The sequence below is a fragment of the Girardinichthys multiradiatus genome, chromosome 20 (genome assembly GCF_021462225.1).
Source record: "Girardinichthys multiradiatus isolate DD_20200921_A chromosome 20, DD_fGirMul_XY1, whole genome shotgun sequence".
Classification (NCBI taxonomy): domain Eukaryota; kingdom Metazoa; phylum Chordata; class Actinopteri; order Cyprinodontiformes; family Goodeidae; genus Girardinichthys; species Girardinichthys multiradiatus.
This window is the reverse complement of record NC_061812.1, coordinates 33,529,617-33,601,250: the sequence shown is the minus strand read 5'-3', so window position 1 is coordinate 33,601,250 and position 71,634 is coordinate 33,529,617. Positions and strand designations below refer to the sequence as shown.

The 71,634-nt window shown below is 40.0% G+C and overlaps 2 protein-coding genes and 1 non-coding gene across 8 annotated transcripts in view; 2 read left to right on the top strand and 1 right to left on the bottom strand.

Annotated features, from left to right (window-relative positions):
* The window catches only part of eif4ba (eukaryotic translation initiation factor 4Ba), a 20,325-nt gene extending 4,587 nt beyond the window's left edge, over positions 1-15,738 (top strand). For 2 of the 4 annotated variants that reach the window (XM_047348346.1, XM_047348345.1), the window contains exons 5-15: positions 152-206; positions 1,136-1,282; positions 1,915-2,043; positions 2,155-2,343; positions 2,984-3,245; positions 4,452-4,540; positions 5,048-5,306; positions 5,421-5,458; positions 6,316-6,445; positions 6,914-6,980; positions 14,747-15,738. In XM_047348346.1, coding sequence (XP_047204302.1) covers positions 152-206; positions 1,136-1,282; positions 1,915-2,043; positions 2,155-2,343; positions 2,984-3,245; positions 4,452-4,540; positions 5,048-5,306; positions 5,421-5,458; positions 6,316-6,445; positions 6,914-6,980; positions 14,747-14,824 — 1,443 coding nt within the window. In that variant the 3' untranslated portion in view covers positions 14,825-15,738. The remainder of the gene's footprint in view (positions 1-151; positions 207-1,135; positions 1,283-1,914; positions 2,044-2,154; positions 2,344-2,983; positions 3,246-4,451; positions 4,541-5,047; positions 5,307-5,420; positions 5,459-6,315; positions 6,446-6,913; positions 6,981-14,746) is intronic. The other 2 variants (XM_047348348.1, XM_047348347.1) reach the window with 2 other exon arrangements.
* A 4,871-nt stretch (positions 15,739-20,609) lies between these two features.
* Positions 20,610-62,078, top strand: LOC124856083 (tensin-2-like). Of its 3 annotated transcripts, none has more exons than XM_047346276.1 (26): positions 20,610-20,957; positions 35,368-35,473; positions 35,630-35,667; positions 46,497-46,529; positions 46,609-46,658; positions 47,730-47,913; positions 48,000-48,050; positions 49,175-49,297; positions 49,393-49,457; positions 49,653-49,736; positions 49,824-49,936; positions 50,064-50,124; positions 50,334-50,409; positions 51,928-52,057; positions 52,610-52,675; positions 52,764-52,880; positions 52,971-54,383; positions 54,496-54,646; positions 54,758-55,611; positions 55,716-55,847; positions 56,767-56,859; positions 57,054-57,131; positions 57,249-57,326; positions 57,457-57,625; positions 58,711-58,779; positions 61,457-62,078. In XM_047346276.1, exons 1-26 carry the CDS (start codon positions 20,841-20,843, stop codon positions 61,599-61,601), a joined length of 4,596 nt encoding a protein of 1,531 aa, XP_047202232.1. In that variant the 5' UTR covers positions 20,610-20,840; the 3' UTR covers positions 61,602-62,078. The 3 variants fall into 3 exon arrangements, with proteins under 3 accessions (XP_047202232.1, XP_047202234.1, XP_047202235.1); XM_047346278.1 differs by lacking the exon at positions 61,457-62,078 and adding an exon at positions 59,086-59,134; XM_047346279.1 differs by lacking the exons at positions 20,610-20,957; positions 35,368-35,473; positions 35,630-35,667 and adding an exon at positions 39,031-39,090.
* Positions 62,079-62,906: 828 nt separating this feature from the next.
* trnaq-uug lies at positions 62,907-62,978 on the bottom strand. Its single transcript has one exon. It is a non-coding gene; the product is annotated as a tRNA-Gln (tRNA).
* Positions 62,979-71,634: the final 8,656 nt, after the last annotated feature.

Here is a 71,634-nt window from a genome sequence, read left to right as displayed (position 1 = left end):
GAAAGGGTTTATTGGTTTGGTTTTCCAAATTGTATTTGGAAAACCAAATACAATATTTTGTATTTGTGGCAAAAATACTTTGTTTTTGCGATGTGAGATTATAAAGTCACATAACAAAATTTTCTTCTTTGCTCACTGATCACGCCACCAGTACCTAGGGAACCGAAGGATTCGTGTCGATATTGCAGACCAGTCAAATGATAAAGGTGTGTTTTGTTTCCTTTTTTTTTAAGCTGGACTTTTTTTTCCTGTTTACCAACATGTGATTTTTCTTTTACAATTATCATTTATTAGCAATTTATTCTGAAATATTTACAGTCCTTTAATCCGTATGGTGAAAGTCTGGGATTTCAGTATTTTCCTGGTGTGGATAAGTATGGAAAAAGAAAAAAAGCATGGATGATAAATTGTATTTTAAGACTATTTCTTGTGTCCTTCTTCACCTTAACTTCTTAAAGTCACCTTTGTTTCTAGTGGATAAGTATGGAGAGCTGTTTCATTCAAAATTAAATAAATAAATACTGCTATTAATAAATTATTAATAAATATTCCATGAAATAAATAAATATCCCCATGAAATAATTGTTAAAATAAATTTTCATCTTATTTTATGTAATTCGTTTCAAGATGTATTTACTTAAAGATTTATTTAATTTACTGAAAGATTTATTTATTTCAAAATGTAGTTTTATTTCGACACTTTTATTTTGTAAAGCTACTTTACTACTTTTCCTTTTTAACCCCATTTTTCATTTAAAGCTCTTTTTATTCCATGTTCTTATATTCAAATGAGGGGGCGGGGTTTTATCTGTGGGGCGGTGCTGGGACAGCAGGGCCGAGCTCAATTCGTGGCTTATCAATAGCAGTATTTATTTATTTATTTAATTTTGAACGAAGCTGTTCTCCATAGATAAGCTCCATGTTTCCACTCCTAGGAAAATTAAGTGTGAGCCATGCAAATCCAATTTAAATGTAAATACCCACTGATCCTAGAGTGCCTGTTTTCTGTTGAGTTTTTAATCATGTCATAAACACTAATATAAGCTTTTTGTCAGCAGGTATATTATTGTAATGTCACACCGTTCAGACAGTAAATTTCAATCATCAGTTAAAATACTTTATCTTCACTTCACAGAAAGAGACGGTGGCTCCATGGGAGGCAGAGACAGGGGTGGACGAATGGCAGACATGGGTCCCGACAAGACGGACAGCGACTGGAGAGCTCGGCCAAGTGCAGACAATGATGATGGACCTCCAAGGAAGGATGATGCTTTTGGAGAAAGTAAATCAAAATTTCCAGTTTTTTTGTTGTTGTTTTGTTTTATTCCCTCGTTAGGATGTGTCCTTCAAAATATGAGAATATCTAATATTGATATAGTAGCATAATTACTTAAATCATAAATGTGATTAAATGTGGCGAATTATTAAATTGGTTCATTCATTTCAGCTACGCAGGAGCTTTTTTGTGGCAAATGATTGTTGGTTATTTTTATTCGGCGCACAAGCGATGTCACACCAGGTGTGTGAAGCCTGGTGCACACCGTGCCATTTCAAAATTCTTACAGGCTTTGAACATGTCACTCAACACCAATGGCTGTGGTGAAGGGCTGTAGTAAACTGTTGTTGTTTTTTTTTGGAGGTTTGTTTCACGGAGTCATCGTGTTGAAATAATCTCTAACATCTGAACACCTCAGTTATATCGACTTGAGTCTTTTTCTTTCAGTAGCAGCTCTTGGACTAAAGGGTGTTGTTACCAGCCTTTTAGTTAACTGGGTAAAACATCGATTTTTGTTTTTTTTTAACTTGCCCTCTAGTGTGGTGCTGGTCAAGTTGAAAATGATCAGTTTTCAGTCCTCATAGTTTTAGCAAAAGAAATCCAGATGAAACTCAGGTGTTTTTATTGTCCTGTCACAGGATCACGGGACCGGTACGAGTCAGACCGTTTCAGAGAGGGGTCACGGCGGGACGATCGTTATGATGGAGGAAGAGACCGCTACCGTGATCGCTATGACGACAGGGACCGCAGAGACTATGATAGAGGAGGTGAGTTGTGGTTTTTCACAAGGTTGTAATTGTTTTTTTGTTAGACTGCTTCTGACCTCCATTTGGCCTGCAGGTAACTTTAATGCCCCTGTTTTAATGTCATCATTTTAGGCTTTGACTCCCGTGGTGGTGGTGGTGGTGGTGGTGGTGGTGGAGGAGGAGGTCGTCGTGCCTTCGGAAGTAGCTTCCGTCGAGATTATGAAGATGGTCGAGGTAGCAATGATCGTTTCGGTGACAAGGATCGTTATGGCGAACGGGATGACCGGTACGATAGACGAGATGATAGGCGTGAGGAGAGAGGTGAGTTTATATAAATGCAATAATTATTTAGGGTTCCTATGCTCTCTGAACACGCATGGAGTTTTAATTTTGTATTTTGAGAAAAGAGTGTTTTAATATTGTTTTGATTTCTAGACTCTATTTCCTATCCCAGCACCAAATTGTCTGTCAGCAAATCCATCTGTCCATCTATTTGTTAGTCCTTTTAACCTGGAAATGCAATAGTTACCTCATTAGTCTGTCATTTTTCTGTTCATCTCTATGCACCCACAAGTATATCCCTCCAATAGTCACTCCATCCATGCACCGATCTGGTCCTCCATCCATCGCTGCATCTGTATGTCCATTTGTCCATCGATCTGGCTTTTTGTCTATTATTCTTCCATCCATGTCAGTCTGTTTATCACACGTCTCTCCGTTTGTCTGTCCTTCCAGTCTGTCTTTCTTTCAGTCTGAGGTTTCTGCTGGTCCCATTTTTAAAGCTTGATCACCTGCAGAAATACTTACCATTAATCGATAGTGAAATTATGTATTTACGCCATGACTCTGAAAAAGTATGTAGGGTTGACAGGAGCAATGTGTAGGAACTGTACTAATTTGATCATCTTCATTATTACCATCTGTTTGGAAGAGATTTACTAACCTATTTCTCCCCCCCCAGCTCCTCAACAAAGACCCAAATTAAACCTGAAGCCTCGCAGTGTACCGAAAGAGGAGGAGGGTACCAGCAGTGGGGGTACATCCCCGGCTATTCCTCCAAGCTCTGGAGGCAGGTCTTCATCCATATTCGGTGGGGCAAAACCAGTTGACACAGCAGCCAAGGAGAGAGAGGTGGAGGAGAGGCTGAAGAAAGAAGAAGAGAGGCTGCAAAGACAACTAGAGGTGGACAAAAGCCGGGGACCTGAAAGAAAGATGAGGGACAGGTAAGAGGGGAGCAAACTACATTTGTTGGTTTAAATGTAAGCAACAAATCAAAAAGAAATATTCAAATTCATGTTGAGGCACTTTACAAAACAGACAGATCCAATTTATACACAGAAATGTGTAAGAATTTCAGTCCAATCATTTAGACAGATTCAAAGTAATTTACATACATTCCAGTGTAGCGAGGTTAGGTTGGTATGCCAATTGGTACAAAGTTTTCTGTCTAAGGAAACCCAGCTAATTGCATCAAGTGACTGAATTTGCAGCGGTCTCTCCTCCTGAACGAGCATGGATTGACAGTGGACAGCCAATAGCATTGTGTTGTTAATGTCGCAGCTATTTCTCCTACTAGTCATACATTAGGCAAAAATGGAAAGGAACACACTCCAATAACAGGAGGAAACCTCCATCAGACTCCGTATGAGCAGCTGCCACGGCCGATTGGGCGTCTGGGAAGACAGAGCAGATAGGGAAAAAAAAAACGCCACAAAACCACTGATGCTGGAGCACTTTCTATATTAAAGAAAAAGTAAAGCGTTTTTAAAACTATGGGATAACTCTGAGTACAGTCAGTCGAGGGAGGGGCTCCTTCAATTGTTCTAAGACAGAGACAGGGTTTAACACAGAAAGATGGGGTCATGTATAGAAAGAGAACATGAAATTATTAGCAGCAGCATCTCACCTGATTGCTCCCTCTAGGAAGGTGTCACGGTTTACTTTTATGAAGATTTAAAAAAAACGGAACACGAAGTTAATATCAGCAATACCTGCGGGTATTGCACAATTAGAGAGTAGTAGGAGAAATGGTAGTCAGTATGTCCTCCACCATCTTAAGCCTTAAGCAGCGTAACACAGAGATGGCTCGGGATAAGCCACTAACAAGAAGCTTTATCAAAGAGAAACGTTTTAAGCCTGTTCCTATAAGTAGACTGGGTGACTGCCTCATGGACAAAAACTACGAGCTGGTTCCACAGGAGAGGAACCTGATGAACTAAAGATCTGCCTCCCATTGATAGAAACTTCACGATCCACCAATAAACCTGCAGTCTGAGAATGAAATGCTATTTTGGGAACATACAGAACAATTAGCTGAACATATTTCTTATTTCATGAGATGAAACCCCTTAGAGATTTCCCCCTAGAAAACACAAACATTTTGTCGTCAGTATTGGACACATCCAAAGCAATTGTTTTCTTGTTTTCAGGGACCCCAGCTGGCGTAATGAGGAAACTCATTCTGAGCGATCCCGCACAGAAAGTGAGTCTTCACTGCCTGGAAGCACCTCTGGGAGAGGTGAGATATTTCTGCTCTTCATCCTAACAGCAAAGCCTGTCTTTAAACATACAGATGGAGGGGTATATTGTCTTTGCTTGCCTACAGTGCCTTACAAAGTATTCAAAGCACCACAAATGTGTGTTTTACAGGGATTTAATGTGATCAATGCAGGTTACTGCATAAATGTGTAAAAATAATGACCATTGTCTTTTCTTTTTTTTTTATAATCAGGTTTTCATGTATTATTTCTCGTTCGTTTCACAATGTACTCTACTCTGTGTTGGGGTTTTAGATAACATCTTCAGTAAAATAATTTTGTGGTTTAGGTCAGGGGTAAAAATGTGGAAGAATGCATTTAGCAACATTCAGGGGGTGCGTGCTAGGTGCAAGGCACTTTTAAGTGTAATTTCCTGCTCATTTTTCAGTAAAGGAATCTTTACACACATCCGTTGTGGTATAAATTGATGTCCTTGTGCCATTTAGTGACATTTTCAGCATTCTTCTAAAAAGAATTTCACCTGGCAGGGTCAAGGTGTCTAGATGGTGAGCGCTCTGGGGACAATGAGGTTTTCTCAGGGAGAGAAGGGAATTCTTCCCCCGGTTCCTCGCCCCGGCCGACCTCCACCGGATCCTCAAAGGAGCCGCTGAAAGTGATGCCCGCCCCTCCTCCCAAGGAGAACGCTTGGGCCAAAAGAAGTGCCGTGAGCACAGGCTCTAGTGAAGGAGATGGTCGAACCCCGGTCTCTCCTGTCTCTCCAAGTGGTTCGGCTCCCCCCAAGTTCAGGTGAGGACTTTAAATGTTAATGTTGAGATGCCCGGCAAAGAAAAGCGGATTTTAAATAGATTGTCTAAAATCCATTTTTAAGGGTATCTCTAATTGCCCTTTGTTTCACTGTAGCTCCCCCAGTTATGGAGATGAAAGAGGGTCTGAAAAAGGTGAGGTTTGCCAGTGAGTGCTGAACACAAACTCAACATGCAGAATAAGAACATCAGTCGACAGGCTGCTGAAGTGACTTTGGAAACTCATTCACAGCAATAGTTATTCACATAGAAAATTAACTAGCTGTGCTATTTATTCCTAGAGCCACATTATTGCTCTAGTTACGGTTATTAGGTGGTTATTTTGAGGGCATTTTTAGGTTCTTATTGGGCTCTTAATCACTGCTTTCCTCTGCTTCGGGTTTTCTGGCAATCTTTGCATCCTAGTTTTGAGGAAATAATTAATCCCTGTTTGCTGAAAGTAAAAAAAAAAAATCACTGCTTCGCTAAAAAGTTTTGGGCTATTCATGCTGAGTTGAATAAATGTCAACTTACAATCGGTGAAATAATAAGAGCAGCCTTGCTTAAATCTTGACTTTGCTCTATAGACAAGTTCATTGATTCATAAGTCTTACACTTTCATTCGTAATACATTTTTCGCTTTGCTGTCTCTTTTTTTAAGGCATTTAAAAACCATTGTTTTGGTTTCTTAGCTATTACTTTAGAAGGAAGTTTGCTTTGGCTTCATAAAGGGCTGATAAACATGAAAGGTTTCTCACGTACCTTCTGCAGTGGAAACAACCAACATGAATTTGTTGTCTGGCTTTTTGGGGGGTTTTTTGAAGATTTTCTTCGAACATACAAACAGCCTTTATGGTGATTGTTATTACAGCTTTAAATCTACGTTTTGATGCTGGCGCGTAAAATTTCTAACAAAGCATCGGCTTTCTGATTCCGATCATTTTTTTGTTGTGTTGTGTACTGTACAAACACCACAATCAGGCCCTCACTCAATGTCTGTCATCTTTTTAAAGATGAGAACAAGGCTGATGATGTGCGTCGGGACCGAGGGGCCCCACGGACACGAGGGGGGCCTGCAGGGCCTGGAGCTGGGCTGGGCCGAGGAGAGGTGCCCAACAAAGACAGAAAAAAGGAGGCAGACAGGTCAGCAATAAAATCAGAACAAATAGTAGTCCACAGCTCCCAATGAGACGGGGAGAGCAGCTTCTGGGCATCTGTGAAGAGTGGCCTACTCTGTAACTGTTCCTTTAGTTTGTCTTCCCCTCATGTTGTACAACATGCAAACGCCAATATGTCCAGCTTCCACATAAAAATGACCATCCTTGTCGGCACCAAATCATATAGAAAAAAATTGGCATCTGAGCTAAAAACTGTAACCCAGGATTGTCTTTTTTTTCTTCCTTGTGACCTGTTTTACGTAGAGCTAAGCAGTTGAGCAACTTTAGTTTTAAATATGTTTCATAAATAAATATGATCTATGCATTCTAACATGGTGGACTAGGCACATTGCCAATCAATGTGTCGTGTATTTGAAGTGTGTATTTTCTGTCGATTAACACCTAGAGCTAACTTGTTAGTCTGTTTTAACCCCTTTGTTTATTCTAATTGTAGAAAGGACAACAAAAGAGACACCAGACCACCTCTAGAGCCAAAGAAATATGAGGAAACCCCAACCCCCGTAAGTTGTAATCTGTTTTAAGTTTTCACGTTGGGTTTTAACGACACATTTCACTGTTTGCTCAAAAACCTAAAATAAAAATACACTGCCCAAAAAATAAATAAATAAAGGAACACTTTTTAATCAGAGTATAATATCAAGTCAGTGAAACTTCTTGAATATTGATGTGTTCAGTAGTAGAGGGTTTTTAATCAGTGTCAGGTGTTTTGGTGTTAATAAAATTAATAATAGGTGAATTAAAGGGCAACCCCATAAAAGGTAAGGATTTTGCAGGTGAGGGCCGCATACATTTTTTCCATCCTCATTTTTTATTGACTGCTTTTGAGTAGTTTTGCATCTGACCAGGGTTAGTGTCACAATTGGCATGAGGTGATACCTGGACCCTACACAGGCAGTCCAGCGCCAACAGGATGGTACATCAATACGTGCTGGTGCCTGAAGGTTTGTCTCCCAGCACAGTCTCAAGACCATGGAGGAGATTCCAGGAGTCAGGCCGTCACTCTAGGAGAACTGGGCAGGGCCGTTGGTACTGGCACCCTCTGAGCTCATGTGACAGACGTGAAAGGGTCTGGAGAAGCTGTGGTGAACAATACGTTACATTACGCTTATCAATGAATCTGTTGAAACAAAAAATGATTTATTAACTTTTAAACAAGTAAAGGAGTGCTGCCATCTGCTGGAATGAAGGTGTATTGAAGTTTTCGGCACAACTTCCCCTGATGTCATTAGGCTGATTTTAAATAAATGGTCTTTCGCAATGGAAAAAGAACGTACGAGATTCCCTGGGACTCCTATTACCCAGGTAAAACAAATCTTGGGGCTTTCAGTGGAAAACTTTAGGTTAAGGATTTAACCCCGGTTCTCTGAAACATGAGTGAGGTATCTCACTACGGGACACGCCTCCAGCGCCTGTCCCCCAGAACCTCTTATTACATTACGCCAGTCTTGACTGGCAGGCGGAAGTGACATCCGCTCCCATGGGAGGGACTTCCTCCCAGTATAAAAGCCAACGTCACGTAGGTGATCTTCAGTTTAATAAGCACACCTCTTCCTCGTTCCCTGCAAGGAGGGTGATCTGGTGAGATACCTCACTCATGTTTCAGAGAACCGGGGTTAAATCCTTAACCTAAAGTTCTCTTTCAACATTCGTTTCGGTATCTCACTATGGGATATTTCTGCTCCCGTATTGCCAGATAAGCTCACTCAAAGACCAACAGACTGCATCTTGCATTCATGGCAATGTGTAACCCACACCCAGAACCGTGTGAGCCAGTGTGGGCCTGGTGACATCCAGTTTATAGAACCTAGTGAAGGTGTGAGGGGTCGCCCAGTTGGCAGCCTCACATATTTCCTCCACAGATATACCCTGGAACAATGCCCAGGATGAGGCCACACCACGAGTGGAATGAGCCCGCAGACCTGCAGGGGGTGCAAGGCCTCTGCTCTCATAAGCCATAATAATAGCCCCCACTACCCAATGCGAAAGATGTTGCTTTGTGAGAGGCTTTCCTTTATGTGATGAAGCCCACGACATAAACAGCTGCTCTGATTTATGAAAATCTGCTGTTTTTTTCACATATAACCGCAGAGCTCGTACTGGGCAGAGCGTATGCAGTTGTTCATGCTCCTGAGAGGAGAATGGTGGTGGGTAGAAAGCCATTAATTCAAGGGCACGGCATGGCAGAGCCGTAGCAACCTTAGGTATAAAGGCAGGATTAGGTTTCAGTAAAACCCTTGACTCACCCAGAAACTGCATGCAGGACGGGTTAACTGAGAGCGCTTGAATGTCACTCACACGCTTAGCAGAGACCACAGCAATCAAGGCCGTTTTAAAGGAAAGCACTTTGAGCTCAACCTGCTGCAATGGTTCGAACGGTGCACGTGACAACGCATCGAGTATCATAGGTAAATCCCATGAAGGAGTGAGGCTCCTCGACACTGGATCGAGCCGTCGTGCACCTTTCATGAATTGACACACCAGGGGCTTTGTCACCAAAGCCAACGTGACAGGCTGAAATAGCAGCCAGGTACATCTTCACAGTGGAAAAAGCCAAGCCTTTATCAAACAGTGCCTGCAGAAAAGTTAAAACGTCCGACACAGGGCTTTGCATTACGCTCACCATAGGTTTTGCGCACCAACCCACGAATGCCTGCCATTTACCCTCATACACGTTACGCGTGGAAACGGCCCTTGCATTTTGAATTGTTTCAATAACGTTCTGGGGAAGCCCACTGGCAGCCAGATTTAACCCCTCACAGGCCAGGCTCATAGGGCCGTGCGCTCTGGATGCGGATGAAATATTTCTCCGCGTGCCTGCGTCAGGAGATCTCTGCGGAGGGGAAGCCGCCATGGCTCGCCGTGTAGCATCTGAAAAATCTCCGCTAGCCAATGTTTCCCTGGCCAGCGGGGAGCTATCAGAATGAGTGAGTGTTTTCCCTCTCGCGCCCTGGCGAGAGTGGGAACGATCAGTTCCAGCGGGGGAAAGGCGTACAGTAGGGCCGGCGGCCATTTGTGCGCTAGAGCATCCAGCCCAAGCGGAGCTTGTTGCTCTGTCAGTGAGAAAAACATCGGACACTGAGCATTTTCCCCTGATGCGAAGAGGTCGACCTCCGCTCGGCCGTACCTCTTCCATATCTGGGACATCACCTCGCTGTGGAGTTTCCTCTCTTTGTAGCGGGGATTGCCCCTTGACAGCAGATCCGCACCTCTGTTCATTACCCCTGGCACGTGAGTCGCTCTTAGCGACAGCAAGTGTGAGCTGGTGCCAAAGCTGGCATATTTTTCGTGTTTTTTCATTGCGGCTGCGCCCTCGGCTCCAGGCTTGGATGCATGCCAGAAAACAACTTTATTGAACATGTTGTGAAGGGGGAAGGTCGTGTTTTTAGGCACTGGCATGTGTTTGTGCACTGGTGTGTGCTTTCTGGCCACAGCTGCGGCTCCACTGAGCTCTCGGTGGCTTTGATCCTCCTCCGCTTCGGTCGGCTGTGAACGATGTGCTCCAATGTGGGCTCTGCAGGCCATTTGAGTTGCCTTGAACGTGGCGTTCTGAACTCGAACTGGGACAGGATGTGTCCTGGTAGGGGGTTGCAGGTGTCTGGCAGATCCTGCTCTCCCACCCCGAAGACGGCTCCCTAGGTAGCGCGCCTCTTTTTCTTTGCGCTCACAGTAGCAGAAGGGGTCGCTTGGTTTCCCGGTGTCGTCAGGGTAGCGAATGGCTTCCTTCCCCAAGCACCTTTGATCTCGGTTTGTTTCCCACGGTCCGCTGACTGCGGCTGAGGCTGGCGTTTGGGGATGCGGTAGGCCGGTCGAGCCGCCGCTTGAGCGAACGGCACACTGGGTGCTGGAGGGGGGGAGGAGGCTGCGCTTTCCTGGGCAGACACAGCTTTAGCGCTTCACCTTCCCTCTTCTTTTCCTCACAGCATTTTTGCATGGCTGCCACGGTGGGGCCGAATAAGCTCTTCGGGTCCACGGGGGTGTCGAGGAGCTGGTTCTTCTCTCTTTGAGACAGGCTAGAGAGGTTCAGCCATCTATCTCTCTCCTGAGTGATCATCAGGGCCATGGCTGTCCCGGAGGCTTGGACAGCGCTTCTGTGGAGATGCAGGCATAGGTCTGTCACCACGCACAACTCGTCCCACAAATCGGTCATCGGTGTGCCAGTCATCTGCTCCTGTAATTCCGCTTGGTAAGCGAGGAGAAGAGATGAAGCGTTTAAGGCTTTAACAGATGCAGCCTCCGCCTTGTAGCTTTTCTCATTCAGAGCGGACTGAAAAGAATCTGCTTTGAAGGGAAGGGTGGGTCCTGCCGCTATCATGGCTGACTTCTGCAATGGGTGCAGGTGAGATGCCAGCAGAGGGCCTACGGGAGGCAGATGTGAAAAACCGCCGGCCTCTATGCCCGTCCAGTCCAGCGCCGACCCTCCCAGGGCGGGGTTCTTGGCGGTGAGAGGATTGCTCCAGGACCGGGTTGCTTCCTCGAGGCACTCGGGAAAGACCGGCAACAGCTGTCTGCTGGAAGATTTGGCTCTCGGAAGCCGCTTCCCCTCATATCGAGATGTGGTAGTTTCGGTGAGGGTTTCCGGCCACTCGATGCCCAGCTTCTTTGCTGCCCTTCTGCAGACATCATGCAGGTCCGTTGCAGTCGGGTTTGGGGAACCGCAGCGACTGGTGTCATCCGTCACCAAGTGCTTTGCAACCGACGGGATGGCATAAGGCCCGCAGTCCAGCTCGTCGTCGTCAGACCCGAGACTGATGGACTCCACTTGAGATTCGGATTCAGCGTTAGCAAGAGTGCTGAAAACTAGAAGTGCGTCCTCGTCTTCCTCTGGGTCAGTGGCGTGACAGCGTCGAGCTGATCACCCCAACTGGCTCCAGCCAAAGTGGGCTCTCATCAGTACCAGGAAGCTCCGGTGGCGGGGGATTGGCTACCCCCATCATAGGATCAACCTCCGACAGGCTAGCTTGGTGTGCTAGCCTGCGCCGACGAGACTTAAGGGAGAGCCGTGCACAGTGCTTGCAGCTCGCCGGTGACGCCAACGCGTCCTGGGCATGTTGCAGCCCCAGACACAAAGCGCAGTCAGAGTGGGTATCTGCCCCAGCTATGAGATTGCCACATGTGCAGGTTCTAGATGGTGGTTTGACTCTGTTCGTGGTGAGAACGAGTGCAAGTTACACAACTTCGTAAGCTCCGTTAAGGTTGCAGCTAGTTTGGTGACCAGTTGCAGCGCTGTGGTTTGGCGACAGACCAGCGTTGAAAAAGACTCAGAACAGTCGAGCACAGTTATTGAGAAGTGCTCAGCGACTGAGTTGTTAGCTCGCTCTGTGAACAGTTAAGCTAGCTCAAGTTACTGTAATGACCGTCTGAGAGGTGCTTCTGGGAGCGAGAAGAGGTGTTAGACTGAAGATCACCTACGTGACGTCAGCTTTTAAACTGGGAGGAAGTCCCTCCCATGGGAGCGGACGTCACTTCCGCCTGCCAGTCAAGACTGGCGTAATGTAATAGAACTTCTGGGGGACAGGCGCTGGAGGCGTGTCCCGTAGTGAGGTAACGAAACGAATGTTGAAAGAGAACAGGCTTTTATTAGACCCTTTACTGGTGCAGTGGGTTCCGAGTTCCTCCTGGTGCATGATAATGCCTTTGACTGGCCTCCAGGCTCCACTGACCTAAACCCAACAGAACTTCTCTGGGACATCATGCTTAGGTCCATCCATCACCACCAGGTTGCACCTCAGACAATCCAGGAGCTCAGTAATGCACTGATCAGGATCTGGGAGGAGATTCCCCAGGACACCATCCGGCATCTCATAAGGAGCCTAAGGAGCATGCCCCAACGTTGTCAGGCATGCATACAAGCACATGAAGGCAGTGTAAACTACTGAGTACCATTTTTAGTTGCTGCAGTGACATTTCAACTAATGGGGAGTAGCGTGCTGCATCAGTTTTTCATCTTAAATGACTATATGACGTCGGATTAAGCCCTCTGTAGGTTAATTTTCATGAAATGCTGTGGCATCCTTTTCCTCCTACATTATATATCAGGATTTATTTTTTTTTTTTCAATTAAGATCTGATGTGTTTTCAAAGTGTTCCATTAATGTTTTTGAACACCGTGTATAAAATAAACACTTTTATTTAAAATGGAAAAGCAACAATTATTCTAACTTCTGCTAAATTAGTTACAATGTTATCTTTAACAATGAATTTGTGTTCTTTTAAATACAGAAAACATTTATAATAAACACTTGATAAATTTATTTAGCAGATTTTTTTCATGTAAAGGTCCAGCTCACTTAGGGTGTATTTACACCAGGAAAGTCCTGTGGTCCGCTTGTGTGGTCCGGACCAAAAGCGAACCTTATTTTTTTTCATTTGGTGCGGTTTGTTTTCACATTGTACTTTTTGCAAGTGAACTATTACTTGTAAACAAATCTACGCGGGTCACGATCATTGTTCCCACTGGACAGAAATGACGGGGGCGGGACAGAGCACAGACCCAGAAATGTAGGAAAACATCTGTAGACGTGCTGCGTGCAGCACCTCTGTTCTGCATATTTGTGTCGTTATTAAAGCTGCAATATTATTGTGAGACTGAAGAGCAGCTCATTCAACACAGACTTTGAGACGTTCCATTTATAATATTGGAACCCCGTCGGAGAATGCGTGCTGAACGTCGACGTTCTCTACATACCTTGTCCCACAACAAGCCAGTAGTGTTGCTAAGCAACACACAGCTTATCAGGTATAATTACCTTACAACACATACCTTTGCTACCGGCTACGGTGGCTTTTTATGTCCAAAGAGACGTACGCTTTTTGTAGTTGGTTCGGATTTGGATCGGGGCCGGTATGTATTCAGACCATAAGCAAACCGCACCAGAGTTCGTTTGGAAGCGGTCTGAGACCACCTCAAAAAGTGGGTCTCGGTCCGGTTGTTTGGTCCAAGGGGGTAAACGAACTCTGGTCCGTTTACAGCGGACCAAAAGTGGCAAGTGTGAATACACCCTAAGTTACAGGGTAAACCACAAAAGGTCAGTGCTAAAGGAAGCTTGCTGTTCAGAGTGCTGAGTGGAAGACGAAGGTGCAGATAACAGCACCTTTTAGAGGATTGCGAGGCAAAGTCCATTCGAGAGTTTGAAGGAGATTAACAGGGTTTGGACTGAGGATGGAGTCGGTGTTTCAAGAGCATCCACACACAGACTCATCCAAAACATGGGCCACGACTTTATATTCCCTGTGTATAAAAAACTCCTGAACCAGAGTCCTACCGGGACTAAGGAGAAAAGCGACTGAATTGAGTAGTCCAGAGTTCTCCTTTTCTAATGGAGGTATGTTTTTCATTTCATTTGGACATTAGGGTCCCAGAGTCTGGAGAAACAGTGGAGAGCACATAAACCAAAATCCCTTTCAGATCATCCTTTTATTCCGTGATCTACACGTGTTTCTGGACGATCAGTTGAAACACCAGAAACAGAATGAGGGAGATGAAGTCGACACGCCATTAGTACACCTATCCCAGAAGATTGTTACAAACTTGTGACCACTAACGCTGTATTTTATTTAATTTGGGACTGGGAAGTCGGGATGACGTAATCTCCGATGTGATGATCTTCGAGTTTCCCGCTTGTCTGAAAGTGGGGAAAAAACATGGTCGCTCGTATTCTTCATTGCTTGTACAGGGGTTGGACAATGAAACTGAAACACCTGTCATTTTAGTGTGGGAGGTTTCATGACTACATTGGACCAGCCTGGTAGCCAGTCTTCATTGATTGCACATTGCACCAGTAAGAGCAGAGTGTGAAGGTTCAATTAGCAGGGTAAAAGCACAGTTTACAACAGTAACCACGACAATAACACTGTTCTACACTGTATTTCGTGCATTAAACAAAGTTGAAAGATTGGTAAGTCTGGGTTTCACCTTTTCAAATGTATTTAATTTACTGAGATGCAGCTGTACATTTGTACAACATTAAACTGAGGTGAACATAACGTTCACCGCAACTTCTCCAGTCCCTTTCACGTCTGTCACATGGGCTCGGAGTGAACCAGCTCTGATTTTTAAAAGAACGCGACATCATTTGTGTATCTGGTCGAAATCATTGTCATTATCCAGGGTAGCTTAAACAGAAAAATAACATTTAATAGGGAAAATAAAATCTTACATGTGAAATGGAAACAAAATAAGCACTGCCAAAAAACCGCCTAAAAAGAAGAAAACTAAACACTTTTCACAATTAACCAATATTTTCTTATTTTGTGTTTCTGTCTTCAGAAGTTCAGCTCAGCCAGCAAATACGCCGCTTTGCTAATGGACGGAGACCAAGGAGACGACACAGAGGACGTCGAGTAAACGACAAAACGAGGCCTGAAAGTTGATCAAGAGGAGAAAGTGAAAAACTCCAGAAAATAAGAAAAAAAAATGAATCTCACATAGTCTATGAAAACAAATCTTCTCAAATGGAAGTGGCTCTGGACGGAGGAGGCCACTCCCTCCCTGCCTCCCTTTCCTCCCTCTCCCTTGTTTTCCTGCTACAAACGTGTCCTTCACTTTGAATCCACCCATGCTCCCATCCCTCTTCCCCTGCCCCACCTTCAGGACTTTTCAGGTTCTAGAAGAAAACAGTCACATACTGGACTTGTTTTAAATGGAAAAGCTGACACATGGAAAAGTGATGGCAAACATTGAATTAATTGTAATAAATAAATGGAAAAAGTGAGGAAAAAAATGAATTTGTACATTTTTGGATTCCAGGTGTGCCAAAGTGGGATTTAATACAAGAGCTGTTGCTTGCTAAGTGAACTTTTTTTAATAGGAAGTTTTTGACTGGCATACTAAACAGATAAATGCAGTTTTTTTGCTCTTTGTATTTCCTGGTAAATGATTCGGTATTATAAAATCAATCTCAGAAAATTAATTGATGAACCCTGTCTTCCACTACTAACACTCAGTATTGATGAGACTTTGGCTACTAATTTAAACCCTGCCCCCGCCAATCATGTATTCACCATTCAGCGAATTAGTGATTTTTAAGTTGTTCTGAATTGAGCCGACTTGCAGTATTAGCAGAAAGGACTGACACTGGAGCGTTTGTACGTCAAGAGTGAAAGAGAAGCGGCCGCCCCACATTTCCCATGGAGAATCCATCAAAGTGCCATTACTGTTTTTCCCCATTGCTGTACAGATGTTCCTGTGTTTCTACGCTTTTTGATGAAGTAACCGCATCAAGTTAAATGCCCATAAAGGTGGTTTTCAGTCATGCAAAAGCTTCTCTCTAGCCGTCTGAATCATTGACTCTTCCTGCATATCTCCACACTGATACCATGGGGAAAGGCTTGGCTTTAACAAAGTAGCATTTGAGAATTTCCATGAAATGACAAAAGCTTGACTATCAGTTTGCTATAATTTATATACTTTCCAATAGTATGTGGTGTCTTATACAGCTGCTGAAGCAGATCGTGGACATTTACATGTAGGCCAATCAGTCCTGGAGCTCATCTTTAAACAGCAGCTTGTTGTGCACACCTTAAACCATGAAACTAGTGTTTTCAGTGACGAGTTGTCATGAGCCCCACTTATAGAACAACAAAGTATTTAGATGTTGTTCTAACTGTTCTTCAGGTGTGGTCTGTAGTGCAGTGTCTTGTTGCTTCAGGCTTGACACCCAGCTGAGAGTTTAACTTTTGGTGGCAGCTGCTGATTACTCGCTCTCTCACACACACACACACACACACAGGGTCTGCATTCAAGATAACCAGTAATTTTTAGTGCTTTATTTCAGTTATATAAGCCTTCTGGTAATGTTAGCAGAAAATAATGTTAGTGTTGAGGATGAAGATCTGATCCAAATGTTAGTATTTAATGAGCTGTACTGGAGATTGGGAGCAGATCTTTTGATGTTTAGAAAATGTATTCCAACAAGTTTTCAGGTTGGATTTTAAAATGCAGACTCCTAAAAGGTGAGAATCACCTTTAAAATGAGATGTTGACGACTGACAAATCTGAGCAGTGCCTCATAAAATTACAGAGGGGAGAACAAATATTTGATACACTGCTGACTTTGCAGGCTTTTCCACTTCCAAGCCATGTAGAAGTCTTTAATTTTTAATCATAGGTACTCGGAATCTATAACAAAAATCCAGAAAAAACCCCTGATTTGTAAGTATTTAATTTGGATTTTATTGCATGACATCAGAAAACAAAACTTAATATTTGGTACAGAAACTGTTGTTTGCAGTTACAGATAGACATTTCCTGTAGTTCTTGGCACGGTTTGCAGACACTGCAGCAGGGATTTTGGACCATTCCTCCATACAGATCTACTCCAGATCCTTCAGGTTTCAGGGCTGTCACTGGGCAATACGGACTTTCAGCTCCCTTAAAGATTTTCAACTGGATTCAGGTCTGGAGACTGGCTAGGCCACTCCAGGACCTTGAGATACTTCTTACTTAGTTGCCCTGGTTGTGTGCTTCAGGTTGTTTTCATGCTGGAAGACCCAGCCACAACCCATCTTCAATGCCCTTACTGAGGGAAGGAGGTTGTTGGCTAAGAGCTCCTGATACATGGTCCCATCCATCCTCCCCGCGATGCTGTGCAGGCGTCCTGTCCCCTTTGCAGAAAAGCATCCCCAAAGAATGATGTTTCCACGTCCATGCTTCACGGTAGGGATGGTGTCCTTGGCGTTGTACTCATCCTTCTTCCTCCAAACATGATGAGTGGAGTTTAGACTATAAAGCTCTATTTTTGTTTCATCAGACCACATGACCTTCTCCCATTCCTCTGGATAATCCAGATGGTCATTGGCAAACTTCCGACGGGCCTGGACATGTGCTGGCTTAAGCAGGGGGACCTTGCGTGCGCTGCAGGATTTTAATCCATGGCGACGTAGTGTGTTACTAATGGTCATCTTTGAGAATGTGGTCCCAGCTCTCTTCAGGTCATTGACTAGGTCCTGCTGTGTAGTTCTGGGCTGATCCCTCAGCTTCCCCATGATCATTGATGCCCCAAAATGTGGTTCTTCTAAGTGTTGACCCAGATGAGGTCAATACAAATGCACGCCACACAAGACATTTTTGGTTACCAACGGGATAACTATGCACTACTTTTTATCAAAGTATCACATAAAACCCTAATATAATACTTAGAAGTTTGCAACTGTAATGTAACAAAATGTGAAAGGATGAAGTTAAATCATTAACTACAGCAATGTACTTTATGTCCCCTCTGCAACTAGTTAATTTAACTTTTCATATAGTTAGGCATTAAACAATTACTAATAGTTAAAATTTATACATATTAAAAGTTTGAGTATCTTTAGGTGTCATTCATACCTCAACATCACTAATGTGTATTACAGTTCTACATCATTACATCACTTATTGTATTTTGATTTTTCTGAGAAATTGGGCATTCTAGTTACAGAATTTAAAATATCACCTAACCATTAATAAAACGTCATGTCTACCAGCTAAATTAAATGTACTTACTACATAATTTATATTAGAAATGTAAAGATTAATCATTTTCAATGCATGACTGTTTCGTTACCTTTATGTTTCTACTGCTGTCAGGTCTGTACTGTATGCTACAGTGTTTAAGAAAATAAAGCATCCAACCCTAAAGATTTAACTTCTCCACCAAGATCCACAACCCCCCTGTGCCTGTTGCAACATGTTTCAGCAGCTGATCCACTCATTTCACCACTTAAAGCCTCATAAGTGGTGCTTGTCACTGTAAACAAAAAAGTGCACTCCCCTTTAAATTCTCCTTGCTTTCATACTTTGATCTTTTTGAAGGATTTTTGGAAGATTTACTTCATCTTGTTTTCCACCAAACGTTTCTTTTTGGCTTCATCTTTGATGGCATGATGAAATCGGTGTGTGTTTATACAATTAAATAATTTTAAAACCTTGTAAAAAAACGGATTATATGTTAAACAGTATAAACAGTATATTTCTTTCTTTTTTTTTTTAATGACTGCAGGTTGATTTTTCTGATAAACTTTGCAGTTATGTATATTATAAATTGAGCTTTTTGCAGCAGCAGCAGAATCACATTGGAAAAATCTCTCCTTTAAATTGAGCATTTGTATTTAGTTACAGCTGAGAAATAATTGTTCTTAAAATCAACGGAGGCCCAATTGATGGCCCTGCTGTCAATACACAATCCTTGTTTTCCAATTGGATGGGGCATGGAGAAAGAGAGATATATTTGACCATTCTCCTTTGCACAATTTCTCTCTCTTCAGCTCACCCCCAGGATTTAGGAGTTGGGGCTGAACCATTTCTGCCTTAATTCTGCCATATTTATTTTGGATCATCATTCCAAAGAAAGAGCTACTCCAACCTATTTGGTTTATGGGTAAAGTCCACCATATTTATATTTGGTGGACTTAGAGTTTATGATGTCATGAATGCTACCAAATTTCCCTGAAGCTTTGGAAGAGAAACCCCCAGCACCACAGATCCACCACCATACTGAACAGTGGGGAGGAGCTGCTTCCACATATATTCCGTGTTTCAGCTCACACCCACATGGAAGGTTTGCTGCTCCAAAGCTCAATTATAGTCTAATCTGACCAAGGCATATGGTTCCAGTGTTGTTTAGCAAATTCTATGCATTTACTGTGCATTTGTGATGTGGTTTGTGTCTTTGCTGCAGTTCCCTGAAAGTGAGCTTACCATCCTGCACACTGGTGACAAGATAATTTCAGTTCTTCCTTCAACCTTGCTTGCTACAGTTCCAGTTGTTTTAACCTTTGAATTCTTTGATATCTAGATATTGTAGCCATTTTTTTTGGTACCCATTTTCTCACTAATGAAGACCGACATCTTAATGGCATGTTCTATTGCTTATCCCATTTTGAACAGTGTCATGCCAAGAATTACAGATCATAAATTCAGATAAACATAAAAAAAAATTGGTTTTAATATAAATTATTTTAAAGGGATATTTAGTGGTACTAATTGTGCTACAGGTAAATTAGTGCAAAAATGTTTTCCATTCAACGTCGAATAAAAATATTCAATGTGAGGTTCTGTTTCTGCAATAAAATATTTATTTATTTAAACTTTTTTTGCACATCTCTACAAGGGCTGCCAATAAAAGTGTGTTTTCTGAATCTGCTCACATTAGAACAGAAGCACAAGAAGCACTCCTCAGCTGAAAACCCTCACAAACTCATGTTGATGGTTTCCAGCCTAAAATAGCCCTGAAGCATTGGATCTGTCTCCGTTTTCAACCAAAGACTGCTTTGTATGTTCTGACTGGTGGCTATGAACATGGCTGTAGAAAGAGCTTATTGTTGGACGGGTTTCTTACCTCACAACCCTAAAACCTCTGGCTTAAAGCAGTATTTTTTCTGGGGAACCCACTCTGAGGAAATACGGTTCTGTGTGAGATCCGCAGAAGGAAAGCATTGCAGTCTGAAGGAATTTTCTGAACGAAGGGAGCACAGATCTTCAATTTAAGCACAGAGCCTATCATTGTTTTCATTTCACAGGAGAGAGAGAGCTGAACAGAAGGAATAAAATGCATGAGAGTTGATGTCATGTGCTCTATCAAGCAGAGGGATGAAGTTAATTACATTTGGAGTATTTGCAAACAACTGTTAAAATGGAAAGGTAGAAGGAAAAATAACCGTTGCCTCTGCAGTTTAATGGTTTTAAAGTGTCAACCTCTGAAGAAGCTAAGAGGTGCAGTCTATGAGATGAAGCTCCACAGCGAGGAGGTCTATCAGATCATTTCCCCATGAGGAAGAAGCGCATGAGAGGGCCTGATGTGAAGCCAGAAAAAAAGGGAAGGAATCTGACATCAACAAAACAAAACAGCTGCCCCTTCTCCCTTGTGGAGGGACAACAAGAGGAGCCTGATGGAGCAAGATCGGGGAGAACCAAAGGGTCCTTCAGTTTGAAGAGAGGGGGGGATTTTAGGGTTTGGAACAGCCAAGAAGGAGGTCCTGGTGAATGTAAGCAAAGAGAGGGAGAGAGATGGTAAGTGTGAGCTTTCAGGGTGAGGATAGCTGGAGAATGCAGGAGGAGGAAGTAGAGAGGAGGGTCAGTTCTCAGTGACACTTCTTTCAGGGGGAGAGGGTGGGTGGGAAAGAACGAAGGGTTGTAAGGGGAGAGTCTAGTGGAGCTGAAAGTCATCTGGGGTTGGTTTTAAGGCAGGACAGGGTGTCAGAGCACAGGGCTGAGGTGTGAAGAGGGGAAGAAGAAAAATGTGGGAAAGGAGGATAACAGAACAAAATATGAAGTGATGAGAGAGGGACAAAAATCCATCCAGAGCTGCCGGGAGTGTGGTGCTGGTGTGGAAAACGTGGATAAGGATTGAGGAAATTGAAGAGGGGAAGAGTTGAAAACTGGAAGTATGGGGTGTTTACACAGCAGCGGCAGGATAAAGGAGGAGGGCCCGGGTACAGATACAGAAGGAATCCCTGTGAAGCCATACCCTGATGTGCATCCTGAGATCATTCAGCTTGCTGAGGTACATGATTACCCATTTGTTTTACTGCAAACATAAGAAATGTTGCCTTTTTGTCATGCAGTTTACTGAGATTGTTAAACAAAATTTTGTTAAGTTTGATGTAAAATACTAGATCTGCATGTCTATCTCATCATGAAGAGCACGGCTGTTGCATGTGAATTACTTTGGCTCGCCTGGATTTCAGCTAAACTTTAATTGCTACATACCACTGATCAAACATCAGTCACAACCACAAAATGCAAACCATCATCACCATGTCTCAAAAATAGATTCAAAGCAGTTCTGCTACTTGTAGGAGACATTTCATAATCTTGCTTTGTGAAGCTTGCTCTCCATGAAGTACACTGAAACTATCCGCCTCTCCTCATAAAGGGATTAATAATCAATAATAATTATGTCATTAATTAAGCTGTTTTATAAGTTGTTTTATAAGTAAAATTTTAGAAGTGAGTTAAAAAGCAGCTGAAATAGACATTTCAGACACTGATGCTGAATAACATTTGGCAAGTAGCAGCTCATGTTTCCCATCTCTCCTGCCCTTTATTCAATGCACTATACCTTTCTAATAATGGTTTGTAAATAGTTTACAGCTTTATCAATAACTTGTGTATTAACAATTTATTAGTTACTATAAGAGCCTTGTTGTAAAGGGGTACAGTGGAGGGTATTACTTTTAAATAGTACAACCCTAGTTAAGGGCATATTAATTAATGGTTAGGAGCTTAATTAATACCAGAATTAATCATTATGGCATTAAGCTACTAAATCTTTATAAAGCATTAATAAGCACTTAAAAGGCAGCTATAAACGACTTCACATACATTGATGCAGAATCCCTATTTGATAAGGCACTGGGTAGCACCTCATCCTTAACTGTTTTAACAACCATTTATTGGCCGTTTATATTGGGAGCCTTGAGGTAAAGTGGTTCAATGGAGGGTACTGCTCAAAAATATAACTACCCCTATGAAGAGCTTATAAATAATAATTATTATGTTGTTAACTAAGCAGTTAATCCTGTATATACCATTAATACGTACTTATAAGTCAGATATAGGAGACTTTTCACACTGATGCAAAACAACTATTTGCTCACATTTTTCTGTTTTACCTGTAAAATAATGTGCTTTACTTAACTTTTAATGGTTTCTAAAGTGTTAACAGCTTAATTAATAACTGGTTTATTAACATTATCTGAATTGCCTACATGGGAAGTTTTATTGTGAAGTCATGCCATTATATCTAAAAAGCCAGGGGAAAGAATTCACAGACAACAGCTGATTCATTTGATTGATGGTTAATGATGTCTCTTGAGGCTCCTGGATCAAGAGGAAGTGGTATTAGTTACTGTCTGGGTTTGACCCACCACCTTCCTGCCTGCTGGTTCTATTTAAGAGCATCCATGGACTCAAGACCAAGGACTTTGAACCTTTATAGAATCGAGACTAAACGGTGCCTGGTGATGCAACACCGAGGCTACACACCAGGATTTGTTTGTTGCCCACATGTCCGAGTAAATCATACTATGGCACACTGGAGGTCAGCACAAGAGGAGTGTTCTTGCAGCTTTCCTCTTTGTTTTGAAAACAAAAACTTTAATTTGTTGAAAAGAATTATTTAATTGTCGGAGAAATTATGTGATGTGATGTATACGTGGGAAGTCCATATCCAAGATCCAGCAGCATGAAGAACATTTTGTTCTTACAAATTTAAGATATATTGGTACATACGTCACAACATATACATCTCAGACTGCAAAAAAAAAAAAAAAAAATTTATTACAGTCAAATCAAAAAATACTGTCAGAATTTCACCCAGTTCAGTACATTTAGATTTAATGTTTTGTTAAAGGAAGCCAAAGGATTGCATCAAATCGTGCTTCTATCCCCCCACGTGTGGTTTCAAGTCTCTCAGCTGCCCGGATCATTTGTGTGTATGCTTGTGTCTGACCATGCCAAATTATGAAAGCATATTCCCTGCTGAATGGGTGGACTTAAACGCAGTGGAGAGAAATGAAATATCTCATACTGGCTGAGGAGGTCTTTGTGATGTTCTTCTGTTTGCCTACTTTGCTCTCACGCACACACACTCTCATTCCTGCACCTATTTTCAGCTTTTTTGTGGCTGTTTAGAGGTGGTGGCCCCAACTCAAGCAGGTTATAAATACCAACCCAGAACTGGAGCGTACCCCCCTGCTTACCACCTGCTCCCGTCTCTTCCCAAGTGTATAGAGAGTGTCTTTGGTGTGTGTGTGTGTGTGTGTGTGTGTGTGTGTGCATGGGGTTGTGACTCCTGGTCTCCAGAATGTCATCACTTGTGAGGTGAGGTGCCACTGAAAAAAGCAATGAGGCATTTAGTGCCAAGGGGGGGTGTTACTGTACACAGCTCATTCGCTGTGTGTATGGTTCAGGACAGATTTTTAACTGCAGGTCAATTGCTTCATAACTTTATAAATCCAGTAGATGAATTAAAAGCAACTGCTGCTGTTTTCCTACAATAAAAAGAGTCAATGTAAAAGTCACAGTCATAAAGAAATCCATTATAGTGCTGCTTGTTGATGACCCTCTCTGGATCTACACGCTGGATATGGAAGCGCTACAGGCTCTTGTTAGTGGTCAGAGATAGTTGGTGAATGACATAAACTTTGGCTGCAAAAAATGCGTGGGGTGGGGTTATTTTATACTGCAATGCAACACTGGAACTCCACTGATTCTCATGAGAGCCTCCAGAGACTGAATGTCCACTCAGCCAAAGATCCTTCTTGCTGGTAGCAAAGAGGTTAAGGAACATTGTGAACATCTCTAATCCATTCTAGAACAGTTTTAAACACTTTTGTAGTTTTGGTGTGTTGTTAGTTTGCAGCCATTTGACTGATTGGGTGATATGCCACATACTTCTATTGTTTGTTTTAGTATTAATGAGCAGGAGTGCAAAGACAATGTAGGAAAATTATATAAAATGTCATCTGATTGGTTTACAGTATCTTGCAAAAGTATTCCAACCAATTTCCCTCCCTGTCACTGCTAAAGAAAAGCATCCCCAAAGCATGATGCTGCCCCCACCATGTGTCAGTATGACACAAAAAAGTGTTTAAAGTGATGAGCAGTGTTAGTTTTCCACCACACAGCGTTCTGCATGTGGACTGCAATTCCATTTAGGTGTTATCTGACTACAGCACCTTCTTCCATGTGTTTACTGTGTCCCATACATGGTTTGTTTAAACTGCAAACAGGACTTGTGGACTAGTGTCACCAGATTCTTCAACAAGAGTTGCTCACCCTGCATTTTCTCCAGAGCTACTATGGCATTTGTATCGTATCCTCTAATGAATCATCCCCTTTTCTGGGGGTAGAATAAGTTCACAAATTAGGTAACTTCTGAAGGCAGAGGTCCTGGTTGCACCGAAGGTTATTTTAAGGGGGTTGGATCAAAAAAGTCTCTGACGTTTTTGAGTGAAATGTGACAATGAGGTGAAGCTTTTTGCAAGGATTTTGTTATCATCCTTTTCTGTTGTTTTAAATTGGTTATGACTGCAAAGTTTCACCTGAAATGCAATCTTACCTTTAAGGACAAAGCATGACCTAATATAGCCTCTGTTGCTTTTCATTACTAAGTCCTTTTTTATTGTTAATGAGAAAACGTTTCTCTAAAACCAAAAAGACTTCCCTAAGCTAATTAAACCAATGTTTCAAAATAAACTTTGAATGAAAAATCCTAATCCAGTTAAATATAAATACTAAACGTCTTGAGTTGCATTAGCCTGGATTTCAACAACATAATTAAAGTCCCAGATACTCAGGCTGCCTCCAGCTTCCAATTTATTGACTGATGTGAGGATCTAAACATCTTTTATTTAGTCAGCTGCACTACAAGAATGTGTCCACCAGATGGCAATATCGACTCACCCCTAAACTGTGAATCAGCCTTTATTTGTGCCACCACAAAAGCTTTTTTAATGGCTTCCCCAAAATGAAGCTAAGCAATGACATTTTAATTGAAATATTTTATCTCAAGACATAATTTGCATCTAATCACAAGGTTTGTTGCCTCAAACAACTAATTGATGTAAGATGTAAGAATAGTGCCACAATGTTTGTGCTGATGTTCTGAACTGAACTAAACAAGCATCTTTTACCAGGCAGAGAAATAGAAAAACATATGCATGTTAAAAAAACAGCATTTACTGTTCAAAATTACTTAGCCTTTTTTTCACACTGCCGCACATTAAATCAGACTAAACCTGTCATGTTTTAGGTCAATTAGAATTGCCAAAATAATTTCAATCAGCTAAATGACAGAATAAAAAGTGAAATTTCTATTATTATTTTTTTGTTAGTTTTATTCAAGTTTTGCATGTATTTTCTCAGTATTTGGTAGAAGTAAAAAAGTTTAGGTATTCTCACATTAGTTTGCAAAAATGTTGTCTCATTCATGACAGAAGTGGTGTAGCTGAGCCAGGTCTGTAGGCCGCCGTGCTCACACACATCTTTTCAGTTCTGCCCGCAAAGCTTTTATGGGACTGGGATCAGGGCTTCTATGGCAACCCTAAAACACTGACTTATCCTTAAGCCATTTTTAAACTTAGTTTGGAATATTTCTACGGACATTGTCTATTTGGAGGATCTATTTGTCCCCAAACTTTAACTTCCTGGCTGAATTTTTGCTTCAATAGTTCTACATAATGTTATCTGCTTATGATGCCACCTGTTTTGTAAAATTCACTACTGCTGTGCCTGCAGCAAAACACCTGCACAGCATGATGCTGCCACCTCCATATTTCACAGTTAGGCAGTATGGAGGTGGCAGCCCTCCCCCCCAATATAACAATGGTTGTTGTGGCAAAACACCTTTTCACAAGACATATCTAGAACACTTAAGGTCTTTGTCTCTGAGTGCATTTACAAACTGTAACCTAGCTTTTTTACTGCTTTTGAAGCAAAGGCTGCTGAGAGACCTTTCAGCATGTCTGTACATGACTTGTTTTACTGTGGTCGTGACAATCTCTTACCAGCTTCATCCAGCATCTTCACATGGTCGCTTGCTTTTGTTCTGGGCTTTGACACACACATTTCACACACAAAATGAGACACATATCCTCTCCCATTCTTGAATGGTATGATGCTTGACATTCCCATGTGCATATATCTTTGTGAACAAATTAACTTTACGCATCCTGAAATTGTCCCCAAGAGGGAACCCGACGTAGAGGTCCACAATTCGCTTCCTGATACCCTGGCTGATAACTTTTGATTTGTTTGTAATGTCACACAGGGGAGCAGTGTGTTGAGCTGTTCAAAATACATTCAGAGGTGTGCCTCCATTTAACTAAGATGTGGTAAATTAACCTATCAAAAACTTGCAAAGCCATGACATCATTACCTGGGCTTTCCGGAAAAAAATTCAATTAAATTCAGTTTATTTATAAAGCGCCAATTCACAACACATGTCGTCTCAAGGCACTTCACAAAAGTCAGGTACATACATTCCAATTAATCCTAACCATTGAACAGTGCAGTCAGATTCAGTTATTTAGTCAAATTGGATAAAAACGTTTTTCTATCTAAGGAAATCCAGCAGATTGCATCCAGTCAGTGACTTGCAGCATTCACTCCTCCTGGATGAGCATGTAGAGACAGTGCACAGTCACTGGCGTTGACTTTGCAGCAATCCCTCATACTGAGCATGCATGTAGCGACAGTGGAGAAGAAAAACTCCCTTTTAACAGGAAGAAACCTCCAGCAGAACCAGGCTCAGTGTGAGCGGCCATCTGCCACGACCGACTGGGGGTTTGAGAGAACAGCAGAGACACAAAGAGAACACAGAAGCACTGATCCAGGAGTACTTTCTATTGGAAGGAAAAGTAAATGTTAATGGATGTAGCTCCTTTAGTCGTTTCATCTGGAAAGAAAGAACACATAAACGCTGAGCCAGTTTTCAAGGTTAGAGTCTGAAAGAAAGCACATAGAGTTAGTCACAGTAGAAGCTCAGTCAGTAGCTATGTCAAGGAGAGAGAAATGGTTAAATACTAAAAGACAGGGCTATGTGGATCATCGGTAGAGGGTGAGCATTAAGTTGTTGCCAGCAGAAGCTTGGACGATGTCCCTCTCCAGAAAGGTGTCACAGGTAGACACAGAGTCAGGCCAGGTGTAGCTTCTAGGAAGAGAAAAGAGAGAGAACATAAAGTTAAAAGCTGAAATAACAGCAAATAATGCAAAATTGGAGAGTAGTGTGAGAATGCAGCGAAGAGGGTGAAAGTGGTCATTATGTCCTCCAGCAGCCTAAGCCTATAGCAGCATAACTACAGAGAAAGCTCAGGATAACCTAAGCCACTCTAACTATAAGCTTTATCAAAAAGGAAAGTTTTAAGCCTAGCCTTAAAAGTAGACAGGGTGTCTGCCTCACGGACTAAAACTGGGAGCTGGTTCCACAGGAGAGGAGCCTGATAACTAAAGGATCTGCCTCCCATTCTACTTCTAGAGACTCTAGGAACCACCAGTAAACCTGCAGTCTGAGAACGAAGTGCTGTGTTAGGAACGTATGGAACAATCAGATCTCTGATGTATGATGGAGCTAAATCATTAAGGGCTTCATATGTGAGGAGGAGAATTTTAAATTCTATTCTGGATTTAACACAGAACCAATGAAGGGAAGCTAAAATAGGAGAAATATGATCTCTCTTTTTAATTTTCATCAGAACTCTGGCTGCAGCATTTTGAATGAAGTCTTTTAACTGCATTTTGTGGACGTCCTGATAGTAAAGAATTACAATAGTCCAGCCTTGAAGTAACAAAAGCATGGACTAGTTTTTCAGCGTCACTCCTGAATAGAATATTTCTAATTTTGACAATGTTCTGGAGGTGAAAGAAGGAAATCCTAGAAACCTGTTTAATATGGGATTTAAATGACATGTCCTGGTCAAAAATAACACAAAGGTTTTTTACTTTATTACCGGAGGTCAATTTAATGCCATCCAGGTTAAGTGATTGACTAAGCAGTTTCTTTTTTAAAGACTCCGGTCCAAAGACGGCAACTTCTGTCTTGTCTGAATTTAGAAGCAAAAAATGTAACGTCATCCAAGTTTTTATATCTTCAAGACATGCTTGTAGTCTATCTAACTGGTTGGGCTCATCAGGATTTATGGATAAGTAAAGCCGAGTGTCATCAGCGTAACAGTAAAAATGTATTCTATGCTGCCTGATAATTTGACCTATTGGAAGCATATATATACATACAGGTCCTTCTCAAAATATTAGCATATTGTGATAAAGTTAATTATTTTCCATAATGTAATGATGAAAATTTAACATTCATATATTTTAGATTCATTGCACACTAACTGAAATATTTTAGGTATTTTATTGTCTTAATACGGATGATTTTGGCATACAGCTCATGAAAACCCAAAATTCCTATCTCACAAAATTAGCATATCATTAAAAGGGTCTCTAAACGAGCTATGAACCTAATCATCTGAATCAACGAGTTAACTCTAAACACCTGCAAAAGATTCCTGAGGCCTTTAAAACTCCCAGCCTGGTTCATCACTCAAAACCCCAATCATGGGTAAGACTGCCGACCTGACTGCTGTCCAGAAGGCCACTATTGACACCCTCAAGCAAGAGGGTAAGACACAGAAAGAAATTTCTGAACGAATAGGCTGTTCCCAGAGTGCTGTATCAAGGCACCTCAGTGGGAAGTCTGTGGGAAGGAAAAAGTGTGGCCGAAAACGTTGCACAACGAGAAGAGGTGACCGGACCCTGAGGAAGATTGTGGAGAAGGGCCAATTCCAGACCTTGGGGAACCTGCGGAAGCAGTGGACTGAGTCTGTAGTAGAAACATCCAGAGCCACTGTGCACAGGCGTGTGCAGGAAATGGGCTACAGGTGCCGCATTCCCCAGGTCAAGCCACTTTTGAACCAGAAACAGCGGCAGAAGCGCCTGACCTGGGCTACAGAGAAGCAGCACTGGACTGTTGCTCAGTGGTCCAAAGTACTTTTTCGGATGAAAGCAAATTCTGCATGTCATTCGGAAATCAAGGTGCCAGAGTCTGGAGGAAGACTGGGGAGAAGGAAATGCCAGAAGTCCAGTGTCAAGTACCCACAGTCAGTGATGGTCTGGGGTGCCGTGTCAGCTGCTGGTGTTGGTCCACTGTGTTTTATCAAGGGCAGGGTCAATGCAGCTAGCTATCAGGAGATTTTGGAGCACTTCATGCTTCCATCTGCTGAAAAGCTTTATAGAGATGAAGATTTCATTTTTCAGCACGACCTGGCACCTGCTCACAGTGCCAAAACCACTGGTAAATGGTTTACTGACCATGGTATCACTGTGTTCAATTGGCCTGCCAACTCTCCTGACCTGAACCCCATGGACAATCTGTGGGATATTGTGAAGAGAACGTTGAGAGACTCAAGACCCAACACTCTGGATGAGCTAAAGGCCACTATCGAAGCATCCTGGGCCTCCATAAGACCTCAGCAGTGCCACAGGCTGATTGCCTCCATGCCACGCCGCATTGAAGCAGTAATATCTGCAAAAGGATTCCCGACCAAGTATTGAGTGCATAACTGTACATGATTATTTGAAGGTTGACGTTTTTTGTATTAAAAACACTTTTCTTTTATTGGTCGGATGAAATATGCAAATTTTGTGAGATAGGAATTTTGGGTTTTCATGAGCTGTATGCCAAAATCATCCGTATTAAGACAATAAAAGACCTGAAATATTTCAGTTAGTGGGCAATGAATCTAAAATATATGAATGTTAAATTTTCATCATGACATTATGGAAAATAATGAACTTTATCACAATATGCTAATATTTTGAGAAGGACCTGTCGTAAAGAGAATTGGCCCAAGTACTGAACCCTGTGGTACTCCACAATTAACCCTGGAGTTTAAAGATGATTTATCATTTACTTGAACAAACTGGAATCTGTCAGACAAATAAGATTTAAACCAGCCTAGCGCTGTTCCCCTGATCCCTACAGCATATTCCAGCCTTTCTAAGAGAATATTGTGATCGACTGTATCAAATGCAGCACTGAGATCTAACAGAACCAGTACAGACACAAGTCCATTATCTGAGGCCATAAGAATATTATTAGTGACTTTCAGCAGAGCTGTTTCAGTGCTATGATGAGCTCGGAAGCCTGACTGAAACTCTTCAAACAGGTCATTGCTGTGTAAATGTTCACACATTTGATTAGCAACTATTTTCTCAAGAATTTTAGATAAGAATGAAGGATTTGATATAGGTCTGTAATTTTTTAAGTCATCTTGATCAAGCGAAAGTTTCTTAAGTAAAGGTTTAATTACAGCTAACTTAAAAGCTTGTGGTACATATCCATTTACTAAGGATAGATTAATCATATCTAAAATGGGGCTGGTAATCAGAGGGAACTCTTACTTAAATAATTTGGTTGGGATTGGGTCTAACATACAAGTTGAAGGTTTAGATGAAGCTAATATTTCTCATAACTCAGGAAGCTTCACAGGATCAAAACAGTCCAAACACAGATCAGGTTCTACAGTTACTTCCAATTTTATCTCACTTGCTGAGGATGAAGTAATCATCTTCAGGAGTATGTCAAAGATTTTAATTTTAATAGAATCAATTTTATTTAAGAAGAATCCCATAAAGTCATGACTGCTGAGAGCTAAGGAAATGGATGGCTCAACAGAGCTGTGACTCTGTGTAAGTTTAGCAACTTTACTAAAGAGAAACCTAGGATTATTCTTGTTCTCTTCTATTAATGATGAGAAATAAGCTGTTCTGGCTTGGTGAAGTGTCTTTTTGTACAACAGTAGGCTGTTTTTCCAGATTAAGTAGGAATTCTCTACGTGTGTAGAGTGCCATTTTCTCTCCAATTTTCTGACATTGTGCTTTAAAGTAAGCAGCTCTGAATTATACCTGGGAGCCAGCCTCCTATGAATACTTACCTTCTTTTTCAAGGGGGCTGCATTGTCTAATGCACCACGCAATGATAAAGTAACACTATGAACAAGAGAATCAATTTGTGAAGGGGAAGAAACAAAATTATTGCCCTCCACTGTGTTTTTCTGTGATAATGAGGAAATTCAAAGTGGAACAGATTCTTTAAAGGTTGTTACAGCATTGTCTGATAGTGATCTACTACAATGAAATGTTCTTTCAGGTGTGGAGTACTCGATTCAATTAAACTCAAAGGTTATTAAAAAATGGTCAGACAGGACAGGGTTATGAGAAAATATTATGTCTTTACACTCAATGCCATATGTCAGCACAAGGTCCAGAGAATGAAGACAAAGGTGGGTAGGTTTGTTAATGTTTTGAGCAAAGCCAATTGAGTCTAAGATTGCATTAAACGTTATATTTAAGCTATCACTTTCAGTGTCAACATGAATGTTAAAATCCCCCACTATAATAACCTTTTCTGTATTTAACACTAAATCAGATAAAAGGTCTGAAAACTGATCTAAAAATTGAGAGTAAGGGCCTGGTGGACGGTACAAAACAACAAACAGAAGTGGTTTTAGTGCTTTGCAATTTGGATGAGGAAAACTAAGGATTAAATATTCAAAAGAGTTGTAGCTATTGATTGGTGTGGGACTAGTCAATAAATCGGACTGAAAGATGGTTGCTACTCCTCCTCCTCGCCCAGTATTTTGAGGAATGTGAAAATTTTAATAATTAGTAGGAGTTAATTCATTTATAGTAACATAATCCTCTTGCTGCAGCCAGGTTTCTGTGAGGCAAAATAAATCAATCCGATTGTCACAAATCAGGTCACTTACTAGGTGTTTGAAGAGAAAAATCTTATGTTCAGTAAGCCACATTTAATTGTTTTATTTTTCTTTTCGGTCTGAGTTGTGTTTATTTTTATGACATTTTCCTGATTTCCTCCTTTTACATTATTTTTTAATCTATTCAATTTTGGCCGTGGGCGAAACACTGTCTTAATAGGGTAATGGGTGGGTAGCAGTAAACACAGTAATCTTGGCATGTCTAAACCTCTGATTTCAAAGAAAGTAATAAACAAAAAAAATTTACAAATAAAAGCAATTTTGGTCGTTCTTACTGACCTAAGGCACGGAAGCTGTAGTCAATGAAAAACCAGCAATAACAAAGGTTGTGTGTCTTTTGATAGAGTATATATCAACATTGGATTTCAACTGTACGTGTCAGTCAGTTGTTTGGGAGTGCTGTCAGAGAAAAGCATTTTTTGTCCCACCGTCACAAACAGAAACATGTGGACTTTGCTAAATTGTACTCAGGCTTTAAAGGGAATTGCTTTTAATGCTCAAATAAGATAATTATTGAGCTTTTCGGCAAATAAATATTTCAGGTAGCTTTGATGTGAAACAGAAAATGAATGTAAAGTACACTGTAAAGTACAATGTGGAATGTATGATGCTGTGGGTCTGTTTTGTCTTACAAAGGCCCTGGGAACCTTTTTGGAGACAATGTCATTTTAAGTAAAAATCAGGTAAATTGAAGATGGATCATCATTTCAAAGAGATAATGGCCAAAAACATATTCTCATATCAACACAATGGGAAGGAGGACATATGGAACAGTTAGACAGATAATATGAATACTTTTGCAGTTATTTAGATGTAAATACATTTTTGGTTATTGTGTACTACATTGTCTATTATAGTTCAGGTAAATGATGGAAAAGACTCTGCTGTATCAGGACTGAATGTTTAAAGTGCTTTTCTTTCACATGATGGTTGATGTGATTTTTGTGCTGCATTGCCCAGAGGCAAGGCACTTAACATATGGTAAGAAGAAGCTGAAATTGAACCCACAACCTTCAGATTGCAAGATGACTACTCTTCCCATTGACCAAGTTATGGATCAACCCATTTCACTGTAAAGCTAATACACACGTCTCCAAGCACTGTATAGTGTTTGTTGCTCTTGACCTCTCCTACTCTGCCGCACATGGACCCAGCTCACATGGTGCAACCCCACCTGTTTCCTGTCCCCTCCTCCCCCTGTGCTCTAGGAAAATTGTAATGTTTGATGTTTTTCATATGCTGACAAATGACTTTGCTTTGGTGGCTCCTAACACAACTTTATTTAAACACGGCCCCTCTTCATTTCACCAAGAAAGGTGGTTATTAAAAAAAAAAAATCTGTGGACTATGATTCAATGACTTTAACTTCCCCGTTCATTTCCTGTGAGTGGATTAATATGTTCAGTTTTTCTGTTATAATTTGTACACTAAGTTTAAATAAAGCATAATGGGGCTTAGTTATTTTAATTAAATGTTCCAGCCAATAATATTACAGGGCTTAGAAGGCATGTTCAAACCCCTTGAACTTATTCACATTTTGTTGCTTTCTAACCACAAAACTATGTATTTAATTAGAATAAGACCAAACAATGTAGTGCATAATTGTGAAGTTGTAGAAAAAACAACTGCATTCAGCCCCTTTTACTCTGATAACCCCAAATAAAATCCTGTACAATTAATTGCTACCAATGTTACTTAACTGGTATATAGAGTTCACTAGCGTGTAGTTTATTTTCAGTGAAATGCAGCTGTTCTGTGAAGCTATGTTAGAGAACATTAGTGAACAAACAAAATCAGGAAGAAAAAGGAGATGCAAACCTATCTAGACCTGGTTGTCCTCCAAGACTTGCAGGCCGGTCAAGGAGACCATTAATCAGACAAGCAGCCAAGAGACCCATGGTATTGGTGCATTTTATTTGTACTCAGAAATTGGCTTTTCTGTGTTTCCAGTCAGTAAAACCACCACAACACTCCTTTCCCAGTTAGAAGTAGATATTCCAACTGGGAGTTGGACACAGAGTTTGGTATCTACTATGCCTACGTGCATACGGACCGTAGTATAAGTTCTACACAATCTGGCAGTCATGGAAGAGTGACAAGAAGAAAGCTATGAGAAGTCACCTTTGCAGTTTGCTACAAACCATATAGGAGACACAGCAAACATGTGGAAGAAGGTCCATCTATTTTCTATACCCGCCTCTTCTGTACAGGATCGCAGTGTTTATCTTCAGCGGTCTACAGGCGATAGACGGGGTATATTCTGGACAGGTCACCAGTCCATTGCCGGGCAACACAGAAACACACAAGACAAACAACCATGTACACACCCATTCATACTTAAGGGCAATGTAGAGAGACAAAGTAATCTAACTGGTCAGTTTTTGGACTGTGGAAGGAAGCCCAAGTACCCACAGAGAATCCATGCATGCACAGGGAGAACATGCAAATTCTATGCAGAAAAACCCCAGGCTGGGAGTCGAACCAGGACTTTTCTGCAGCAAGGCAACAGTGCTACCTACTGCACCACCATAAATTGAGTCAAATGAGATATACAATTAATGTATTGGCCTACATGTAAAAAAATATGTGAGGTGGAAAACTAACACTACACATCACAATGAATACAGCATTGCTAACTTGAGACATGGTGGTGGCAGCATCATGCTGTCTTTCTTCAGCAGGGACAGAGAGGATGATCAGAGTTGATGGGAAGATAGATGGAGCTTAGATCAACGCATGTATGTGTTGGAATGTAACTTATCATTTGTTAAAAAAATTCAGATATTGTTTGGGCCATCATAAGAAATTGCAGTGAAATACATTAAAGTTTGTGTCCGTAACATGAGAAAATGTATAAAGTTTTAAGATGTGTGAATACTTTTGCAAGGAACTATATATGACGCTTTATTCCAGGAGTAAATAGTTGAGTCTATTTGTGTCAGATTTGTTTTCCTTTTCCATCTGAACCTTCTGGTTTATATTTAAGCAGCTGCCAGCAATGACCACTGTGTTCCCACCTTGTAATGTTTAACAAAAATCTAAGCTCCTCATTAGAGAGGAGAAAACTTCACACAGCCAGATATAAAGGCAGAAAAAGGACATCGGCAGAAAGATAATAAAAAAAAAAACTATTAATACAATAAATGCATTCTATAATATTTTTTCCATGTAATATTTTCAGTCACATTCAGTCACATTGAGCTTGCCTGTACAAATTCAAAACAGGGATATTGAAAGAGAAAATAAATCTCATGCGTTTCATGATGTGATCGGAACATTTTAAAAGACAGTGTGAGATGACAGGTATTGTTTTGTGAAGGAGGGGTTTACAGCAGGCTATCTGTGTGCATGCTGGGGTGTCACTGAAACAAACCACATCTGTACTGACAACAACAACACAGGGAACAGTGTAAATTCAAATGCTCAGGGAAAGGAAAAGAAAAATGCTAAACCTCAGCTCATCACAACATCACACACTCACAGTGCATGTCAGCAGTGTTTTCATGCTCCTTTTAGTTTGGCATCCCTGAAATAATGCTTTCCTCTCATGAGTAGCATTTTTCTCTACATGCATGTGCTCTAAATTCTGTATTGGCTGATCAGCTTTGACTGCCCTGTGCCTTCCTGCAGCTCACCAAGCCACTGAGTCACGTATTCACTATGAAGAGCTTCAAAAAAAGGCGGACATGTGATGTGTGCAAGCAGAACATTAACAACCCAGGAGCTTTCTGCAAGGGTGAGTCCACACCTCATTCAGGTCATGTGTAGCAGGTCCAGAGTCAGGCCTGACCAGCATGGATGCAGGCAGACAAGATCATCCTGCCTGTCTTCTTTCATGTATCTCAAAGCTGATTCCCAGAGTTAAACCAGGTCTTCTTCTTGTTGTTTGTAGAATGCAAGATCGCAGTCCACAAGACGTGTGACGCAAAGGTAGGCCAAAAACTCTATATCCAACCTAAATTCTCCCAAAGCACACAACTCACCCTTTTCTATTCTGAGAAAGGTCTGCTCCTGGGTGGCAATGTTTAAGCAGGTATACACCTTGAACTTTCTCATGTTTTGAGCAGTGGTGTAATGCAATTGTTTGTCTGAGAGCACCTAAAACTTACAAAACACAACTGTTTTCTTATTAATTAATTTATTGTGCCAAACACCCAAGCACTAAGGAGGGAAGAAGGAAGTGACTTAACCCTGAAGCCAGGTATTGTAGCTCTGGCTGTATATTTAGAGTCATTGTCCTGCTGGAAGGTGAAACTCCTCCCTGTCCCTGGTGAAGAAAAGCATCCCCACAGCATGATGCTGCTATCACCTAGTTTTACAATAGGGATGTTTGTTCAGGTGGATGAGCAATGTGTTAGTTTTCCGCCAAACACTGCATTTTGCATGTATGCCAGAAAGTTTGATTTTGGTCTTATCTGACCAGAGCACGTTCTTTCACATTTTGCTGTTGTCCCTACATGGCTGGTGGAAAAACTTTAAAAGCTCCTTTTAAGGCTTTTCTTTTTGATTTTATTATCTCATTTTCTAATCCATAAAAAAGTTTAGCCCCTGTAACATTTTGTTAAACTGAAAAATCTTTGGTTTCCAATTCAGAAATGGTAGAACTCACCTTAATGCAAAGTGATCCCAGAAATAGATGGCAAGACAAAATCTTTTGAAGTAAATTAACATAGGAAAATATAAATTTGTTTAATAGCATCTTCTAAATCTGGTGCTGATGCCCAGAAATATGAGCAAATACTCAGATTTTTGAATACTTATTTTAGCCCAGATGTTATTGTTCTTGTTGATTGCTCAGCATTATATTACTGAAGCTTGAATAGGATGCTGAGCAATGAACTAGTGTGATGTTAAGCACGGGAATTGTCACTTTATATTACCTACCTTATAGCTGCAAACGTCTGGCAAAGTCAGAACGCTATAAAATTGTTAACTGTTGAGTTTTAAATATGTTTCTACAATAAACATACCTATTTGTCTTCACATGTCAAATAAACATGATGTAAAGAATCTAAATAAGCATAAATGGCTGGGTGTGGGAAACGTGTAGGAAACCTGGGGGTTTGGACAAAGAATGGACTGTTTCATTTTAAGATGACATGTTTCCACTCTGTAAGACAAGCACTCCCTCTGTCCACAGCTTATGTCAAAACATTGGCAGCAGCCCCCTGTGCCCTCGTGTAACAGCAGCTCAGTATCACTCACCACTGAGTTCATGACCCCACCATAAGCAGGTTGTTGTATATCACTTTTAGGTAGCGCCGATCACAAATACTGTCAAAAAGGAACATTTGATCTGAGCTCTGACACACACACACACACACACACACACACACACACACACACACACACAAACACACTCTTGTTTTGCTGTATGTAGTGAGGACCATGTGTTGACTCCCATTGACTTCCATTGATTTTCAGTCATTTCCAACCCTTTCTATGCCCTAACCCTGACAATAACCCTAAACCTAACCATTACCACACACACACAGACCAATCACCCAGATGTGCAGTACAACTGGTTTTAACATTGTGGCTACATGTAGACCTAATGTAGAGTCAATGTCACCTCTGTACTTACCCCTGAGTTATAGACGTATTTATTCCAAAACTGGTTTAGACCAAGCAAAATTGTCTGGTCTACAAGTGGTCTATAACTGGACTTAGAAATCCATAAGGACCACAAAAAAGTCTGTAAATCATGTAAAATGCCAGAAAGTCTAAACCAAAGCAAAAAGACAGCTTAATTTAAGTCAGGATGAAAAAACTAGATTTATCATTTCTTTCTGATATTGCAGTAATATCGTGTATTAATCCTGCCCTAAATTATGCAGACTAAATGCGTCACTAACTTTCGAGTTTTAAACATGGTGGAATATTTTAACTGGTAATTGGTCTCTATAAACCGTCCTCCAGTGCCTGATAAAAGTGTGTCTTTTCTCTGACCCTGCAGAAAGTTGGTCCTGAGATGGAACCACTTGTTTGGAGCTGGAATAACTGCTGCAAAGTAAGCATGGGTGCTAGTTTAGCAATAGGACTGGATGAGAGAAAAACACACCATGGTAGACATTTTAAGTCATAAATACAACCAGGTAATGCCAAACCCAAACTGGCAACCCAAATTGTAGTGGGCGGTGTAGGTGATTCTCAATAAGAACCTAATTTTGTCCCCATAAGGTTTCCGGTCCTTACAAGGGAGCAGTTTTTTAAGTAGAAGGATCTAGAGAAAGAGAAAAGTGAGTGAGTCCAAACACAGACAAACACTTCTGTCCATATTTTTGTAGACCTGCAGCCATGACATAAGAGGACATCAAAACACAAAACGTGGACTTTCTCCTCCGCCTTAAAACAGTAATAATTCATCTAAATGGTGTAACAGTGTATAAATTAGCTCTACCAGTTTCTGTGCTTTACCAGCATGTATTAAAAAAGATTGCATGTATTATTTTCGTCGCACTTATGCCTCTGGTCACCATGGCAATAGACAAAAACATCTCCCTGAAGCTTCAGTCGAGCGGGTGCCACGGATAAGGGAGGACGTCCTCACACGGGATGGTGATCAGTGTGGACAGGAGAAGTCAGAGTGGGTAAATATAGAAAATGACAGGAGTGCCATAGATGCTTGCTAGTGAGTGATTGTGGGGGTGGGAGGCAGCTGTGCATGTGTATTTAATCATTCTCATTTTAGGGTATTCATAAATAAAGAGGAACATTAGGTCAAGGGTGGAGACCAATGTCTGCTTCATGTCACGCCAAGTCTGTCAGTGTTTTCTCTTCTTTCTGATGTTTTTTATTTTCAAAATGAAAGTGTCTGACATGCTTTATCGATTTAACAGGGTTTCAGCTATAATATTTTAGAATTTCACACCTATTTATCTTTGTAATCAGTCCAAATAATAGAATACTCACGCTTGTCCTTTTGTCACTTTTGCTTTTGCTTGTCATTTTAACTCATAGAGCCTCAGGCTGCTGGGGAGGTCAGCAGACATCAGTGCACCGTGCAGGGCAGCTTGCTGTCTGCATGCAGAATACCGAAGTAGTTCTGAGTGCACAAGCAAGCAGTTTTACTTGTCCAGCTGATGCACTCTGCTGTCTCTATGTGTATGTCACAGACGCAGTGAGAGGGTTTAATGCTATGTCGCATGCTCTGCTTGTGTGTGTGTGTGTGTGTGTGTGTGTGTGTGTGTGTGTATGCGTACCTTGTTATGAGTGTGGAAGATGAAGTGAGCTGTTGAGAGAGTGATCGAAACGTTTGTGTGCACTAGAGGAGGGAGGGAGGCTGTGTCGACACAGTCCACACACAGGACTGCTCAGAGGCAGAGGTAAAGGACTGAAGCTCCTCTGGAAGAGGTAAAACATGCTCTTCTTTGTATCTATTTGGGTTTAGTTCCTCATACTGAGCACGGTAGTTAAAGCCTTTTGGCAGGTGATCTATTTGTCTTCTTTACAGACCCTTAACCTGTTTGTTCTTTTACATGCAAATGCATTCTTATTAAAGTATGGCCAGAGATCTTATACTTTGATCAAAAAGTCGATTTTGTTTGATTTAGAAAAGTGCTGAATTAAAAGTGCTGCTCCGCTGACCTGTGAAACATACATAGATTTAAATCATTTATCCTCCAGAGTGAATTCATAACAATTACTTTTTAATGAGACATTTATGAAGTAAAGGGTAGAGGACTCGGGTTGAACTCAAACTGTGGAAGTTTATGTGGTTGCTGTTACACTACATCAAAATGTTTGGTACTTCTTATAAAGATAATATAGATTTAAGGTGCATGAAACAGTTTCTGTGCATGTCTGTATGTGAATATCGCATTAATCCGTTGATGATGAATTATAACTAGAATATTATTATTATTTAAAACTTTCTGATAAGTGTCTGATTAACAACCATTTTAAGATATCTACAAAATGATTGTTTTGATGAAGCAGAAATTTCTGACCCTAAAAAGGCAATTGGCCAGCCATGTATTCTGGCATATGCTGATGAATTTTATAAATTTCATAGTGAAACAGACATGTTTGCAGCTCCTTTTCATTTAGTAGCTGCTAATTTATCAGTTGATATTGTGTTTAAGGTGTGTCCTGGTCTGTTGTTAGGAGTAGATATAGTAAAAAAAAATCCTGCAGTGTGGTTTTTTTACATATATTTTTCTTCTGGCAGCTTTTGATGAAGTAGAGGCCCAACATAGTGCCTTAAAGTATAGATAGCTCATTAGTCTTTTCACGTTTTATCACATTAGGTCTGGACTTGTAATACATAAGTATGGTTTGAAACCATACTATAGTAGCTCTGTATGTTAAGAGTTGTACTGCTGGAAGCAGACAAGCTAAAGTCTTTTGCAGTCTTTAGTAGGTACCCTTCTTTGTATTTAGCTCCATCCACCTTCACATTAACTCTGACCAGCTTCCCAGAAGAACAGGGCCAGAGAACCTGGTATGCATGTGGGTAACAAAATAAAACAATTTGGGCTCATCTAACTAGAACCACTTTATCCACATGTTCGCCATGTTCCTTACATGTTGAATATTGAAAAAAATCTCTTTATACTAAGATTAAATAGCATGCAGGTGGGCTCCATTAGCTGACTTCTGAAAGAACTGGATTTTATTTAGGGGTATCAAATTATGTAACTATGAAATCCTTCTACTACACCATCATGTGCTACTTTTGTTTTGGTCTATTGGATAAAATCTCAATAAAATACACTAGAATTATTTGTAGGTGTAATGTTACAAATTGTAAAAACGTTCAAGGGGTATAAATACTGTAGCAAGGCCTGCTCTCGTCCAAATGTTGTGTGTTTTGCTCTCGTCTTTCGGGAGCCAGGAGCCTCGTTTTCTACCTTTGCAGCCTTTCATGTGTCACCACAGGAAGCCAGGTAAACAATGCAGTCCTGTGGCAGCACAAAGTGTCACTGCACATTAGTGGGAAGCCAAAAACACTCAATGAAGATTGTTCAAGTGTATGTCAGAGAGAAATAAAAATATCCCCTCTGAAGAATATCTTTGTAAAATAATGACAGTGGTGGCTTATCTCACTCGCTTTATTATTGCAGATAATCATCATGCTCAATTTGACTTTACTGCTCTCCTGACGCTGGCAACATCTGGGCACACATGTAGATGCATCCTTCAAATGTTTACACTGACCCTTTGCTTTTCATTTCCTGAGATAAGCTGATTAATATTCCAGGAATTAGGTCGTTCCCATTTTTTTGCTGTGCATTCGAAATGGGTAAGTCTGTAAGGATGTCATCTGAAACACATTTGGTGTGCTTTTATGAATGTGCGAGCTATTTTACTTTAATTTCTTGGGTGTTTAATGTTCTTGACTCTGGGCAGCTAGGCCAACAGTAATTTACTGTAGGCATTAACCGATCACATGACACATGGTACAAATCCACTTAGAAGTGCTGGCATAATTACATCAAAGGAGGTGAGTGGATTTGTGAGATGACTGACGTCCAAATAACAAAAGACAAACTAAGCTTTCAAGTGTTTTGAGATGGATGCTATTTAGTCTAAAATAAGAAGGCTTATTGAAATAGTGCTGTTAAATCTAGGCGAGACTCATGAGGCATGTTCAGCTGTTGACATCTTTCTTCTATTCAGGACTCTCCCTTGTTTTTCTCTGCCTGTTTGCCTCCCCCTGTCCTCTTCCTGCTTTTTCCAGATACGTTCTCTCAATCTTTCTATCCCCTCTATGGTTTGGTTTTGCTTTGAGCTCATGCTCCCTGCTGTCTAGGGCCCTGTTTGTTTGTGACGAGCGCCAGCTATGTGTGGCGATACTTATCAGGCTGGTGTTCGTCATCTAATGTCATTTGCACGTGGGGTGGGAGGTATGCTTACATCTTGTGGTGAGGATGATTGTAGTCATCATGCTTAAAGTTCTGTAAATAGCAGCTTAGATGAGGAGGGTAAAAGGGACAATTGACTTTGAGGAAACAGAGAAATTGGGAATCAGTGATGAAAGCAGAAAAATGAAATAAAGAGAGATGATTGGTACATACATTCTAGAAATTATTCCAGCCACTCCTAGATTTTCCCTGAGTGAAGGCTGAACAATCTGTTTTTAAAAAAAGGATTTTATTTGAGCTTTTAATGAGTTTATGGAACTTGGAAGGAGCTGTGCTCTTTTCCTCTCACACTGACAGGACGGCTTACTCACTTCTCCCTCTCTCCATGAGGTGCCAGCTCAGAGTAAAACGCCTGACGCCTGAGTGTTCAACATTTACGTGTAGATCCCACCTCCACTGCTCTGACAGATCCATGTGTTCGATTTCCTTTCTCTGAAAACAAAACCCAAGATGTGGCAGTCATCATGTGGACTCATATTTTGTTGTGAAGGCTTAGATACTGTAAATGCTTCATAGCTGGCTGTAGCTTTGTAGTGGATAAGATCAAGATTTGGGGTTATTTTGCTTTCTCAATCCTGTAGACAAATGGAACAATCCATCCCTGGGAAAGTTTTATACAGGGTTGAGTAATGGTTTTTACAGCATTGTGGGTTTGGTTTTCAACCCAAAAAATGGGTTGAAGGGATTATTGTCTAGCATTAGGACAACCAAACAGCGGGCTGAAAAGTATGGGATTACTAAGCAAGATTTATTTAGGTTAAACTGAATAATTTTTTTCTTTCAACCATCCATTTTCTTATGAATTCTTGCAGGGTTGCTAGTACAGGTACCTGTCTTTATCAGTCAAGGGACATGAGGCAGAGTACAACCTGGACCTGTAAACAATCCACAAGATAACTTATATTCACACACACTTCAGGATTACTTTGCTTTTTCTTGAACACTGGGTGGAAGACAGAGTACCTAAGAACCCACAGATGTACAGGGAGATCGTGAGAACTCTATGCAGAAAGGCCAAAGCTGGGATTCAAACCCAGGACCTTAATGTGAGGCAATAGAGCTAAAAATTATTGCGTGTGAGCTAAGGATGTTTTACATATTTTTAATCTAACTGCAGTAAAATGATCAAATTTTGAGGAAAGAAATAACAGCAACCTACAAATGTTTAATGAGAGTTTGTTTTTACCATCTTCCCATTTCTTTTTTCCTCCTGTGGAAAAGGTTCAGTGAAATCTGATCAGGTCTGTGAAGATTAAGGACGCTGCTTCAACTCAAAGCCTAGCAGTCTTTTGAACGTATAAAATAAAATAAAATATTTTGAGTAGCAGATTATTTTTTACCCCTCACTCAAAGCTAAATCAGATGTAGCCACACTTAAAGTTGGTTTAATTGGTTGACTGAGTTTATGATTTATATGTTTATTAGCAGCTACTCAAAAGTCATTTCAGAGTCGGAAATGCTGCTAATCAGAATTCTGGCTTGGAAAATCAGGCGTAAACCTTAAACCTTTACCCCAAAATCCAGCATTGCTGCATCCTATGTAAAATAGCTGAGGTAATAGGCAGTTTATTCGCACTTCTGTGGGATTTGAATCTCATTTAACAAGTCACACCCATAGTTATGCACATCCTTTGTTAGTGAACATGTTGCTACAGTGTATGAATGTACAACATGCTGTTAAATACAACAGTAGTTAGCCACATTGCTGGGCACAGGACCTAGTCAATCGCATTTGGTGTTTGAATTTGTTCAGTCTGACATCAATCCAGATTTGACTTCAAAGGTGTCATACCTGCTTGTGTTTTGAGTTATTGAGTTTGAGTTTTTTGTAATATTACCTGGTCTGGTCCTTTGTTTTCTGTCTCCCTGCATCCCCAGCCCACACCTGTTCTGTGTTTTCTCCTGATTGTCTGGTCATGTTTGTCATTGGTTCCCCCTGCTGTTCAGTTTTGTATTTAAGCCCGTTTGTTTCCGTTGTTCCCCGCTGGTTCCTTGTGTTATGTGTATGTGCGATCTCGTGTGTTGGCTACCCTGTCTGTGTCCTGCCATGGATAATAAAGACTCATCTTACCTGAAAACCTCGAGCTTCAGGAGTTCTTCCCTGCATTTTGGTCTATCAAAAACCCACTAAATGACATAGGGACAGTTAGTTTATTTATCCTACAAAGATGAGTTCATTTCTTAAAATAAATGACATGTTTCTTTTAATTATCTGTCCAGAAAACTAGACATTTTTTAAAAGTTAATCTCAGAATAACTCATAAAATCTGGACTTGTTGCTGTTTGTCATTTAGGTCTAAATGAACGAAAAGTTTCTTTCTGGAAGAATGGGAAAACTTGAACCACCAACATTTATTCTGCTCCTGAGGAAAGGATGGAGTGCTGTCACTGGCACCTTAGTAAATGCTAACTGATGAACAAGACAAACTGAACCAGATGGCCCCACTCCCCTTGGCTCCAGCATGCATTAATGAAGACCCTGAGGCTGGCAGAGCTACCAGCACACATGCATTACTCTGCATGTGTCTGTGTGTGTTGGTGGACCTCTGCCGACTAACTCTGACATCCTGTTGCAAATTGTTTCCTGTTGACGTTGATGTCCTGCTCCTCTGTCTAAATTCTGCTTTTTCTTGGTCTCTGCCTGTAATGTTCACCTTCTTACTGCATGTGTGTCTGCGTGTTTAGGTTTGTATTTTTTTTTCTCCTTTTCCTTCCTGGACCCAATTTAATTATCGTTATTAAACCTGGTTAATTATCCCCCATGGCTTGATCGCAGTGTTTATTTATTTTCTTTTAAAGGGTTCATATTATGCGTATGTTGCCCATTTGTGCCTAAAGGCAAGAAAGCATTAAAGTTGAAGTTTTTGGTTTATGTTGTATAACGATCAGTTAAAAAACAGGTATAACAACTGTTATGACATAAAAATTTCTTACATTAATTGGAAGAAAAACCACAGATTCCTTCTTTGACCTTTCACCACCTCTCATTGCTGTGTAGTAAAACGGTTTGAGTGTTTGTGGGAAAAGTTCTGCCTTGGTGCGTTACCTGTCCAAGTTTTAACAGATGATGGAATAGTTTCTTTCCCAAACTGAAATATGTTGTATGTGTTGCTAGAATTTTCACTTTAAGTGAAGCTCCAATACAGTATTCAGGCTCCCTGAAAAAGAAAACTTTGTGGGATTCAGTTAGTGGCTCAAATTTGCTGAAGGATCCTTTGACAAGATTTTAACATGAGACCTTAAAACAGCCTCGGAATAAAGAGTATAAAATAAAACAAACAGGGTTTTGCACCAGTTTCATTTCCATCACAATAAAAATATGCCTTTTGTGATATTTGTGGAATACGAACACATTTTACCGGGGTCCTTCATTGCTCAACATTTCGGCTCATGTGTGCCAAGAAAATATCTCCCCCACCATTACACTGCCACCGGCAGCCTGAACCATTGATAGAGGACAGGATGGATCCATGCGTTCATGTTGTTTGCACCAAATTCTGACCTTAACACCTTAAAGTGGCAGCTGAAAGTGAGACTCATCGGACAAGTCAACATTTTTCCAACCTGCTTTTGACCAACTTTGGTCAGCCTTTGGGAACTCTAGCCTCGGATTCAATTTATTCTATTGTAGGCTCAGATTGTTGTTGAAGACTTCTGCTGTTGCAGCCCATTTTCTTCATAGTTCAACGTTCTGGGTGTTCAAAGGTGGTGTTCAGCATGCCTTGGTTGTTGTATTTTAGCTGCTGTTGCCCTCTTTTCATTTTGATACCTAATAAGCTAGCTGATGAGTGTATATTTTAAACAAAAATAATCTAATTTCTTACAACCACTCAAATCTCTTTATAGCCTAATAGTGACCAATGGGTGTGTTTATTTTTATCAGCATTCAAACCAAAGTTTCAGTTTTACAGCATGGTCATTGTTGGTTTTCTTGCATTGCTTCAGTTGTAAATCACTGTTGTTGGTAGGAATTTGACTTGTCAACCTTTTGTTTGACACTTGTCAGTGTTTGCCACCATTTAACCTCTAAGAGTGGCTCAGCTGCTCGTCTAATTGCTGGGGGGTTAAAAGTTGAGAAGCTGGTTTGGCGTCACATTTTATGACTCAAAGCATAGAGCTGAATAGGAGTACCAAATTTAATGTTTTAAATATAAAAACAAGTTTCTACCAGTTTTTCAAGATCTCATTGTGACCAATGCAGAACAAAAGAGGCTGCTGTTGTTCTTGTACCCTTTTTAAAGGGCCTCAGCTTCCATGTGTTTGTTTTTATTTTATATGCGTGTTTGCCTTATGTTCAAGTTATTGTTGAGTCATCAGAAGTGCAAGGACTGCACAACACATGTACAGCCTTCCTCCAGTAATAAACTATCTATACCATATTTTTTATAGACTAAAACAAAAGATATCAACATTTAAGTTGAACTCAGGATATCCTCATCATTTTCTACATTTTCATTCTTTTGATAAATCCTTAATCAGACTTACAAAGTTAAAAAATGAAGATGATCAAAGTCTCATAAAGTCTTTTTAAAGCTTCCAGCTGTTTCCTAGTGGATCACCATCTCTGTGTATTGATAAGTTTTATTTCTTGGTTGGTGATTTGTCTCATTGTTTTTTGTTTTTTTTTATCATGAGTGCATTCAAAGGTAATGCCAAAACCTCTTGCAGCCATCTGCCAGAGATGACAGAGGATGAATTAATTTTACTTTCCTCTCCATCAGCTCCATATATCCTTCCTTCTCATGCAACAGTTGTTCTCTGAACTGCTGGAGCAGAACCAGGGGCGTTAAATCAAACAAATGATGAGATGAGAGCTTATTGGCTCCCAGTGTGTGGGAATGAGTGCATTTGTTATTCCTGCTAAATCTGACCTTACGCTTTCTTCCCTCTCAGGTGCCCACCACCTGCACCCCAGTGCCAGATCTGGTACGTTTGTGTACATTTTTATGTTTTGTTGTGTTTCAATGTATTTCATTGTACTGCTCTTTTTTGTTTGCTTTTTCAGCACAGCTCCACAAAGTCAACATCTCAGAAGAAGAGCAGCTCCTTACCAAGGTATCATAAAGCATAAAAATGCCACGACATGCAGATGACAGAAAGTGGGTATTTTTTTATTTAGGAAAGCAGATCTACATTGGCTCTCAAAGTGAAAAACAAACAAATCTGTCAGAAGGAACAAATAAAAAAGGTGCATTAACCCAGTTCCATAACTATAACTACAATTGGATTTAATATGAATATTCAGTCTTCTTCTATAGGAGTATACCAGCATCTCACATCTTAACTTGACAATGTTTGCCCACTTGACCTTGCAGAAGTTCCTCAAACCTATCAGATTGGGGTTTCATCTGTTGTCCACAGCTCTCAGGATGCTTTGCATCAAAGTTAGTTCTGTAATCCAGTTCGGCCATTCTTTAAATAATTTAATTGTATTCTCATGTGGTCTTTCTAAAGTGGATTTTGGTTTATGCTTGGATTCTCTGTGACGCAGAAAAATAAAATACATCTTTGTTTTTACCTTTCTAAAAGTCACTTTTTGACTAGAAACTGATTGATATTTGGAACTGTTTATTTAATTCAACCACCTTGACAAAAACTTGACTTTCCAAATAAACGTTATACCTTAAAAAAAAGGAACTCCTTACCAGGATGCTGCCAACACCATGTTTCACAGTGGGCATGGTGTTCTTTCAGGGATTTTGAGTTATTTTTTACCAAATAGACAATTTAGAATTGTGGCCAAAAGCTTCAGGCGTATTTTAGTCAATGACAAACTCTCTCACAAGGCTTTAGAAGATTTTAGCTAGGACTGGATGTTTTATTTGGAAGAAAAGACTCATGTCCTGCAGCCCTATTCCTTAGCCCAGAAAAATGAATATGGGGGATTTTTATCGCTTGTAGAACACAGCCAGCACTTGTTGGAAATTCGTGCTGTTCTCTCAGTGTTTCTCTAGGTCTCTTACTAGCTTCCCTTACCAGTTTCAGCCATGTCTTTTCATCAAGTTTGGAAAAATGTCTAGTTTAAAAAACATTACATGTTGATTGTCATTGTGGGATCAAGGAGTAGGATTTATTGAGATTGCCTGTTTCTGATGCAATCAATAAATGGATTTCCACTCTGTCCAGAAGGAAAAGTGTTGAACAAGTGATGGAACATGTGATGGAGGGGCACTACGACTTTGACCTCACCTACATCACAGAGAGGATCATCTCTGTCTTCTTTGTCCCAGACCTGGAGGAGCATCGGTATCGCAGAAACCTGCAGGAGGTGGCCTCCATGCTCAAATCTAAGCACCAGGACAATTTTCTGGTTAGTTTAATAACTGAAATACATAAACAACCACCGAACACCTGACTGGTTACTGATATTCTTACTTGCTTCTGGCTTCATTCCAGCTTCTGAATTTATCAGAAAAGAGACATGACATCACCAGACTTAACCCGAAGGTAAGAGTGATTACTCCTTTAAAGGTGGTGGGCATTATTTAAACAATAAAGTGGCTTGAAGAAGTATAAATACTTCTAGAACATTGTCACATTTTGTTTTGCTAAGACAAATTTATTTGATCAGGATTGGATTGGAAAAACCAACACTAAGTAGGTTAATTCTGCAAAGTAGGGAAAATGAATAATTTGTTTCAAAATCTTAACAAATAAAAATCTGAGAAGTGTGGCAAACCTGTGAAGACCTCAGATGTTTGTTAGAGAAGATTAATGAACAAACAGGATCATAAAGACCAAGAAACACAGCAGATAGGTCAGTGAGAAACTTGTGAACAATTAGCTTAAGTTATAAACAATATTTAAAACTTCAAACATCTCAGAGCACTGATCAACCCATCACCCACCAGAACTAACAGATAGGGAAGGAGAGCATTAATCAGAAAAGCAGCTAGGAGGTCCATGGTAAATGTAATCCATGGCAGAAAACTAACACCGCACATCACCTTGAACACACCATCCCAAAAATGAAACAGAGGTGGAAGCACCATACCATGGGACGCTTTACTTCTGCTGAGACAGGACACTGATCAGAGTTGCTGAGACGATGTTTTTAGCAAAATACAGGACAATTTTGGAAGAAGACCTGTTAGTCTGCAAAAGACTTGAGACGGGGCTGGAGGTTAACCTCCAACAGGAAAACAAACCTTAAACATACAACCATGGCTATAATAGAATGATTTGGACCAAGCAAATTCATGTATTAGGATGGCCCATTAAAAGTCTAGATCTGAATCTAATCTAGAAAATTGCTCTTCAGAGACTCCCTCTATCTAGTCTGACTAAGCTTCAGTTATTTTGCAATAAAAAATAAGCAACAATATCTTTCTCTAGACTACATAAAAATTCACACTAGCCTTTTCATTTTTTTTTCATTTTTGTAAAAAATATTTTTAAACCAAGAACTTGTGAGTTTTTGGTTGTAACCTGACCAAATGCGAAGACGTTTAAAGAAGAAAACATTTTGAGCAATTCGCTGTTTGTCCCATTTATGTCACTATATAAGCTGGTGAAGATTTGGTGAAGATTTGCCTCAGTATATGACCAATCAATCTTCCTTTGTTGTCCAGGTGCAGGATTATGGCTGGCCTGATCTCCATGCACCTCCCCTGGACAGGATTTGTGCCATCTGTAAGGCCATGGAGATGTGGCTGACCTCTGACCCTCACAACGTAGTGGTTCTCCACTGCAAAGTTGGTGCAGCGTGAACACATGACGACTCGTTTGTTGTAAAAGACAAAAACGGGAACAACATAATTCGCTATTCTTTTTATTGTTGCTTTGACAGGGGAACAAAGGAAAGACTGGGGTCATAGTGGCAGCCTACATGCACTACAGCAAGATATCAGCTGGGTAACTGACTGCTGGCATCTATATGATAAACATGTTCAATCCTAATGTTATGTCAAGCATGACTTTTCCAAACTCCTTATTATTCATGATTTCCTCTTTTTACAAAGCTCAATAACCTTAATTGGCACACCTAAACAATACTGTATTTTGCATGCACACATCTATTTAAACCAGTTGTTATTCTTGTGCCCTCAGAGCAGACCAGGCTCTCACCACGTTGGCCATGAGGAAGTTTTGTGAAGACAAAGTCTCCTCCTCCTTGCAGCCCTCTCAGAGCAGGTATGATATTCATGATTGGCTGCAGCAAACATCTCCTTCTTAATCCGATTTACTCTCTCTTCTCACATCATTTCCTCTCATTAACAGGTACATCTACTATTTCAGCGGTTTGCTGTCCGGTAACATCAAAATGAACAGCAGTCCTCTGTTCCTTCATCAGATTCTTGTTCCCTCATTACCACACTTCCAGTCAGGAGGAGGTCAGCTATTGCTCTGTCTGTGGTTTATAACAAATTGTGCTTTTGTGATTGTGATTTTAATGTAACACAAAGTGAAGCCTTCACCACCAAACTGTTGGTCTTTCTTCTCCACAATGTTTCCTTGCAGGTTTTTATCCTTTTCTGAAAATCTACCAGTCCTTACAGCTGGTTTACACCTCGGCTGTCTAGTAAGTGTTTTGGCAGTTGTCTGCTTGAATCACTGTGTGCTCTCACCTCATGTGGGTGGATGCTTTTTCCTTCCCTGAGTCCTTTCGACAGATGTTTACTCTACATTTTGCTGTCTATGTTTAAGTTTTCGCCTGGTCTGTGCTTACATAAAAGGAAACAGTGTTTAAGCAAATGTTGGTTTTTTTTTGTTCTTTTCACGTGTGCACAGTGATCCTCAGAGCTCTAGGGCAAGAAAGCTGTGTGTGACTATGGAGCCAGCTCAGCTCTTAAAGGGTGACATTATGGTGAGATATGTCTGATTAAGAACCATGTTTTACTGATCCAAAGATTTGGTTTAATGTAAATCCCATTTGTAATAACATATACGTGTGATGCTTTGCAAAAGTATGTATACTCCTTGAGCTTTTCGGTATTTTGTAATGCAACAAACGTAATCTTCAATTCTTTTTGTTGGCATTTATGAGATAGAACAACAAATCTTAGTATATATTTGTGAAGTGGAAAATAAAATGATGTTTTTTTTTGCAAATTACAATCTGAAAAGTGTTTTGTGCTTGAATTTATGTTTTTCCCCCATTCACTCTCTAAGCTCTAGATGAAATCCAGTTTAATCCAATGTCCTTCAGTAATTTAATTACTAAATATTTTTCCCCTGTGCTACAGGAAGCTATAAGAAGACCAGTTTAATGTTAGCCACAAGTGAAAGATGTAAGAGACAAAGCAAATATGTTGAAGAAGGTGCTCTAGTCAAATGAGACTTAGATGTAACTTTTTGACCTACATTCTAAATGCTACATGTAGTGCATAATAACAAAAACAACAATGCACATCACCCTGATCACACCATCTCCCTGAAACACAGTGGTGGACGCATAATGATATGAGATGCCTTTCTTTAGCAAGGACAAGGAAACTGGTCAGAGCTGATAGGAAGATGGATGGACCTGAACACAAAGCAATTCTAAAATCTTTACAGGCAGCAAAGATACCTGGCTCTGGGTGAGAGGTTCACCTTCCACAAGGATAATGACAATAAACATGCAACCTAAGCTGCAATAGAATAGTTTACATCAAAGTATATTGATTTGTTAGAATGGCCCAGTCAAACTCCAGACTTAAGTTCAATTGAGACTATGGTAGAACTTTAAAAGTCATGTTCATTGTTGTTGATCTATATCCAGTCTGACAGATCTGTGCTATTCTGCAAAGAAGAATGTGCACTTACTATGTTTAGATGTTCAAAGCTGGTAGACTCATGCCTCAAAAGACTTGCAGCTGTAACTGAATTAAGTAAAATAAAGTCCTTCAAAGTGTTGACATACACTCTTAACTTCCTTTTACACCACAGTTATGCACTGTTTTGTGCTGATCTGTCTTATAAAATCCCTCAAAAAATCAGTAAGGTTTGAGGCTGTAACAAATGGTTAAAAAGTTTAGAGTTTTATTACCAGGGCAGCGCCTGTGAGTGGGCAGCAAAGCCTCGGTGACCTGTCCCCCCCTTGTCTTGTGTATGTATGTTTGGATGGGTTGTACTGGAATTCTAATTTCCCCTCGGGGATCAATAAAGTATCTTTGAATTGAATTGAATTGAACCTTTGAAAGGCATTGTACATTCAGTGTGTCACTAAAATGTGTACTAAAATCCTACAGTTTGTTTGTTTGCCTTGTGTAATAAAGTAAATAAATTAAACTAGTCTTTAGCCACTCAAAACAATAAGCATGCCCAATGATAATTCAAATACAGTACATTTGAGAGATTCTACCTGAAATAAGCCTCACTTTCTGCTCACTTGCCTCTTTAGGTGAAGTGCTACCATAGGCGGAGCAGAGCAGCAGAGAGAGAGGTTGTGTTTAGAGTCCAGTTCCACACCTGCACAGTTCATGGAGCCCAGCTGTGGTTTGGAAAAGCTGAGGTAGACCTGGCCTGCACAGGTATAAAGAATGCACAGTGCTCAAGTAACCATGTATTGTAGAACTTGGAAAAACGTATAATTCATATATAATGTATAAAATAAGATATCTCCTGCTGCTTTCTTGACGACATAAATCAAGACCCACTTTCTCCTCTGACCATTGGAGCGTTAGGGTGTAGTTTAAGACAAATATCAAACCGAAAATGTCATGTTAGAAGACAGACATACTTGCTTGTGGAACTCTATTTTGCAGACGTCTGTCACTACATGCTGATGCATGCATATAGTATGATTTATAGATAATATTACCCACTGTGAGGCTTGAATGTCAAAAAGACCGCTTGTTTCAGATGATAGGCTTCTTTTATGGGTTCCACTCTGTTTACCAAAGCCTTTCTCTTCCTTTCTTCTCTTTCCATTTCTATTTTAGAAAAAGTAAAAGTAACATTTCTTTATTTATTAACTTTGGTTTTTCTGCTTCATAGATCACAGCTTCTGGTTGACGTTTTTCTCACTCTGTGGTTATGCTCTAGATATTTTTGTCACTGCCTTTGTCTTCATTTTTCTGTAGATGACAGATTCCCACCAGATGCTACAGTGGAGTTCATCTTCGCTAACAGTCCAGAAAAACTCAAAGGTATTTTAATAATTCTGTTTGTTATTGCAATTGTTTATACATTAAATTGTGCTTTGTGTTTTATCTTTCCATCAATCTACTTTATAAGGTCGAGAATACCGCAAAAATGACTCTTCTGTTAAAGTAGACTACAAAACCTCAGATCCTGTGGTCAAATGGGATTCCTACGAAAACTTAAATCTTCATCATGAAGATAGCATGGAAAGTAAGAAACATTTACCCCAAAATAGACTCAAAGCTTCATGTTAAAATCAAACATAACATAGGTTTTGGTTTGATATTACCCTTCCACTAGATATCGCTCACACGAGAGGCCCTCTAGATGGCAGCTTGTATGCCCAAGTGAGGAAGCGACGTGGACCAAGTGCAACTTCCTCAGCTGCTTCACCCAATGGATGCCTTACTAGTAGCCCAACTGTGAAACCCCAGTCTGCCTCCAGATCGCAACCGTTCACCTTCAACATAAGCCCCAGAAACTCTGCAGTCTCTTCAGATCAGCTGAGTGAAGCGTCTTCATCGATTAACTTTTCTGAAAGAGAAAACCCTGACTGCCCACTGAGGAGAGGAGATGTGGACGATAGGGCAAAGGAGAAGAGGAAAGAGAAAGAGAGGGATAGAGAAACAGCGATTTTGGATGACGGAGATCCTTCAAGTCCAGTGGTTATGAGACAAGAGCACTCCTGTTGTGGTCAAGCAGTTAAAAAATGTACTGATGCAGGATGGGAGAGAGACTTAGATCTCTGTCTTTCCAGTGGTCGATGTCTTGGACATTGTAATAGCATTAAAAAGCATGCAAAAAGCCAAACACTGCCAGCTTTACCATTCAAATCTATGTCTTCTCCTTCCCATTCAACTGTTATGGAGCTCTGCCATCGCCATAGTGCCCATCCTGTAGCTGAGATAACATGGGACCATCCAATCCATCCTCCATCCCTACCCTGCCTCAACAGGCCATGTTACCCCTACACAACCCCAGAACATGCTCTTGCTCACAGTCACACATTGCCAGCCTCAAACAGGTGCTATCCTGGAGAAGAATGTCACCTCTTACAGTATCCCGGCCATGGATCAGGCTCCCACCCTTCCCTCCAACCACATCCTGGAAGCCCTTACAGAGAGGTTTTCATCAGTTCCCCCACATCTGCCTCTTATTGCCCATGTCAGGACTGCTCCAGCAGGCGAGAGCACCAATCAACCTCAGTTAAAGTGTTCCGACAACTGCATCCAGACCAAACTGAAAGCCCACACTGGTTACAAGGAGCTAGGGTACAACAGTCAAGAGAGGCACCCCAACTTTGGGAAACAGAAAAGCCATGGGAGCTGACAAGAGAGGCAGACCTCTGGCAGTGCAAGACATCAATGCTAGCATTTAATGTCTGTCACTCTCCTATGGACCACAGTTCAAACCCAGAGCAGCCTAGATTTGCTATTGCACAGCATCAAAACTACCCTATTCCTCAGTCTCTGATGGATGCAAGGGATGGAGTTAGCAGTGGGTACAAAACCCCTCTACAGCCACAACACTCCTTCCCCTGTTCTCCCTATCAGTCTTCTCCATCTGAAAACCGTGAAAGCCGGGGTTATGCCTCAGGATATCACTCTGGATCAGCATCACCTTTGCCAGCAAGTAGCCCATCTCCTGCAAGGGGAAGGCTGCCGGATATTCCTTTAGGATCCGGTGAGCAGTCACACGATGAGCAGCAAAAAGGTGAATATTTAATTGTTAGCATTTTGATTTATTTTTTTATGAAAATAACTTTCATTGTTCTATCTTGTTGTCGTTCCTTTGTCTCACTACTTAAATTCTCTCCTACTCAAAGTGGAAAAGAAAAAGACTGATACAGAAGATGACGTATCTCAAGGCTCAGAGAGTAAATCTGATGTCCACTGTCAGTCAAGCACCACTGGAGTGGACTCTGATCACGACTACACAGTTATTGGCAGCAGCAGCCCAACTCACACAGAAGACAGGTTGGTAAAACTTTGTGTTCAAGTATTTGTTGACACTGGAAATGAGATTGCACATTTTAAGAACATTTATAGAAAATGCTTATTTTTCCCATATTTTGCTTTTTTTATTAGTACAAATACTGAGAGCCCCATTCAGAGCCAAGAAACTGTGACCCATTTGGAGTCCAACACAAATACAGGCAAACCTGTTACACCACTGCCATTAGAGGGACAGAGTTTAACAATATCGGCAAACCCAATAAAAACATCAAGTGAGTCTTTTCTGAAAGGTGCTAATGAGCCTGGAGCTACTGAGGTCAAAGGAAGTTCAGATGGAAAGACCAAATCAAACATTTCAAAATATACCACTGTCATCATCCCTCCGGTTCAATTTCAACTCAATGGGACTGCTCTTCCTATCAATGTTCCATCTGACTGCAATAAAGGTGTTAACATGAATCCCTCTGTTAGTCTAAGTTCTAGTCCTTCAACCCCCTCCCCTCATCCTCCTATTGGCTCTCCAGATAAGCACTCTTCTCCTAAGCACTCCATCACTGCTAAAGACACAGCAGGACAAAGACTTACCCCAGACAGAGATATCTCAACCGACACGAAACCCCCTTCACCTGTCCCAGATGGATACCATACACCTACCTTTCCCCTAGCCTCCTACTACTACTCATTACTAAATGTCCCTCATGTGCCATACACTGGGTACACTGCAGTAACAATCCCCACCATCCAGCCGCCACTCCCAGAGAAAAAACGATTTTCCTCCACATCCCCGAATGGCAATAATGCTTTACACCAGGCTTCCTTGTGTCCTTCACTAATGCACCATGTTACTTTCTCCCCTGCTGTGGGAGAGCAAAGGAGGGAGTCTGCACAACACAGCTACACAGAAGAGGCAGAGGCAAGGGTCAATTCTAAGTTTGTTCAGGATAGCTCCAAATACTGGTACAAACCAGGAATCTCCAGAGACCAAGGTGAGAGCTTAGAAAGGTTTAGAGTTATCATTTTCAAAGAACCTCTAAATAGTATGTTAAGGAAAAAAATAGACCAGGTCACTGATTTGCCTTCTTTGCTACAGCCATAGCTGTGTTGAAGGACAAGGAGCCAGGGGTGTTCCTCATTAGAGACAGTAACTCATTCCAGGGTGCTTATGGCCTGGCTCTTAAGGTGGCCACTCCTCCTCCCAATGCCAACCTCACTGGAAACAAAGGTATTCATCACACCCTTTTTTACACCTCAAGTACACCTCAAGCATTTATCTATTTCTTTGTTTTATGTTTTTTATTTTTTATACAAACTCCAAATTACAAACTTAGAGGGAGTTGTGTGGCTGACTTTCTTGTTGTGAAATAGTAGTTTACCCACATTAAATTGTTGAGGGGTCATGGTAGATTGGTTGTCTGGTCCATATGTATTTAGTGGATCTGGAGAAGACTTAGAACCAAGTCCCTCAATGTTATGTGGGGGGCGCTGAAGTAGTATTGGATACCTGTGTTACTTTTAAGGGTTGTGGGGTCCTTGTATACCCAAGGCAAGAGATGTGTCTGCATTTTAACATAAAGTCAAGCTTATACCCTGAACTATTTGGACTCCGCTAGACCTGCCCCATATCACCGATCGTGTTTGTGGTGTGTCTAGACAGGATCTTAAGGCCTAGTCATAAACAGGGTGGCATTTGTTGTGCATTTAAGAGCCTCACAACCAAGTGTGAAGCAACTAGGGTGAGAGTCAGCGCGTCTAAAATCTTAGAGACTCTTTTTAGTCTCTAAGGTGTCTCAAGGAATCATCTCACTTTACGGGTCTATCTACATTTGAGAACTTCATCTACCAAAAGAACAACATCCTGAACACAAGCAGCTAATTGAGCCTCTGTAGGGTTGCTGAAGATTAGATGGATGTATAGAGTATGACTTCCAAAAGAAAGGGATGATAAAAGAGCACAACCTTTTTGGCATGTACATTATATATGATTAGATCAAGCTACATGATCTATTTTCGTCAGTTAATTTCTTCTTCTCCATAGCAACATATTAGACAAGTCTGAAGTGGATCTAACTGGTGAAACCACACAGACTAATGAACGCATGACAGTCTGTCTTATTTTCTCTTGTGTTTCTCCTGTTTCCCAGGGGACCCTGTGGAACAGCTGGTAAGACACTTCCTCATCGAGACAGGACCACGTGGAGTGAAGATCAAAGGCTGTCAGAATGAGTCCTACTTCGGTCAGTTATTTTGTAGATCTACTTATAAGCATCTTCTGTTATTAAGGGCACATAAAGCTAATTATTAAAACCTAATAAGTCTTAATCTTTTTTTGTTTCATTGGTGTCCTTTCAAGCTGCCTGTTTTCATTGTGTTAAATCTGTCACAGTTGTGTAATCGTTCTGCCTCTTTTGTTCTTCTCCCTTTGTCTCAGGAAGCTTATCTGCTCTAGTGTACCAACATTCAATGACTCCCATCTCTTTGCCATGTGCCCTCCGCATTCCAGACAAAGGTAGTTTTAGTATTTTCAAACTCAAAACCTCCAGACATCTTATATAAATCTTCTATAAATGACAACAACAATTTACTCTGGCAATTTGTAAAGTAACTAAAGCCTGTCAAATTTCAGATTTGATTGGTGAGCTTCAAGAAATGCAAAGTGCAACAAATACCAGTACAGCTGCTGTCCTGCTTAATCAAGGAGCAGGTACAATGTGGACGAATTTATTGCACATAGCAAATTGAGCTTTTGTGCCTTTGAAATTCAAAAACTGCTCAAGACCTATGTTTGTCCTCAGACATATCTTTTTTTTCTTTACCTTTTTACAATTATTTAGCGTGCAACGTGCTCTATCTGAATTCAGTGGAAACAGAGTCGTTAACAGGGCCACAGGCTGTTTCCAAGGCTATCAAGTGTACAATGGCTCTGAATCCACGCCCGGCCCCAACAGTGGTCCACTTCAAAGTGTCCTCACAAGGGATCACACTAACTGACAGTAAAAGAAGGTACTTGTTACATAGTGAACATTTTTATCTTTTGATGCATGGTTGCACAGCATATAGATTAGTTTAATAAAAAAAACAAAAAAAAAACTTCTAACAGTATAAGGGATGTCCTAATGAAGAGTTTTTGCCCCTGATGTGAATCCAAGTCATTTTAGATTAGGATTATGTGAAAACAAAATCTCAACCCAATACCACATGACATTAATAAAATCAATGCCCTTTACTGAGCTGTGAAATGTATTGGTCCCCATTCTGTCACACTTCAATATTTTAGATCATCAAACAAATTTATATATCAGACAACCTGAGTAAATACAGAAGACTGTTTACAAATGACAGATTCATTTATGGAAAAAAACTATCCAAACAAATACCTTATCCTGTCTGAAAATATGATTGCCACCTCTGTTGAATCGTAAATAAATTATGATAAACAACATTTTGTGTATATGGTTGAATTTTAGTTAAAATGTCTTGTTATCCTGCTCAAACACAGAGTTAGCTTGCTTTTACATGTTCAATATGAGAGATTTGTGCAAAGTTTACACAATGTGACAGTCTGCTTTAAAATGACTTGTTGGTATTTGAACTTATAACATATTTCACTGGTTCCAGTTATTTATGTGTAGGCAGCAAATACATAAGACGTTGTTGCCCTGTTTGATAAATTAAACATCAAAATTGTAATAAGTAATGTTAAAGCTGCAGCAGTCAGTATAGTCTTTCATTTGCTGTGAACTTCTTTGTAAGGAGTGAGAAAACAATTACATTTTAAGGGAAAATCCTAATTTGTTAGATCAACAGTTTTTCAAGACATACACAGACATAAAGGTGGAGCAAAAACGTTGCTGCACACCTTACTGGCTGCCTTAATGACACAAATGCACTGACAACAAACATACACCATGTTTCAAGCCACTGAGTTTAGTCTTGGATTAAGATAGCAATCTTTTAAAAATGCACAGATTGGTACCACAATCTACTTCTTCGAATTCTGATCAGGATACCCCGAGGCAATATACATGAACCTGATGCAAAAGTCAAAAAGACATCTGTCATTAATTTTTTGGTCTTCGTCTTTGCAGGCTGTTCTTTAGGCGGCATTACCCAATCAACAGTGTCACTTTCAGTAGTCTGGACCCACAAGATCAGAGGTTTGAAAAAAATAAACATACATTGCTTCTGCATTTTGTTAAAACAAAAATAAATCAACTGATACCTCCATATCCAGCTGTTTATGGCTTCTGTCTTAAGTAAATGTTTAATAAATTTGCCCTTTCTAACTGTATACTTATATTTTTTAAATATAAGTTGTATTTTCGAGTGACTCGTCTGCTTTTTACCCTGACATGTTCGTAAAGTCGAATTTCTAACAAGTGCTTTTTGAAACTGCCTCCATTTTCTTGTTATTCATGTTTCTCTGTGTTTTGTCTCTGTGTCCCTGTCTGCCTTTGCTTCAGGTGGACTAATTCTGATAGAACATCAAGCAAGTAAGTGCTTGTGTTACTCTGTGTTTGCTGGCTGATGCATGGTGCAAGTTTTGCATGTCATTTAGTTTCAATCACTCCAGAATACACATTTGTTTTCTGTCATAGTAAGACAGAAAAATAATTATATTTTCTGTGTGCAAGAGTATGTACTTGGATTTTTAAGAACACAACTCACAAACATTTTTACCTTTGCCAAGAAGGTTATGTTTTTGTAGGCGTTGGGTTGTCAGTCTGTCCGTTCGTAAAACTGTCAGTCTGTCTGAAAAAATAACTTAAAAAGTTACAAATGGATTTTGGTGAAATATTCAGACAAGATGCATTTTAGGACAAGGAACAGATGATTAGATTTTGGTGGTGATACAGAGCACCGTCTCAATCCAGGAGTTTTTTTTATCATTGCCAGACTATTTTGCAACAACTTGGAATTCCCACATGGTTCTTCACCCTGTCAGCAGATGTTATACAGTGGTTAGGTGTCATCCAGAATATAGCTCATCAGTATGGAAAACAGCTGCATGCATCAATGACCATATTGCCTTGGCGGAGGTCTATGCTCTCTGAGTGCTTTTCTAGTTTTATTATGTTAGTAGTACTAGTATTTAGTTTTATTTTACTTTATTTGGAGTTATTCAAATTGCCCCATCAAAGGGCCTATACACTATATTGATAATACTATCGAGACACCCCTCCAAAAACATTAAATGCATGTGCTCCAATCACTTTCAATGCCCTAGGTGTTTAAAGTCAAGCAGCATGCAGACTGCTTCTACAAACATTTGTGAAATAATGGGTCACTCTCGGGAGCTCAGTGAATTTCAACATGGTACCTGTATAGGATTTCACATGTGCAATAAATCCAGTCATGAAATTTCCTTTCTACTCAGTTTTCTAAAGTCTGCTGTTAGTTGCATTATCACTAAGTGAAAACAAATAAGAATGACAACTCAGCCCCAAAGTGGTAGGCCAAGTAAAATCCCGGAGAGGGGTCAGCACCTGCTGAGGCACAGAGTGAGCAGAGGTCTTCAACTTTCAAGTTTAAGGTTAGGTGCAGATGGGACCATGGTGTGGGTCAGTTTTCAGAATTTGGGCTCAGCCAACATTCATTCCAGTGAAAGGAACTTATAATGCTAAGGCATAATGAAGACTTTTGGACAATTTTTGCTTCTGACTGAGTTTGGAAACATCTCATTGTGTTCCAATATGATGCACAATGCAAAGCCCATAAGAAGATGTATAAGAACTTGACTGGTGCGCACAGTACTGACTTTAACCAGACAAAATCATTTGAGACAAACTAGAGTGCTGACTGTGAGCTAGGCTGTCTTGTCCAACATTATTGTCTGACCTCTTAAATGCTCTTCTGAAAGAATGGTAAAATATTCCCATAGACACACTTCTAAATCTTGTAAACAGCCTTCTCAGAAGAATTGAAGCTATTGTAGTGACAAAGTGTAGGCCAACACTATATTAAAGCCTTTCTTTTAAAAATGGTAAGTTATTAAAATGTACGTGTGCATAAAGGCAAATGAACCAATAATGGTAGCAATACAGGGAATCATTATCACAGGTTTTCCTTTGCAGTTGTGAATGTGGTTCAGAACATACTAATTTATATGTCCAAAGTAGAGAAATAAAAATATAAATAAAAACATATATACCATTAAGTACTATAACATTATATGTAAGTTATAGAATATTCAAAGAAAGTTGAGTGGAAGGAAAAAAGTGTAATAACCCTAACCCTAATACCCCCCATGACAAATCAGAAGGAATTACTCGGAGATTCCCCATTGACTGCACATACATTAAAAGCAATATAACACTTGTCCAGGGCACAACTGGACTAAATTATAAATTATTTTAATCCATTGTTTGTGCACACCTCTTTATAATGCTGCCCTGGGCAACTGCCCATGTAGCTGATATAAAAACCACCACAGATTAGCATCCTTCAAGGGTACTGAGTCTAATTTAAGTGTGTTGGATCTTGCAAGATGCACATTTCCCCTGATAAAAAGAGTAGGAGAGTCAAATGTATACCAATACTCGTTAAAATTAAGATGCTAAAAAATGTGATACAAACACAGAGCTGCAAAGACATTGAAAACTATCTGCATATTGTTATCCCTTTATATCCTCTAAAAATTCATTTAAATAAGACACTTTTGGGTCACAAAATGTATAAAATACACTTTTAAATGTTCTTTTTTTACAAATAGATAAAGTAAATCAAGCAAAGTTTTGCTTTTCAAAATGTTCCCAGGTTTGCCAGGTGACAGTATATAATTCAACCTTGGTGGTTCGCATAGCAGAGTGGCTTAATGCCTTCTTTCCTGTGCAGGATGTTCGGCTTTGTGGCAAGACGGACGGGGACGACGACAGAGAACGTGTGTCACCTGTTTGCCGAGATGGACCCTGAGCAGCCGGCTGTGGCAATAGTCAACTTTATCAACAAAGTCATGTTGGGACCACAGCTACGAAGATGAGGAGCCATTGGAAACTGTGCACTATTAATCTTCACAAGATGCTTTCAACACATTTTTTAATACATTTTTTCATTCAAATGTTATATTTTTGTGTGTCTTTATGCAAATAGCACCTTTTGCTATGCAGCGTGACTGTTTTTATATCACAATGCTATTTTAACAATTTTTGCATAACATCTTGTTTTAAAAATCAATTTACAAAGCAGGAAGTCATGTTTAAAACACTGACCTTACATTGCCAAATTAGATTGTAACATGACCTTCTCTGGTTTCCTTTTTATTATTGTTGTTTTTTAGTGTGTGTGTGTGATTGTTTTGCACTGCATATGATGTACAACTAAGTTCAAAAGCTGCATGAGAGAAAACCCATTTACCACATATATTTTACTAAACATTGGCATTCAAAGCTATAATGAGAGAAGTTAATGAATTTGAACAATGTGGTAGAAAAGTGTCAATAAAGTGTGAGTAAAGTGGCTCAAATGCAGATTTTTTCTGTGTGGATTGTAAGAAAGAGAAGCGTAAGTGACTTAATTAAGGTTTTTGTGTATTCTGAACATTTTTAAAGAAAGGGTTTTGGCTAAATTCACATCAGTAGATAAATGAGTGCTAGAAAATCATTTAAAAAGTACAAACATTCATACAAAGAAGAGGTATTTTTGCTTTGGTGTGAATAATAAATCTTTAAATGGATTTCACACACAAAAAAGCTTGTAATCCAATATAAATTTGCAATTACATTGACTGCTTTTTGAAAAACTACCTAAAATGAGACACGTCATTTGTTTGGGCTGAAAATAAATACGACAAAATAGCTGTAGTTAGTGTTAGTAAATCTAACATCTTGGACAGATATTACCTTTGATCATTTTTTATATATATTTGTAAAACAAACATTTTACGGAATGAAGTGCTTTGGAGAGAAATGCAACCTAAAGCCAAAGTTTTGTTTAAATTTAACTGCATTTATTTTCCACCTTTATCTGTTTGTTACTTTTATATTACTTTTGTAGGATGTTTGTGTTAAAAAAGTAATATATTTTAGACAATTGATGAGATAAAAAGAATAAAAGAATGATGTATGTCATATTTGACCAGAATATTAAACCAAGGTACTGAATTCAAAAGGAGGTGTATGTTTAATCATTGCATTGTTTCCTGTGCACAGTCTGGTGCATAAGTCAGTTTCCATCACATGTTCTCTGCTAAATTACTATTTCCATAGTGGGACATTTTTCACAGTCCAACCATTTCACTTAGTTATCAAAGGTTGGACAGTTTCTCTCTGGATGGAGTAAAACGACGAGGTCCCACCGAGATTTGAACTCGGATCGCTGGATTCAAAGTCCAGAGTGCTAACCATTACACCATGGGACCAACTGCGTGCAATGGCGACCCGTCTTCATATATAAACCAGCACCAGTGCTCCTGGGTCTGTCGATGGTATTCGAAAGAGAGCAGGATAATACACTAGTAAACATTTGAGAAAATCTACTTTTAATTCACTTACGCTAACTCTGCTAGCACCACCCTAAAATTAAAGACTCGCTCTTAAGAAAATGCTGGTTCCGGTGTGTGTAACATGAGGATATCTGCTTACGTATACGCATGCATAAAGAGGTTTAGACTTTTGTCTGGACACTAATTTGGATACAATTAATGCATGACTAAAGAGTCTCGTTAAATTGGTCTCAACAACGTCCTTTAGCTAGCTTTAATATTCGTTATCTATACCTACTGTTTTCTGCTGAGTTTAACAAAATAAAAGCGAGGTTTTCAAAATAAAAGTATGATTTACGCGAGACTTGTATTTATGTTGATACTTTTATTTGCCTTAAGGATGTATTCACACTCTGTAGTGTTTCAAATTTTGTCACGTTACAACCACCAAATTCGATGTATTCTATGTGATAGGGTAATACGACGTATCACATAATTGCAAAGGGAAGGAAAATTATACATTGTTTTCAAACTTTTTTGCATAACAAATATATATATATATCTAAAAAGTGTGCATGCTGCAGTCACATTTACTCTCATACTCATCAATGAAATTCAGGGTTGAGTTCGTCCGCGTGTAATTTGATCTCAGTATGCATACAGATGTTCTGTGAAGTCCTCAGAGGTTTCATAGCAAACATTAGTGATCATGAAGACCAAAAAACTCACCCGTCAGGCCTGAAAAAACATTTTGGAGATGTTTAAAGCAAGGTTCGATTATAAAAACGATATCCCAAAGTTGTGGCAATTTAAAGAGCATTCCATCAGAGAAGCAGCCAAGAGGCTCATGGTAACTCTAGCAGAACTGCAGAGATCCTCAGGTCAAATGAGGGATCTGTCAACAGGACAAATATTAGACATGCTTTTCACAAATATGGTCTTTATAGAACAGTTGCAAGAAGAAAGCCATTGTTAAAAGAAAACAGTCCCACCTGCAGTTTCCCTCAAGGCACTTCGGGGACACAGCAAACATGTGGAAGTAGATGAGACCAAATTTTAAAAATTGTTTGTTTACATAAAATGCTAGGTGTGGTGAAAAATAACAGTGCATACCATAATAAAACATGGTGGTGGGAGCTAATTACATGGAGCTAATCCTGAAAGAAAACCTATCAGAGGCTACACAAAACTTGAGACAGGGGTGGAGGTTCACCTTCCACCAGGACATGACTCTAAACCTAAAGCCAGAGCTATAATACAATTATTTAGATTGAAGCATATTCATGCATTCAAATGACCAAATCAAAAGACGAAGACAAACTGGAAGGTCCTATTTTTCAAGGCAGGGTGAGTTTATTTGTCTGGCAACATTTAAACACATTGTAATTCCTAGCCCTTACAGAGAAAAAGGAAGTACAGTAAAAAAAAAAAAATCATTTCAAAAGAAAGAAACAAAGATAGACTGACATAATGAACAAGCAAATTTGCATAAAATAAGTATTAAATGTATTGCTTTTATTGACATTTTAGATCAAGTGGATTCAAACCTAATAATTTGATCCTTCTATTTTGGTTTAATCATAGGAGTTATGCTTTGTAAAATGGTTTCATACAGATTCTTCTAGTCAAAATCTCAGACTTTTCCAGACCTATATATATCCACAGTTCTCAGTTTAGTTATTTCTTGTCCCATCAATGAGAATTTCATTGATAAATTTATAATTTTGTACTCTAGCTACAAATAATTAGAAAAAATCCTGAACTAATGCATCTGAACTAACAGCTCTTGCTGATTTTGATCTGTAAAGCTGTCAAGAGTGTTTTAATTGTAGTCATAATGAGTCACTGTTCAAATACAATTTCGTTACCTGTCCACCAGGCAATAGACTGGTAACCTGTCCTAGGTGTACCATCTATTGACCGGTCAATCTGCCCCTCTATACACAGACTAGACATAGAAAATTGCTAAATTCCTAATGTGGTCAGGATTCTGTGGAAACTTGGTTAAAACTCAGCTATCATAAAGGACTATACATACTATACAGGAACAGAGAAAGCTGTTGGTTCACCATCGGCTGAAGGAATAAACTGAAATTCTTCTGGTCTTCATACTTGTTCTTGACACGTCGCCTAGACAGAACGTTTTTCTTGTGTGGTGTCAGGCAACTATTATAAACAAATGCTGCAGGTGAAGGTCCTATGAGGACTTCCCAGGAGTTCTGCACTAGAGTTCACATGAAGTATGAAGTTATCTAGCTAAAAAGAATATCATTCTTGATCTTGCCACCTTGAGTAAAACAACAAACTTCTCTGTTCTTGACGAGGAGTTTAAAAAGCCATAACATTTTGTGGGTTTTTTTAAGTGCCGGAATGTGAAAATAGGTTGGTGGATGCATGTATTTCTCCCTTACTTCCAGTAGAGAGAGCAAGAGACACTATAATGGAATGTGTTGTAAGTTATATTTTGCAAAATCAGAAAGGTTCTGTGGAGGGATCTAGGATTTCTCTTTCTGTGACTTGCTCACTACCTTACTAAACAAGAGAACTGAATCTAGCAACAACTGTTATACCTTCCCCATTTTAGTTAAAACTGGATCCAAGAACCACTTTAGAAGTTGTTTTAGTGACTTTATGAGGAATTTAAGGCAACTAATCTTTGATCTTCTATGTTTAGTTCAAAATAATCCATTTAATGCTAAAGAATGAGAGGAACTTACAGAACCTCTTTAAGGCCCTTGTTAGTCACAAGTGCCTGGACAGATTTTTAGCGGTTTGGAAGACAAGAAAGAAAAATCTACTGTTGCAAACCTCCTGACCTCATGGTGATTTAGTCTATGTGACACAAAACAAACTTCTACAATAATGTGTTTTGTGTAGACTGGAAAAAGCAGAAGTGGAGCAGCACTACTGTCCTGAAACGTTTGGGAATTCTAGCCTGTAATGTTTTCCAAAGCAGCATTTCTCTTGGTAAATGTCCACCATGCTTTGGCTGTTTGCTACCTTTGGGAACCCATGATGCTTACATCCCCTGCTGTACAAATTTACAAAGCAGGACATGTGGAGGATTCTGGGCATGTTTTTAGCCATGGTGAGCTTCTATGTTTATACGAGTAATATTGATCTGAAGGGACTTGAAACTGCTGACTCTCTCCACTTCCATCAGATCGATCAGTGTGTTTCCTCCTCGACCTTGTTATTTCCTGTATCCCAGTGTCATTCCCTTTTGCTTCATCCTGTCATCAAAGACATTCTTCGCAGATTTAAAACTGTTCTTTACATGCATAAATGAAAAACAGTTAGTGGTAGATCAATGTCAGGGTTCTTGGGTTTTGAAGGTATATAACAATGTTGTTTCTTCTGGATTTTGAAAATACCTTTTTATAGATGTGTGTCCTAAATCTGGACACCGCTGAGGGAGACAGTGCCTTCAAAAACTGTTCATACCCCATCTGGAGACTGAAATGTTCACACTCATGTTTGCAAAATATCTTAAATTTAGCCAGATTTTATGGAGAATTGTAATTGTTGCCACAGATTATCAATTGGATCTAGGTCTAGACTTTGGTCCATTTTAACAATTTTGTATGGTTAGATATAAATAATTCTATTGTAGCTCTGGTTGGATGTTTAGGAATGTTTTCCTGCCAGAAAGTGAACATCCTCTCCAGTCTTCAGTATTTTGCCTCTTAACAGTTTGTCTTCCAAGATTGTCCTGTAATTTAGCTAAATCCATCTTCCAATCAACTCTATCCCTTTCCCTGCTGAAAAGCTCCCCAGAGTGTGACGCTGAGGAGGCATTTCACACTGGGATGGTAATGTGTAGTTAGTTTTTTAGTACATATATAATTTTGTATATAGGCCAAAAAGTTCAAATTTGGTCTCACTTGGCCACAGCATAGTCCTTGATGTGTTCAATGTGTCCCTAAATGGCTTGTGGCAATATTTTAACAAACTTCTTATGGGTTTCCTTTTTCTTTCCATTGTCCCTTAATTGGTGGACAATGGTCTACAACTAATAAATGTAGACTGATACTCCCACCTGAGCTGTGGGTCTCTGGAGCAGAGTGGCTGTGTGTCTCATTGCTGTTTCTTTGATTAATGCTTTACTTTTACAGCCTAGTCAGTTGGTCATGTCTATGTCAGTTTGTAGTTGTGCCATACTCTTTCATTTGTGACATGACAGATTGAACATTGCTCTTTTAGATTATCAAAGCTTGGAATATTGTTTCACAGCCTAACCCTCCTTTAAACCTCTCAACAAGTTCCTCCCTGACCTGTCTGTTTTGCAGGTTTTTTGTCTCCAGGATGCCATTTGCTCACTAATATTCTCTAACAAACCTCTGATGTCTCTACAAAAACAGCTAGATTTATTCTGAGAATAAATTACACATGGATGGACACTGTACTAATTAGGTGATCTTTGAAGACAGATAGTTGCAATGAGTTTTATGGAGGGGTATCAGAGTAAAGGGCGCTGAATACAAATCCAGAGGACAATTTTCAGATTTTTGTTTGTATAAATATTCTTAGAATCATATAACCTTTTCTCCCTCACAGTTTTGCACTACTTTTTGTCGATGGATCACATAAAATCCCCTCAAAATACATTGCAGTTTGGGGACAACATGATAAAATGTAGATAAGTTATAGGGGTACAAATACTGCTGCAATGCACTGCAATTCAGATTTTCTTTCTTCTTAGTATCCTGATTGCTGTAGTGGTATTTTCAGACTAATCAAACTGGCATTCTGATGCACAATAGACTTAGGTGAGAACAGTAAGAACTGAATCACGTTTAAGTTTGAAGTCCAGTGTTGACAACAAGAAGGTAGAAAGTGATCATCTTCACCAGCAGTGACCTGCCTGTCAACAACTCCAGGGTTAAGCTGGAGATAGGGATGCTGAGATGGTCCCTACAACATTCTCAGCCAGACAGTGATTGTTTATTTTGCCCAAGACAGAGGTAGTGAGGCAGGCCTCGCAGAGACAAGATGATAGGGATTTAACACTCAATACAAAGGGCAGATTGCCCAGGGGAAGTGAGTCTGGGTGGGTCTTGGCCAGCCCCCTTAGGTATCTCATGATGACAGATGTAAGTAGAACAGGGTGGCAGTCCCTCAAGCAGGATATCCTGTATTTCATAAGCATACCGTGCATTCATGTTATGTCACCAAACAAGTAAGGCAAAGAGTCCATTAAGAGATTTCCCAGTTAACCAGCACATGCTCTCCAAATCTTATCAAAGGTGCTCTCCGGTGCTTCAAGAGCTAGATGCTCTTCAAATCACTGGATCCTGAAAAAAATGTTTAAAGCATTTTGACTTTATTTTTAAGAAAAGCAGATACATGTGACACACAGCTGTACTACCTGAGGTGGCTAATTGTCCTCAGACCAGCACAAAGCTGCCCATCTCACAAAGGAGAGTATAACTGGGAGGTGGAAGGAAAATGCAACTGTTTTATAACTGCAACTGCTTTGGAGTATGTCTGTGTCAGCTTTGAACATCTAGAGGTCTCTGAAGCTCAGTCGGATTGGATGGAGAGAATATTTCAAAATAATTGTAAAGCCTGCCAAGGATTCTAGTTGGATTTAGGTCTGGACTTCAGCTAGACTATTTTCATACATGAAAATAGCTTACTCAAAACCATTTCATTGGAGCTCCTGCTGTGTTTTTGCGATTATCAACCTGTCGGAAATGGAACCTCTGCTCTAGTCTAAATACTTTGCACTGTCTAAAATGAATTCTTCTTGGTTTGCTCTGCATTTAACTGTATCTTTCTATCAACTCAGTGTAGTGTCCTTGTTCCACAGTATGATACTCCCACATCCATGTATCTTTCCACACATTGCCAACAAGTTTAATTTTGGTCTTATTTGACCAGAATGTTTTTTAAGAGATTTGTTTTGGCACTTGTAGCCCTAATTTTACAGTAATCAGACAGAAAAAAGGGTGGAAGAGATGCAGCAAATGACCCAAGTCTGAGAATTGAACCTAGGAAAACCAGATTAAGGATTGTAACCTCTGCACTGGGGAACGCGCTCTACCAACTGAGCCACCAGAAGCCCATCTGACCAAAATGGTTGTCCTGTTACAAATTCTACCACCTGAGCTGTTGATCTTTGCAGGTCCTCCAGAGTTTTTTTTTTAGCTGCTTCTTTAAAAAATAACACTCACCTTGCCCTGTCTATTGATTCAGGAATATTGCCATGTCCTTGTGGACTTGTAGTTGTGACACACTCTTCCATCTAGATTATGGTTTGATTGTTCAATAAGGTGTTGAAGGCTTGGGATATTGTTTCATAACCTTACATAGTTTTTAAATTCTCCTTAACTTTCTCTCTTGGTCTTCATGATGCTCTTTGTTCACTAATGTTCTCTAGTTTACATTTTATACAGGTGGACACAGGTGGATCAGAGTAAAGGTTGCTGAATACAAATGCACCACACAGTTTTCAGCTTTTTCTTTTTTATTTTCCATCCCCTTCACAATTATGCACTACTTTTAGTTGGTTAATCATTTAAGTTTGTCGTTGTAATATGAGAAAATGTGAAAAAAATAAATGGTTATGGGTTGTGAATGCTTTTAAAGGGCACTGTGCATGCAATTTGTCCTAATCTTAAGTATTTATGTTTTTATCCATATGTCTTTACTTTATTTTGTATAACCATGATACTTTAAATGCACATCTCCTAATGGGTAGTTTTAACATGCAAACCAGCATATGTTTTCATCTGACGTTTATGGATCCTGTACTGTTGTTTTACACCACAGTAAAAACATAGTTAAATCTGGCTATCGGTAGATTGTATTTTCACTGCAAGCTTCATTACTGTGTCAGTTATTTATGTCTCCTGTGTCATTGCCACAAATACTGACTGCCATACTTTTAGTGGGTCAGTCGTTTCTGATTTATGATTTCCACTCTTGGTTTCCAAAGAGCAGGCCAGCCCACTGTGAAGAACTGGAGCATCTGAGGACACAAAATGGCTGGGTCAGAAAGCATGTCTGACGTGCGTGCTGTGAAGCCAAATAAATTCCCTCTCTGCTTCCTCGTTAGCAGATCCAGAGCTGGTGCCAGACTTGCGCCAAGCCGCAGGACAAGAATCGACTCCCCACAAACATGAGACTTACACTCACTTAACTATTAGTTTCTGCACATGAATGAGCAGGTAAAAATGCATTTGACACACGTTGAATGTGCTTGCAGCCTCAGACCATGCAACGTCTGAGATGCAGATAGAATGTAAAGCTGGCGTAAACAAGTCTATAGCTGACGGTGAACTTTGCACATGTGTCCTTGGGGTTTATGGCGTGAGGCTAATTGTTGAGTGGTCTGTACTCTTTGGCCTAACCGATGGGTACAAAATGCATATCTGTAATGTGGAATGGACTAGAATAGTGTTGGAATGTTATTTGTAAAAATTCTTGACATTTTGGAGGAAAAGCTCTGCTAGCAGGGAATTTGGAGAGCAGAACAGAAGAGCTGATTACACTGCAGCCCTTGCAGATTTCAGTCCAAAAATGAATAGAAAGATGCCACACATCTGATGAGTTGAGGTAACTTGTTTATGTCAATTAACTGACTGCAACACATACATTTATTGAACTATAATATAAAAGTTAAATATTTAAATAAAATCTAGAATAACTTGCTATTTCTGTTTAGTTTTCTTTTCAAATTTTTTGGCAATTGTAAAGTTAAACAATTATTTAAGTAAAGGGACATAGTAACAGCAAAAATATAAAGTATGTCACCATGTTGAGCCTGTATTCTATACACCACTTATTTTTGTGCTCTTTTGGGCGTGCATGGTTTGTACTGCCTTCCTCATTTGTCCCCCACCCCTCCTTATCTGGGGTCTTTATGGTGTTTACACTTTAGACACACATGTGACCTTTACCTTCTCAGGCCCCCTCTGCTGACCTTACTACCACACACATGGAAGCCCTGGTATATTGTAAAAGGGGGAAAAGAATGTGCAGAACGGCATAGTTGGTGAAGCTGGCTTTCCTTTTTAAACCACCTCAACTCCTAGCTCAGGTAAAAAAATGCTATATGGTAGTATATACTGTGGGTCTTATAAAATGTATGTATGTATGTATGTATGTATGTATGTATGTATGTATGTATGTATGTATGTATGTAGGTATGTAAGTATGTATGTAAGTATGTATGTATGTATGTATGTATGTAAGTATGTATGTATATATGTATGTATGTATGTATGTATGTATGTATGTATGTAGGTATGTATGTAGGTATGTAAGTATGTATGTATGTAAGTATGTATGTATATATGTATGTATGTATGTATGTATGTATGTATGTATGTAGGTATGTAAGTATGTATGTAAGTATGTATGTATGTATGTATGTATGTAAGTATGTATGTATATATGTATGTATGTATGTATGTATGTATGTAGAAAAGGTGTGGCAGAGTGCTCTTTTCTTTTTTTAAATCATCTTAAATTGATATGGAGACTTAAAAGCTTTTTGCTGGTAAATTATCTTATTCGAGTAATATCTTTGCATAAAACATCAATATAGATTTAATCACTAAGCCAATAAAACACAGTTAAAGAAGAT

What these genes read in the sequence shown, in the direction of transcription:
- LOC124856083 (XM_047346276.1), top strand. Translation starts at nt 20,841, where the DNA reads ATGGGGTGTTTACACAGCAGCGGCAGGATAAAGGAGGAGGGCCCGGGT. An exon ending in GCACCCCAGTGCCAGATCTG is followed by an intron (nt 46,530 to 46,608) that starts GTACGTTTGTGT and finishes TTGCTTTTTCAG; the next exon opens with CACAGCTCCACAAAGTCAAC. An exon ending in TTGCAGCCCTCTCAGAGCAG is followed by an intron (nt 49,737 to 49,823) that starts GTATGATATTCA and finishes TCTCATTAACAG; the next exon opens with GTACATCTACTATTTCAGCG.